This window comes from Carya illinoinensis, chromosome 10 (genome assembly GCF_018687715.1).
Source record: "Carya illinoinensis cultivar Pawnee chromosome 10, C.illinoinensisPawnee_v1, whole genome shotgun sequence".
NCBI lineage: Eukaryota > Viridiplantae > Streptophyta > Magnoliopsida > Fagales > Juglandaceae > Carya > Carya illinoinensis.
This window is the reverse complement of record NC_056761.1, coordinates 29,936,642-30,008,730: the sequence shown is the minus strand read 5'-3', so window position 1 is coordinate 30,008,730 and position 72,089 is coordinate 29,936,642. Positions and strand designations below refer to the sequence as shown.

Genomic DNA, 72,089 nt, shown 5'->3' with positions numbered 1-72,089 from the left:
TCATCACTATCATCCTCACTTGCAGTCATCACCTCCCTATTGTCATGCATAATTATCACACGTTTGTTTGGACATTGAGAAGCGATGTACCCTGAATCCAAACACTTAAAGAATTTAATATCTCTATTTCTAGAAGGTTGGGATGCTAACTTGGGTTTGTTGCTAGTTCCTTCATCTTTTCCCTTAGTTGGTTTGGTCTTTGCCTTTGTTACAACTCGTTCATCTTTCTCACTTGGTTTCCAATGAGTGCTAAAAACCGAAGTGTACATTAATGTTTCTTTCCTCTTTAATGACTCTCCACCTTTATAACCATGTGTACCATGTCTTCTATTTTGACATAATGTCGCAACTCAACCACATTGGCTATCTCCATATTCAAACCACACAAAAATCTAGCCATAGTGGCCTCCCTATCCTCCTCTACATTCACCCGTATCATAGCTACCTTCATCTCCTTATTGTAGTCCTTCACACTCCTAGACCCCTGTATAATATTTTTTAATTTCTGGTAGAGGTCCCTATTGTAACAGCCCGCTAGAAATTCAATTGTGAAATTTCTATTGGCTTTAGGAACCTTGTGAAGACCCCATAAGTTTTCACGAATCCATTAATCGTATAGGTTTTAGTCTAACTACATAGTTAGTATTTTTACTCACTATGGTATCAGAAGTGTGTTTTTGATTATTGGAGATAGTTAAAAGTGTTAAAATGTATTATGGTTTGTGCCATTAGACTCGGTGGGTTATTTAAGGTCTTATGGCGCAATAACTCCTTTTCATATTTTCGAACGAAACGTCTATTCAAAACTGTGGATATTATTGGATAAAAATATCTTGAGCTGATTTTTGTGGATATTATTGGATAAAAATATCTTGAGTTGATTTTCGTGGATATTATTGGTAAAAATATCTTGAGCTGATTTTGTGGATATTATTGGATAAAAATATCTTAAGCTGATTTTGTGGATATTATTTGGTAAAAATATATTGAGCTGATTTTTGTAGATATTATTGGGTAAGAAAGACATATACTCAACCCTCACTTCAGCCTCACCCTCTTTCATATTTTGTGCATAAATACATCCAGCCACTCCCCACGAAATCATCTTCCTTTACACCTTTCATTGAAAGAACACCAAACACTCTCTCAGACAGCTTTTAGGTATTCTTTTGCACACCCATTTCGAAACTTTTGTAAGTATTTTATCATAAAGTCTCCTTCATAAAAGTTGTTTCTTTTTTAGTCTAGTTTATGTGGATATCTTATTTGTTCTATTTGAAAATCATTTGGTCAGTCAAATATTATTTAAAATCTAGAAAGGTCATTCTGGGAGATAAACTGAAAAATATGTTATATTTTGGAATTTTTGACCAAGCTAATGGATAGATCTTGGTCCGAAATTTTTATGGAGTATTTTCAACATGTGTATATGATTATTGGTTGAGGATTTGTTACATGATTAAAGGTTTTGATGAAATATTTTCTTAGATCTAGAAACTTAGAAACTGGAAGAGGAAAAACAGTTTCTGTTTTGAGAAAGTTTAAATTTTTGGTGGTTTAAACCTATTCCAATGGCTTTGATAATTTTATTGGAGGATCTTAAGCCTCTTATATACATATTAGAATATTATTTTGAAGATAGTTGATGTTAGTTTCAAAGATATGAAATATTATGCAAAGAGATGTTCGGATAGGCCAAAGTGTGGATGTTCTTGGCTCAATTTATGTTTTGGATAATGTTTAACCATGTGATCTTGAATTAGAAGCTTATATATGTTTTAGGACATCTTTTTAAATCATGTGATGGTTTGGTTTGAAGATCACATCTTTATAAGTCATAGATCAAAAGGTTAATCAAAACAAGTTAGAAACAAAAATCAATGGAAATAGCATATGAGAATTTTGGCCCTATGGAGTTTTAATAGTTGTGATTAGTTTTAAATTTTTCTAAATTGATATTTGAGTTTAGGATAAAATTTACATGAGAAATGTAAATTTTGGTGACTTTTGGAGTTAGCATGCAAAATCCTTAAGTTAGGGGTAAAACGGTCATTTTCCTACATGTAGAGGGTAAAATGAAAATTTTACTCTTTAAGTTAGTATTTTCCATATTTCAAATTATTATTGATTTAGTTCTAACTTTTAGAATCACTAATTACAGTTCCTCATGATCGCGCTTGAGGTTTTATAAGAAACGCGGAAATCGAGGTAAGTTAGCTTTTAACTTACTAGCAGTCTACTGTATATGTGTGCTAAGTAAAGGAAATACAGTGTATGTATGTGTGTTATCATATATGCCATGCAATGCCAAGTTATCACATATTTGTCTGTTACACAGAATTTATTCTATCATGAGTTTCATCTGTTACACAAGATATTCTGTCATATATTGCAAGTACATAATGTTAAATATGCCATCTATTACATGTATGTCATGTCATGTTCACTGTTGCAAGTATGTCATGTTAATTATGTTTCCGTTACATGTGATATCATGTTATGAAATGTTGTGTGATACATGTTTAAGTCATGTTACGATATAACCATATCTCAAGTATGTCAAATTATGCTTTGATTACTTATGTATGGGGTCATAGCAATTGTGACGCATACACTACGTGAGACATAGCAATTGTGACACGTAGAATACATGGGGCCACAACAACTGTGAAGTATGTATTTAAGCAGTTAAAGAATAAGTTCAATTCACGTTCAAGCTCCTCGTGATGGAGCTTCATTCAGTTCAAGCTCCTCGTGGCTCTTCCACTGTTGACTCAGGCGGCGACTATCAGGGCGAGCCTCTATTTGCTACTTCCACATGTTGCCTTGGCCTATGTGGGAGTAGTTTTGACTAAGGCTCATCTCCCCTTTGGTTGTCCTCAACGGTTGTGGCCCTTAGGCGCTTGGGTTGGTCTCTTCCTCTTGTCTTCGCCTCCTATTCTCGCCCTCATGTTTTCACCTCCTATTCTCTCTCTCCTATCTTCACCTCCTCTATACTTCTAGGATGGTGCCTCTTTGGCGACCCCACTGATGCTGACTTTTTTACCGATGGTACCGTTGCGTACCTCACCAAGTTTGGACCCGCCAATGGATTATATTGACTTCTTTCTCTTTGTATGGTTTCTTGCAAAAATGTTATAACCTTCCCTTTGTGAGGATTCCGATAGTTGATGACTAAAATGTTTTTTTTTTATTTACGCCTTCAACACTTATTGTTCTTTTTCATCTCGCTTGTTTGTACTCTGCGCAAGTGCCTCGTGGGCAATAATATGTTGATTGCCTGTTAAGTCTTGACGCTTTTCTTTTAACTTAACAAGTGAATAACTAATCATGCTGTGAGGGCTATTCTAAATGCTGGTTCTCACCCCACCGAGCCGAATGGCTTATTCGCATGTTTGCCCCTACGCTGGCTGACCACTTAATTGGGCTGAACTTTGTCGGTTGTCCTTCATGTTTGGAGTTGCCAATCTTGCCCCCAAAAACTTTTAAAAGGTTGTGGGGACTTCGTGAAGGTTGAATTTAGACAAAAAACTTAGGTCCTATGCGCCTGCCGATTATGCAACACATGAGCTAGGCTTACCCAGAAATCTTTGCAGAGGTCAAGAGATATGTATGACCAAACTTGCCTAGCAAACCTTTGCATAAATTCTTTGCGGAGGTCGAGTGGTGTGTACAACTGGGCTCTCCCCATTGACCTTCGCACTTGGCAAGAGGGGCCAAACGGCACATGAAGTCGGGCTCGCCCAGATACTTTGATGGAGGCCGAGCAGTGCATAAGCCTAGCTCGCCTAGTTGACCCTTGCGCTTGGTGAGAAGGATCTAGTGGTATGTAAGATCAGGCTTGCCCAAATACTTTGGCGGAGGTTGAGTGATATGTAAGACCAAGCTTGTTTCGTTGACCCTCATGCTTGACGAAAAGGGCCGAGCAGCACGTGGCCAGGCTTGCCCAGATACTTTGATGGAGGTTGAGCAACGTGTAAGCCTAACTCGCCTCATTGACCCTCGTGCTTGGCGAGAGGGGTTCAGGTGGTATATCAGACCAAACCCACCTTAATTCTTTGACAGAGCTCAAGCAGCTCATAGGCTAAACTCATGCTTGGTGAAAAGGGCCCAGCAGCATGTAAGACTGAACTCACACAAATACCTTGGTGGAGGTCGAGCAGCTCATAGGCTGAACTCACCTCATTGACTCTCATGCTTGGTGAGAGGGGCCAATAGGCACGTGAAGCTAGGCTCGCCCAGATAATTTGACGAAGGTCGACTAGTGCATAAGCCTAGCTCACCTAAGTTGATCCTCATGCTTGGCGTGAGGGGGTCAGGTGGTATGTCAGACCAAACTCACCCAAATTATTTGATGGAGGTCAAGTAGCTCATAGGTTGAATTTGCCTTGTTGGCCTCGCACTTGGCAAGAGGAGTCAAGCTACATGCAAGGCTAACCTCACCTAGAAATCCTTTGCACAAATTCTTTGCAGAGGTTGAGTGGTGTGTACAGTTGGGCTTGCCTCATTGACCCTCACAGTTGGCGAGAGGGGCCAAGTGGCAAGTGAAGCTGGGCTCGCCAAGATACTTTGATTGAGGTCGAGCAGTGCGCAAGCCTAGCTCACCTTATTGACCCTTGCGCTTGGCAAGAGGGGTTGAGTGGTATGTAAGACCCGGCTCACCCTAATACTTTTGGGGAGGTCAAGTGGTTTGTAAGATCGGGATCGCCTTGTTAACCCTCGTGCTTGGCAAGAAGGGTAGAGTGGCATGTGAGGCCATGCTCGCCCAAAAATCCTTTGTGTAAATTCTTTGTGAAGGTCAAGCGGTGTGTATAATAGGGTTCACCTCGTTAATCCTCACACTTGGTGAGAGGGGGTCGGGTGGTATGTTAGACCTAACCTGCCCAAATTCTTTGACCGAGGTCGAGCAGCTCATAGGGTGAACTCACCTCGTTGATCCTCATGCTTGGAGAGAGGAGTCAAGTGGCATGTGAGGTCGAGCTCACCCATAAATCCTTTACATAAATTCTTTGTGGGGGTTGAGTGGTGTGTATAATCGGGCTTGCCTTGTTGACCTTCATGCTTGGCAAGAAGGCCTAAGCAGCACATGAAGCTGGGCTCGCCCAGATACTTTGACAGAGGTTGAGCAACACACAAGCCTAGCTCGCCTCATGGTAGAATGGGGTAATGTTCAGACATATGTTTAACTGGACCCCTCTCCCCTTGGTCGATGCCCACAAGGAAGGTAAGATGTGTTGGGATGTTAAGGATAGGCCCGCACTCCACTGAGGGAGGGGTAGAGGCACCTCAAATCATTCTCTCTCTATTCATTCCCTCAGGGGAGGTAATCATCCCTTTGTCAAGATAGGATGGGGTAATGTTTAAGCAACCTCGAGACTGGACCACTCTCCTCCATGAGGGAGGTCGGGCTAGCCTAGGACTAGTACTGCATGTTGACCCTCACGTGGAGGTAATACGTCTGGGCAATTTGCGACTGTACCCATTCCCATCTGTTGATGTCGCAGGAAAGGGGAGTAAGGGTCGGTCTAGTGCCATGCCCACTCTTCTTCGTGGCAGAGCGAGGTAATGTTTGGGCAACCTCCAGGCTGGACTCGCTCTCCTCCCAAAGGGTCGAGATGGCCTCTAGCTCATCTCACCCTTTAGTACCCCATGAGGAGGTAACCTGTTCGGATAATCCTAGAATGGACCCACTCCCATCAGTCGACCCCCACGAGGAAGGTAAGGTGTGTCGGGTTCTTGAGGACAGGCCTGCACTTAGCCGAGGGAGGGGTAGAGGCACCTCAAATCACTCTCTCCGTATTCATTCCCTCGGGAAAGGCAAACATTCATTTGTTGTGATGGGACAGGGTAATGTTTGGGAAGCCTCGAGGCTGGACCTGCTCTCTTCCGTAGGGGAGGTCAGACTAGTTGTTGCGACTAAACTTTGACTCAAATTAATGAATCAAAAATCTAGTGCAGTTTTACCTGCAAGTATACAAGTGTTGTAGTATCTTACAGGATCGAATCCACAGGGAAAGTTGCTTAAAATTAAACTTGTTGAAAAATGTGAAAAACTTCACAAAGAGAAAACAAAAGGATGATATGTACAATGGATGGAAGAGTTTACTAGTCATGGACTAGATTCATATTTTTTAGATTTGTGATTGTCAGATTGGAATGTAAATGACTAACAGATTAAATTCAAATGCAATGCAAAAAGATAATCGAAATTGAAATTAGAGTTACTAAAAGAAAACAAATTAACGAACACTTGGGTTGGGTTTGGGACTTTCTTTATTTTGGATTCTAGATAATTTTCTCGATTAACAACCCAATCAAAGCATTGATAATCGGAAGATAAAAAGGTTAAGCTCAAGTTTTGCAATATTTTCCTAAGGGATTTTCTATTTTACTAGCCGAACACTCATTAACAAACAAACGAGAGAAGCCTTGATAATATTCAAGCTTTTGTTGTGCCTTACGTCAACAACAAAACAAGAGCAAGAGCTTCAATCTATTTTCAATTTAAATCCAACTAGTAACTTAGTGAAATCAACATTCAACCATAAAATATTGCATCGATCTAGAACCTAAAATAAATTAAGTCTCATTCCACAACCCAAGTTTTAGAATTTAGCTACACATGATGTTTCTAACAACAAAAATTAATCTTAACAAAGCCATATTAAAATCTGTGAGAACGTATTCAAATGAGATGAAAACTAATATTAACTGGACGAAAGATAAAGGAACAAGTATAAAAACTACAATAAGCAACGTAAACGAAAAGGTAAAGGTAACAGAAAATAAATTCCAGCCATCTCTTAAACTCTAAACTAACAAGAACGAAAAGAAAACATAACCAAAGCTAAGAACAAAATTCTGCTGCTGCCACTTGAAAACAGAAAACAAAAAGAAAACAACTGAAAATAAACTGCCCGACTTAGCTACTGCTGTCCGAATGAGAATAATAGAAAAACAGAACAAGTTCAACTCCTACTAAACTCCTACTGCTATCCCCCCAGCTGGTCTCACTCCAGCTCCCCGTGGAAGTCCAAGCACCTGCTGCCCCAACGAAAATTAATACCCTCTACTCCTCTCCGAAGGACTCCCCACGAAAACTAGCTGCCGACCGTCTAAAAGCAAAGCCAACCCCAACAAGAATACCACCCAGCCGTCCCTCTCCACTCAAGGGAATCATCATTCGGTCTCCACTCAAGAGTAAAGCAAGAAGTCCATCATCAAAGCAAAAGCAAGCTCCACCCAAGCCCCACTCTCTCCACTCATCCGTATGTAAAGCAATTCCCACCAAAATTCTGCTCTCCCCTCGAAAGTAAAGCCACTCTCTCCACTCAAGGGAATCATTACCATCTTCTTTTCTTTAATGAGCCATAATCATCACCTAGCCGTAATCATCACCTATCCCTTTCTCACCAACACTCCAGCTAGAATGTTGTTCCAGCCTTTGATCTTTTCGGTTGTTCAGACCGACCCCCTTCTCTTCCCATCGGCTTTAATGAGTCAGCCTCAGCTAATCTCTATTCTAATCAGCACACCCCACTCATTCTCCCACCGAATCTCTCTATGTCCCACGTAACCATCACCCGAAAATCAATACCCCACTTGCCTCTCTTGAAGTATTTTCTCCAACCGGTTCCTCTCTTCACTAAACGAAAAGTAAAGCAAGCAGCCGGTCACCCACTCTCTCCACTCATCCACTCAAGCCGTGGCCATATTGGAATTGCTATCATCATGTGTGGTTTGTTGAGTGCTTCGTGTGAGTGGAGTTGCTGTCCATGGGTCCCTATTGTCCGAATGTTCTTTACGTTCAGCACACTCATTCCTTATTTCAATGTCTTTCAGCTAATATCCTTTCCGTGGCCAGCCAAGAAAGTCCAACCCCCACCTACTCGTTGTTTGTTGAGTGCTGCATGTTTGCTTCATGTCATGCATGGTGTGAGTGGCTGTGTTGCAATGATGTGTTTGTTTGCTTGTATGTGTATTGCATCTCTTGCTGTCCATGTACTTGTGTGCTGCATGTGAGCTGGTGAGAGCTTGTCCAATTTCCCTAGCTCGAGGCAGTGGCCCATGGAGATAATTGCAAATTTAATGCTATCCAAGAGCACGAATTGCTGACATGTTGCAGATTTCATTTGGTATGGTGCCGTTAAGATTTTTGCACCTGAGGATTGATATTGGAATTTTATTTGATCATGTGAATTTTATTTGAACTGAAAATAAAAATAACACTCAAAAATAAATTAAAAGAAAAATAGATTATCACAAATAAACTATATATGTGAGGAAATATTGTCTCATTAAATCATAGTTATAAAATTAAGCATAAACATGATATTAATCAATTAAAAATCACAACTCGTATTTATGCTTATTAACTATTTTTCCATCTAAAACCAATAATAATGTCATGATGAATTTAAAATACATTGGTTTTAAATAGTTAAAATATGCAATATTTCAGCTCAATCACTAGTCCAAGGCTAGTCCTGCCTATTGACCCTCACGTGAAGGTAGTTTGTTCAAACAATTTGTAACTGTATCTGCTCCCATCCATTGACATCTCAAGAAATGGGAGTGATGACCGGTTTGGTGCCATGCCCAGTCTTTTTCGTGGCTGAATGGAGTAATGTTCTGGCAACCTTAGGGCTAGACCCACTCTCCTCCGGGAGGGTCGAGGTGGCCTCTAGTTCATCTCTCCCTTTAGTACCACATGAGGAGGTAATCTGTTTAGGTAGTCCCGAGCTAGACCTACTCCTGTTGATCGACGCCCATGAGGAAGGTAAGGTATGTTGGGTTGCTTGAGGATAGGCCCGCACTCCTTCGCGGGAGGGATAAAGTAGCATTTGGCATTATACCCATCCTTTTGTTGCCTTGCGTGGAGGGAATTGGTCGGTAAAGCTTTGGCGTTTGGAGAAGATTTTTGTTGATGAAGATTTCCTGATAAAGACTAGCGCTTTTCATTAAAATATAGTTTATACAGTAAGGAATGAAATATAAAAAATTACGAGAGGTCTGGGTTGCTTTTCGTTGTCCTTATATGCGCCCTCCTCCCCTCCTTTAGCTAGGACAGGTCATGCTCCAAGCAAGAGCTTGTCATGGCTTTATAAGAGGCATATATTCCCACTGTGTGTAGTCCCCTCGGTCCTTGGCTTCAACTCTTACATGTAACAATCACGCACCGAGGCCTACTCCCCTTGAATCTCCCCTATTCCATAGGCCTTCAAAAATTTTAGCTTTAGGTGGTAGGTGGAGGTGATTGCCTTCAACTTGTTAAGGGTCAGTTGACCGATGATGGCATTGTATGAGGAAGGGGGTCTTACCACAAATAAGTTGACCATAACAAGGGTAGTGCAAGGGGCGCTACCTACCAAGACAAATAAGGTGATTGTTCCAGTTGGTTGGACGGGTCCATTGTTGATAGCGTGTTTCGTACACCTAAGGGCTGGGTTCTCAACGGTCCGGGTCTTCGGTCTCATGGGCCTACAATCACAAAGAAAGGGGGTTGGTGAGGGGTGGCCTTGTGTGGCTCGAGGAGCCTCTAATGCCGAAGTTAGTGAAGATCCCTAAAAAATATGGGAAGTGGAATATTGCAAGTAAATTCTTAATGGAGAGAATCAGTTGAATTCCTAACGATCGATCCCTTTACCTAATGGTCGAGGGGCCCTTTTATACCCATCCCCCAGGGTCACATGACCATACCCTACAACCTGGGCAAAGGGGTGTCCTCTCGTAGTCTATTCCGCCATATTTCCTTTAATGCAGTGCAATTCTCTGGATGGAGCAATTAACGGGGCGTGATTCCTGGTGAACTTATTTAATATGCCATAATCTCTTGGTGCTACTCTAGAGTCCTGTCTCCTCCTTCTAGCGTGCTTTTCCTCTTGGTTTTGCTGGTTCAGCCTTCTATGCTCCTTTCGTAATGTCCCATCCCGACCCAGATCCGTACTCTTGATCCACACGGGTCGTGAGTTCTAGCTGAGTAACTAAAGGGTTCTGTGGGCATGGGCCTGGCTTCTCGAGCCCCTTTGGGTGCAGGGGACCCACTTGATGTTTGGTTTGAGCCAATCTTCATGGGCCTGAGGCCCTAGGGCAAAATCTCCCCAACATCGGTCTTCAAAAATCCAGTCAATCTTTTTGGGTCAAATGCACCAGATGAAACATAAGGAGATCATTTTACATGCTATAACAATTTGGGGGTTACCCAGATGGTCCACTCCAACAAGTAAGAAGATCCACCACCCACCTAGGTATCACCCATGCAAGTTTGATCCTATTGAAAATCCTATCTCAAATGCCTTAGTCACCTCACAATGAAGAAGTGAATGATCTACAAATTCACCACTTTTTTCACACATATAGCACCACACTTTCTTAGATTGTCAATGGTTAGAATTTTTCCAAGGGAAACAATCCAACCAAAGAAAACAACATTGAAAGGCACCTTACTCTTCCAAATGTGCTTCTAAGAAAATGTAATGTGATTCTGAATTGCCAAATCTTATACTTAGATCAAATAGTAAACTTCTTGTTCCCAGAATGAATTCGGAGCATCCTGTTAACTTCCACACTACCAATGCTCGAAGTGTGCAGCAAGCCAAAAAATTCACAAATAGTGACAATTTCCCAATCATGGGAAACTCCAAGAGAACAAATATATCACTAAAAAGAAATGCTAGTATTGTCAAAAAGATCTATCACCAAGCCTCTTGATCGTATGCAATCCAGAAAAGGGCATGAAACAAAATCTTGAGAGCCTTATCACCACAACAAGGATCATGCCAAATTCTGACTCTGGTGCCTTCACCAATCATTAATCTAAAATGCCTAGCAAAGCCCCCAACCATTCCTGATTTTTTCCTCAACCCCACGCCATGTGCACCTCTCATTTCATTAGAATATTAACCCCCTAAGCACTCTCATATTTGGAATCTATAACAGCCCTCCACAATGATTCCCCTTCTTGATGGTACCACCATAACCACTATAATGCCCAGTACCCAGGTGGGTTAGAGAATTAATACCTATCATCTATAATTTTATCTCCCAATACAAATAAAATTTCTAAATATTTTCAGACAAACATAAATTCATCTTTTTCAACTTAAAACATAAATTCCAAATAACATTAATTATTCTCCTCAAGATCATTAATTAATAATCAAATAACATAAATCGATGTTCCTAAAATCTTCCAATAACTCTAAAATAATAAACTGATAATTTAATATGCTTCACTAAACCCCAAATAACATTATGAAATCCAAATACTCAATAAACCCTTCTATTAGCATCGGTACCCTCAGGTACCCGACCCTCTATCCTCAGCTAGCCATGCTCCAATTTCTATTTCTGATGCCCAGCTGGGTCATCAAATCTTCTGAAAAATGTTTTGAAGATGAGGGTGAGTTATCAACGACTCAGCAAGCAAAGTACATATACTAGTATATAAACATGAGCATTTTCAGATAATTCAGTATGCAATAATAAAACATTTCATTTTCATAATACATATCCCAAAAACATGCTATTAAAACATCAAAGCGATATTTCATAAAATGTTCATATTCAAGAAAATAGTTCATATTCAGAAAAACTGTTCATATTTAAAGACACTTTGGCATAATATAACTGAACATTTTCATCTTATCATATCATATCATATCATGTACCCCGTTTAACCCCCGTGGTCGGATTGTGCTATCCCCGGTGGCCAAACAAGGTAGTATGATATTGTGAAACATCCCCTTATTCATTCTCGGAGCCCGAGTGTGCACACAGGAAAGAACACACAGAAAACCACTTTGTTTTCAAAGTGGGTGCACTCATATCAGAGATGTTGGTACCAACCATATAACATATCAAAATCATCATATCAAAATCAGAATCACAACCAGAACAGAATTAGAATAAAAAGTCCTGCCAAAGGTTTTTCATGTACATATCATATCAATAGAGTGCTAAATATATTCATATCATTTTTACATTTTCACATATTCACAGCGGATTCAAAACATTTTCTTATAATAATTACAAAGTTTTCCAGATTTCATGTTCGCTCTTTTTCACATTTCATAGACATGTCAAAATGTTGTTCATGTCTACATCAGTCATGTCAAAAACCTTTTTCTCTTTCATATAGATTTCATGAGTAATGCAGAAATATCTAACAGATGGTGTTTTTCATATTTTCTTTTCAAAACATATCATACACATTTTTTAAACCAACCTCAGTTCACTTTTCTTTTTGTGCAAAGTCTAGTATAGGAACCCCACTTACATGAACTTCTTAACTTTTCAGAATATCCTTACAATAGTGCCAAACGAATATCAATCGTCACCTATAGAAAAATTCATGTAACTTGAATAAATCTCCAATTAAAAAATTATTTCGTAATTACACCTGAAATACCTATTTTAATACCTCAAAACCTAAAATTCTCTCAACTTTAAAATACCACCCCTTTCTAAATTCATCAGTATCCACTTCATAAATATTCCGTTAAATTCATCAGTATCCTAAAATACTAACTTAACAATATAAGTCCAGTAGACCTTAAAACATTATAACAAACTTTTGAAATAAAATCCAGCCCTAACATAAAAATAAGCCTAACTCGAGTTAAGCCCATTATAAGATTAAAACACCTTTAATAATTGACCTAATCCAATGCAAAAGCATTAGACCTGCCAATAGTTGAACTTAAGGGTAAGACCGTAATTTACTAACCACGTAATTTACTAAAAGCAACCCCACGTAATAAATCATTCCAAAAGCCAGAGAGTTGAGTGGTAGCTTACAGGGATGGAGAAAGGTAGTGACTGGAAACTGGGCAGTGGGTGGGTCAACGATGGCAAGCGGTTGAATGACAGAAAGAAAGAGTGATGAGAGAGAGAGAGAGAGAGAGAGAGAGAGAGAGAGAGAGAGAGAGAGAGAGAAATGCTTTGGGTGGCCGAAACTTACCCAATGATGGAAGAAGAAGCAACGACACCATGTGAAAGAGGTTGAGTTTATGGGGCTTCCAAGCTCAGCTAAGAACGGCAGCCAACAGGTTTGAGATCAACAAAGGTCGAGCTCGACATAAAGGTTGCGATGGAACTGGTAAGCGATGGTTTGCTCTGTTGAGGTGATCCACTAAAACTTAAGGCTACGACAACTCTATTCTTGGAGCACTATCCCATGCAGACTACATATATATATATATATATATATTAATATATATATATATATACACGGTTTTGAATCCTAGAAGGGAAGAGTATTGCATGGCATGGAACATGCCTGACATGGAACTAGTCCTTGGCTTTTATGGGCTTGGGTATTGAACATAGTTTGGGCTTCTTTTCCCTAAGTTTTGGGTCCCAATTCAACCCATAAAATAATCTAACTTGTCCTACAAATTTTTTGGCCTATGAAAAGATTTCACCTAATCCAATAAAAATAGTCAATGATTTTAATTCAATTAGCAAGCCCAATAAAATATTCGATATCTGCCAAAAATAAAATTTGGGCTTGAAGTCCATTTAAAAAAAAATACTCATTAATCTCAAGGGAACTTTTCATCAGTATAAACCTAAAAGGTTTTAGAAAGTGGGCTTGGTGCTAGGCATGGGTGTTACAACCACTTCCCAAGAAGAGCCTCATTAGAAAAGCTCAACTTAAGAAGCCCTGATCCTCCTCTAGAAATCAGTGAGCAAGCCTTATCCCAACGAACAACCTGGAACTTAGCCTCCTCCCTAGTTTCACCCCATAGGAAAGCCTAAAAAATCTTCTCTATCTACACTTACCGGCAGGGGAAATAAAGATAAAAAGAATGTTGGTAGGTTAGAAAGCGTGCTCTTAATTAATGTGATTCTTCTTCGTTTTGAAAAATAAGTCATTTTCCATCCTACTAGCCTGCTCTCAATCTTTGCAATCACACAATCCCATGTAGATCTCACTTTGTAAGAAGGCCCCAAGGGGGTTTTCATGGGCACAAAAGATCCCATGCATCCTACGTACTCCCCAAGCTTTTAATATTCCACACTAAAACTAAATGTGTTGGTCTAGAATTAAGGGCTGGAGATCATATATAGTTTCCACTTATCATACTTTAGATAATCTATGTTATGCTAAAAACTTAAACTTTGTTAATTAGATATAGCTATCCTTTACATGTTTTTTCTTGCCTGATTGGTAAGCAATCTTGTACTCTTGTAATCTAAGAATTACCATATGTCTTAACTCTATTGCTTACCTATTGAGCCTAGACATTTAGATGCATCAAGAGTTCTTACATTCTGTCTCTTATAAAAAAAAATTTTTTACTCAATAAAAATTTGATGAGTATTGATATGTACTTTGATTGCAAATTAGGTCTTAAATTATGTTATAGTTTTATGATGAATGTATAAGTGTGGTAGGTGCACCTACCATACTTAACTTTCTTTATGTTTAACAGCATGTTCTGAGAATTAATTGAGAAATTCCTTCGATTGATGAAGTAACTTCAAATCATCAGAGGCTTTTGGACAGGTATTGTCCTACGTGTAGTCTTTTCTTGTTAAATTTATAATCTTTCTTTCCATTTCCTCTCTCTCTCTCTCTCTGAGTTCAGTTTTTTATTGCTTTAGATTAGAGCTTGATAGTTTTTTTCTTCTCAATCGATAGTTGATGTTACTTTGTGCCTTGTATTCAGATTGTAGATGTACAACTTTGTAGAGCACGGTTCAAGGAGATGGTAATTGTTAGGTTAGTTTATCCTTATCCTTAAGCATCCTAACAATTCTTGTAGGGATCTATGAGTACGTAATTTATATACCATGCTTTGGTTGTAATATTTGTTGAATACTACTTGCTTTATAATGATTTATCTTCCCAGTTTTGTGCTTTATCAGATCAATAATATATCACACCTGACAACCACCAATTTATAAGGCAACAAGTTATGAATCATATTTGTTTTTATGGGTAGCTACTTTTTCTAGATTCAGTTTAAGTTTCTTAGAGCTCATATGTATCTTGATGTGTCATTTACTTTTATGGTTTGTTATTATCAGCTTAGGTCTCATCCAAAGATTTATGGGGGATATGTTCCCATGGTGTTGAAAGGACTAAAGGAAATGCAAGATGAATGCCACCAACATAAATATGACTCAGCTGAATTAAGTGGCCAGCAAATCCAAAATGGTCTCAACTGAAAAGGGAAAGAAAGTGGGAGCAATGGGAAGGATGAAATACAGCTACAACATTTAAAGGGACCAACGAGTTCTTGTTTTGTTCTTTTTTGTTTTTGTCTTTCTTATACAGTACACTTTGTTTTCTTTTGTTGTCTTTATACAGTTTTGTCATGACATTAAATGTCTTCAACTATTCGTGTATAAATACTGAACTTCAATGTATAGAACACATATTGATCAATGATAAAAGATAAAGAGAAGGTTTTTCTCTAAAAGCTCTGCCATTATAGTTCTCGGTTTCCATTCTTCAACAGTAACATGGTATTGATACTTTATGTTTTATCTTTTCTTATATGGTATTATAGCCCTGGCTGACTCCATCAACTCCAATGTCAACCAAAACACAAATCCAAACTCAAATATCCCTGATCCATCCCAACCAAGTAGTCCCTTTTTTATTGGCTCCAATGACAGTTCTAGAGCTCTTCTTGTCACCCAAATCCTTGATTCAAGCAACTACCCTTCTTGGGCACGTTCAATGAAAAGGGCACTTCACAAAACAAACTTAGGTTTGTTGATGGTAGCATTTGTGAGCCATTTGAGGCTGATAGTCCATGATGGATCATTGGCTTCGATGCAATGACATAGTCATTACCTGGTTGTAAAACACTATGTCTGTTGACATCAAGAGCAACACTCTTTATGCTAAAACTGCTCACCAACTATGGAGGGAACTTGAACAATGACTTGCTTAGCAAAATGCTCCCAGGATCTATGAAGTGAAGCAAAATGCAAAACCAAGACAATGTAAGTATGTATTAGTCTAAATTAAAAACCCTGTTAGATGACCTGATGAACTATGAATCTATTCCTAACTACACATGTGGGGGTTTGAAAATAATAGTGGATAGCCAAGAAAGAGATTGGGTAGTGAAGTTTCTTATGGGTTTAAATGACATATACAAAGCCCTTAAGGCTCAGATCCTTCTAATCAAACCTTTCCCTAGCCGAAATGAAGTGTACTCCATAATACAACAAGAAGAAAAGAGTCAACAGATTTCTATAGACACCTCAGTTGGTGATTCCATGGCTATGATAGCAACTGCTAGAGATATAGAAAGCTAGACCATCACATCTCAAAGAAAGTATTATTGCACCTTTTGATAAGTGCCTGGACATTCCTTAGAAAGGTGTTTTAAAGGCTAACCCTGAGAAACAATTGTGCAACCATTACAGAATGCCTAGCCATGTTGCAGAAAATTGCTTCAAACTCCATGGCTATCCACTAGGCCACAAGCTCCATGGGAAAGGAAGACCAGCATCTGTAAACCAGGTCAACACTCTTATGGCATCTAGACAAAAGCAAATCAATGACAACCAAGTAGCACTCACTCAAGAGCAATATTCACAATTGATTGCCTTGCTCGAATCACAACCAATCATTCTCACACACTATCACTTAACCAAGTTCATTCCCTCAATCATTCTGAACTATTGTCAAAGATATCTGGTATCTCACTTTGTCTTTTAGCTTGTAGCATAAACACACACAACACATTTGATATACCTTGGATAATAGACATAGGGGTGACAGACCACATGGTCTACTGAACCTCCCTCTTCAATACCATAAAAGATGTTGCTGCATATTCTATAGCCCTTCCAAATGGTGAAACTGTCAATGTCTCTCATTTTGGAATAATGAGGATATCAAAATACTTGACCCTACATGATGTGCTTTGTATTCCATCTTTTTCCTTTAATCTCATAGCAGCTAGAAAACTTAGCCAAAAATCAAGATGTTGCCTTATTTTTCTACTTGAAAACTATTTTATTCATAACCTTTTAACTTGGAAAATGACTAGAATGGGTGAAGTGAGGAATGGTTGGTATCACCTGCTGAGGAATAAAGTCTCCCCTATAACTTTAGTTGAAATTCTATCCTCTCTAACCACCAACACTATCATTTCAGCTTCTGTCATCAACAACCATGAAAATTTTAGTCTATGACACTATAGACTTGGACACCTCTCTCATTCTAGGATGAGTTTGATTAGCAAAAATGACATTCCTGATTATGATGTCACTCACATACCCTGCTTAGTCTGTCCTTTAGAAAAATTACATAAGCTCCATTTTCCTATTAGCCATCACAAATCAGAAAGATGTTTTGATTTAATCCAATGTGATCTTTGGTGGCCTTTTAATGAGATTAGACATGATGGATCAAGATATTTTTTTAGTATAGTTGATGATTCCAGTCGTTGTAACAAGGTATATATGTTAAAACTAAAATATGATGCAACTAGAGCTTTACAACAATTTTATGCAATGGTTGAAACCCAATTTGACTTCAAAATTAAAGTGATTAGAAGTGATAATGGAGGAGAATTTGACATGAAATATTTTTATTCAAAAAGGGGCATAATCCACTAGAGAACCTGTGTTGAAACACCTCAGCATAATGCTGTTGCAAAAAGGAAACACCAACACATCATGAATGTAGCTAGAGCCCTAAAGTTTCAAAGTAATATTCCAATGAGATACTAGAATGAGTGCATTCTCACAACAGTATATATCATAAACAGAACCCCCTCACCATTGCTTGAAAAAAAAACTCCTTTTGAGCTTCTTTTTAAGACCAAACCTATTTATTCTCACCTTAGGGCCCTTGGGTGCTTGGCTTTTGCCTCCAGTCTAGTCAATAACAAGCATAACTTTGACCCTAGAGCTAGGAAATGTGTATTCTTGGGTTATCCTTTTGGGGTTAAGGGCTATATGTTGCTGGATCTAGAGACAAAAAGGGTTTTCATCTCAAGGAATATAATCTTCCATGAGAAGATCTTTCCTTACAAAACTAAGACTACAGCCACTCCACATAACCTACCAAGTCCAACTACATTTTCCTTTCTCCAACAACTGGATAATGCTCTTGACCACACCTTTGATTCATTTGATATTGAACCTCAACCAGATGTTGATATAGAAAATGCAACAAGCACTTAAAACACAGAAAACTTACCAGAATCTCTAGCAGAACAAGCACACGTCAGTTCCACTTGTCCCCACATGCCTAGAAGGTCCACCAGAGAGATGCATGCCCCATCTTACTTGTAGGACTTCATTTGTCAACAAGCATCCTCACTCCCCCATTCACATAAATTAATTAAGAAGAAAGGATAAAAACTTATAGGTAATGCCTCTCCCCTTGACGCTACTATCTCTTATAATAAACTGTCCAATACACAAAGCCTTTGTTGCTTCAATCACAAAGGAAATAGAGCCAAATACCTATGCACAAGTTGTCAAAACTCCTAGTTGGTGCAAGGCAATGCAAGCTGAAATAAAAGCATTGGAGATGAATGACACTTGGACAGTAGTTGATTTGCCTCAAGGCAAGGAGGCTATAGGTGAAAATTGGTGTACAAAGTCAAGTACAATGCAAATGGAAGTGTTGAGAGATATAAGGTACAGTTAGTGGCAAAGGGGTACACACAACAGGAGGGTTTGGATTACCATGAGACCTTTTCTCCTCTAGCAAAATTAGTGACAGTAAGAACATTACTTGCTGTTGCAACTATTATAGGGTGGAACTTGCACCAATTAGATGTGCACAATGCATTCCTTCATGGAGATTCAGATGAGAAAGTTTATATGGAACTTCCACTAGAATATGTTATTGATAATTGTGCAAAAGTTTGCAAACTTCATAAGAGTTTGTATGGATAAAAATAGGCATCGAGGCAATGGTATGCGAAGCTCTCAGATTTCATTGTTCAAAAAGGTTTCAAGCAGTCAAAAGCAGATTATAGTCTGTTTACAAGGTTAGTGGGGGAGTTCTTCACAGCTACACTTGTCTATGTGGATGATCTCATTATAGCAGGTAATGATATGGAAACTGCTCATTCTCTTAAATCTTCCCTGCATGACAGATTTAAGATAAAAGACTTGGGTACTTTGAAGTACTTTCTTGGCTTAGAAGTGGCAAGATCAAAAAGAGGGATTTATATATGTCAAAAGAAATATGCATTGGAAATATTATCTAACTCGGGAACCATTGGAGCAGCAACTGTTAAGATACCTCTGGACCAAAATAGCAAATTGCCCAAAGATCAAGGTGCCCTGCTTAAAAATCCTTCTATTTATAGGAGGCTTATTGAGAGGCTTCTCTACCTTGCCATTACCAAGCCAGATTTAACTTATTCAGTCCAATTACTTAGCAAATTCATGCAAGCACCTAGGGTCCCACACTTGAATGCTACTCATAAGGTGCTAAGGTATATAAAGAGGGCTCCAGACCAAGGGTTATTGTACTCTTCACAGTCAAACCTACAGCTTGAGGTGTACTGTGATTCGGATTGGGGGGCAAGCCCAGATACACGAAAGTCTATAAGAGGCTATTGTGCCTTTCATGGTCCTTCCCTAGTGTCTTGGAAATCTATAAAACAAAACACCATCTCTAGGTCCTCAACTGAGGCTAAATATAGAGCTATGGCAAGTGCTTGCTGTGAACTGACTTGGTTAAGGTTTTTGCTTCAAGACTTAATGGTAGATCATCATCAGGTGGCTGTGTCATAATGTGACAACAAGGCTACATTACACATAGCAACAAATCCAGTATTCCATGAATGAACTAAACACATAGAACTCGATTGTCACTTGGTCCGTGATAAAATTCAAGAAAGAAGTGCCATTACTAGGCATGTAAGCAGTGGATCACAAGTTGTAGACATTTTGACCAAAGCAGTAGGATCTAATAGCTTCTACACACACTTGCACAAGATGGGAGCAAAAACCATCTACTCTCCATCTTGTGGAGGGCTGTTGAAAGAACTAAATGAAATGCAAGATGAATGCCACCAATATAACCCTGACTCAGCTGAATTGAGCGGCCAGCAGATCCAGAATGGCTTAGAAGAAAAGGGAAAGAAAGTGGGAGCAATGGGAAGGATGAAATAAAGCTGCAGCATGCAAAGGGACCAACGAGTTATGTCCATGTTTTGTTCTTTTCTGTTTTTGTCTTTCATGTACAGCACACTTTGTTTTCTTTATACAGTTTTGTTGTGACATTAAACGTCTTCAACTATTCGTGTATAAATGCTGAACTTGAATGTATAGAACATAGATTGATCAATGATAAAAGACAGAGGTTTTTCTTTAAAAGCTCTACCATTATAGTTCTTAGTTTCCATTCTTCAGTAGTAGCATAGTAGTGCTACTTCGTATTTTATCTTTTCTTATACATAGAATATGGTGATTATTCAGAGAAGATGTCCAAGTACTAATTGAACTTTTTACCCATCTTGCTCTCTCAGAATTGTTTTTAGACTAAGAATCTGTCCGTGTACTGAGAGAACATGTCACATTGCAAGCAGCTGCAGATTCGGTATGGTTTCTGATGATCATTTTCCTTCGCTTTGAACTGTGTCAGATTTTGATTTCTTTGATAGTCTATAAATGTCCGGAGGTCCCGTCATTATTTGGTTTGTTCAAAGTTTATATATAGCTATTTATGTCCTATGCCCTCGGTTTATGGTGATTGTGTTAATTTATTACAAACAGAGTGAAGTTATATTGTCGATTGAAAGTATACTTTGGAGGTTCAACTGTTTTTTAAATGAATTTAAATATGTTTGAATGTTAATATGAATTTAAACGTATTTATGAGAAGTTGAAGAAAGTTATGAGTTCTGTGTATAAAGAGATATTGAATTGAAAAAAATTGTAGATATCACGTGTAAAGAAATTTAAAATTTAGATGAGTTTAGTAATTTGAGAGTTGGATGTTTAAATTTTAGACTCAATTTAAAATTAGAATAATCTGAGTTGATATCAATTGAAGTAAGGTCAAATCCGAGTCTTGCTAATTTTTGTTATGAGCGTAGATTGCTTTTGGTCTTTTGAGTTCACAGTGGCTTGGCAAAGAATTTTCTGTTGATTCTACTTGCAGTTAGTTCTATTTTCAATTCCTGGTTTCCATGTATTTGTTAAAAATCTTTCCCCATTTCCCTCTGTTGTTTTCCCCTCACAGTACGCTTTCTTTGGTAATACTTTTGAACCTTAGCCTAATTGTATGTTTGTGTGTGATCTACTTCCATTTCCCGCTCAAGTTGCTTTGCTTTTCTAAAACTAGTGCCACTAGTGACAAATTTATTGGCTGTCCATGGATATCTAATAGGGGAACTATGAAAAGTTGATTATAGAATGTGCCAAACTTGTGTATCGTTTAATATGAACAGTTCTTCTAATTTAAATTTTATTTGTCATGATCGTATTAGTAAAATATAAAAATTTCTGTTGTTGGATTACAATTCTTTTTACTTTTTGGCTTTTGATAATTAATTGTCAGTTTTGTGCCATTTAAATTATATATTAGACAGACAATAATCTATCCTCAAGTACGTATTTCGTTAACTATTTTTCCATACTTGCACCTCCTTTTTGTCATTAATAAAATCTTACATCCTCACACTGATTTTTTTTCTTTTCGCATCTCATAATTGGCAAGACAATTTCTTGGTCTCCTTTTACAAGTTTTGCATTCTTTTTCTTTGGCAACTATGCAAATAGATTTTCAAGAAACAAGCTATTTTGTAAATTTAAAATATCATTTTTCCTTCTTCTTTGTTTTTTTTTTACACTTTCTCTTGCAAGTCTTCAATTAGCTAACTTATTTTGATTGTTTTTGTTAGTAACAACTCGGTGTAGGCTCGTGAACAAAACTCACATAACCTCGACTTGGCTCGTTTCAAAACTCATAATATGTATTTATATGTATGTGTGTTATATTTATTACACATTATCTGTATTTTATACATTATTAATTTATTTGCATAGGATATTTTTGGTAATTCTTTTTATAGAAGATATCTTATATAATTAGTTATCTATATTTGGTTAAGTATTTTATTAATCCATATGGGTTGGCTCAAGTGGTAAAAGCCTTAGACTTGGGTAGGAGTGTAATCAATTCAGTTCGGTCCGGGGTTATGAACCAAAAATTTCGGTCCACCGTTTTTGCCGGAACGGACCGATTACCCCAATATATTGGACCAAACTGTTAGTTATCGGCCTGATTGGTCCATGAACATTTTTTCATCTTTTCTTTTTTTAGCAGATAAATTAATACAAAAATTAATAAATTAGTGAAATTAAAATTAAGTGAGTTATTTAATGTGTATTATGTAACTAACTCATTAAAAAAATAATTAATTATATTTATATTTATGATGTTAGTAGTTACTAACTTAATACTTAATAGTATGTAAATTGTATTATGATATTTAATGCATAATGGCCTATAACTTTTAGTATAGGCCATTATGATTTATTATGATTCATATAATATATTAATTAATTGATAGAATGTTAATAATTACATATTTAACATTTTATTTTGTCAATGGTGATAGGTTAGATGAAAACTACATAATCCACTTATACAACTACTGTATAAAATAATATATATAATTTATAAAAAACATTTAAAAATATATATTTATAATTCCATTGGTCTGGTCCTGTCTAGGATGAAAAGAACCCACCCCGGGACAAGACCAATTCTTGAAATCTCCTATCTACTAGGACCGAAATCGACTATTGACCATATCAATCATGTCCAATCAGGTTTTCCAGTCCGAACCAAAAATCTTACACCTCTATTTGGAGAATATTTGTCATGAATTACCCAAGGTGCAATTAGACAGGGGGATTTTTCCCATGAATTACTTGAGATGCATTGCAAGCAACTCCTTGCTGAGGTTCTATGCACCTCCAAGATTAATTGGGATGCTATTTTTGTACAACCGATGCCAATAAAAAATAAGTTGCGTATTTTATTAAAAGTTATATGATATATCAAGCTATTTTATGTTAGTAATGCAATTTATTTTATAAATTTAGTTAATTATGTATTATGCAATATAACATTAATGTTACATCAATTTTCTAATTATTTTATAGATTATAGCCTATTGGTATGTTTATAAATGGAGTGAATTCACATTTTACTTGAAACATTAGCAAGTTATGAAACAGAGTGGTCAAATATGGAGGAGAAAAGAAGTTTGATACAAGAGAGATGAAATTGTAAGGATGTATATTCATATATTTTGATGTACTACAGAAGAATAAGTCTGTATTTATAACTTCTAATACAGACATGTAAAAGGAAACTGTAATAACTAACTCTCTATGTAAGCCAATGAAAACATTACATGTATTTACTCTAGTATCTACACTTCATTATATCAATCTATAATAGTCCCCCTCAAGATTATGTGTATATATTATACACATTCATCTTGGACAACAGAGCATCAAATGATTTAGAACCAAGAGGCTTAGTCATCAAATCTGTAATTTGATGAACAGAGGCAATATGTAAAACAATATCCTTCTTCTATTTTCTCACGTACCAAATGACAATCCAGCTCTGTATGTTTAGTCCGTTCATGATGGACTGGATTGGCTGCTATATGAAGAGCAGCTTGGTTATCACAAAACAATAAAGATGATTGTGTATGTGATTGATGCAGATCTTTAAGTAATGATCGAATCTATATTATTTCAAAAATTGTGAATGCCATTGATCTATATTCAGCTTCAGTTGATGATCTAGAAACCGTATGTTGCTTCTTTGATTTCCAAGATATCAGAGAATTCCCAATAAAAACACAATACCCACTGACTGACCTGCGAGTATCTATGCAACCTGCCCAATCTGAGTCTGAAAATGTCTTTATATGCACTTTGGAATGACTTGGAAATAAAAGACCTTGTCCAGGAGCAAATTTCAAGTATCTAAGCATCCTCATTGCAGCTTGAAGATGACGTACTCGAGGACTATCCAGATATTAACTTAAATGATGAACTGCATAAGTAATATCTGGTCTAGTATGAGTGAGGTAAATTAATCTACCAATCAATATTCGATAACCTAAAATATCTTTAACCAAGTCACCTTCATCTTTTGACAATTTAACATGAGTATCCATTGGAAACAAAACAGGTTTAGCAGCTAATAAACCAAAATCTACTATTAGCTCTAAAGTATATATATTTTCTTTAAGATAAAGAAATGCCTCTTTGTGATCTTGCAATCTCCATTCCAAGAAAAAACTTGGCTGGTCCTAAATCTTTCAATTTAAATTGAAGAGTTAAGGCTGCTTTGACATATTCAATTGCCTTTAAATCACTACTAGCAAGTAGGATATCATCGACATAAAGCAATAAAGCCACAAATGAACTTCCTTCCTTCTTAGTAAACAAAGAGTAATCTGCCTTTGACTGCGTAAATCCAATATCAAATAACACAGATTTGAACTTTGAATTCCATTGTCTGGATGCTTGCTTCAAACCATATAGAGATCTTTGCAATTTGCATACCCGAGAGTCCCCCTTAGGTAGATAACCAAGAGGTGCTTTCATGAAGACTTCATCTAAGTCTCCATATAAAAAGGCATTATTGACATCTAGATGAAAAAGATGCCAATTATGTATTGCAGCCATAGATAATACACATCTAATAGTGACCATTTTCGCAACAGGTGAAAAAGTTTCAAAAAAATCTAGGCCTTCCCTTTGAGTGTTCCCTTTAGCTACAAGTCTTGCCTTATGTCTCTCAATAGAACCATCTGAACTGTATTTAGTTTTATACACCCATTTACAAGCTATGGGTTATTTATTTGGAGGAAGTGATGTAAGAACCCAAGTGTTATTTGATTCAAGTGCAGACAATTCTGCAGCCATGGCATCTCTCCAATGAGTATGCCTAGCAACTTGGTGATAAAAACTTGGTTCAATTTCAACAGATACGACAATAGAAAACACTTTATGTGATTGAGACAATTTGGAGTATGATAAGATTTCAGAAATGCTATATTTAGTACCTGTGTTAATGATAGGATCTGTGAAAGATGATTGAGAAGTAGAATCAGCCAGATTGCAGTGATAAGATTGCAGGTAACCAGGTGCTTTGTGTTGTCGAGTTGATTTTCTCAGAACAGGAAATTGAGTCTCAATATTCAAATTTAGTGAATCTATGTGTTCTGGAGTAAGATGATTACTAGGTTGTTCTTGAAGGGTAGAAGGTACAAAAATATTTGTATTCTCATTAGAATTAGAAACTGGTTTTGGAAAGACTATCTTATCTAATTATGTATGAGGAATAGCATCCAGATTTGAATTGATGATTGAAGAATCATTCTTTGACATAAAAGGGAAAATAGATTCATGAAAAACCACGTCCCTAGAAACAAAGAAAGTCTTATTTTCTAAATCATACAATTTATATCCTTTTATACCAGAAGGATAACCTACAAAAACACATTTTCTAGCTCTTGGTGAAAATTTATTTCTGTTTTGAACAAGTGTGGATGCATAAACCAAACAACCAAATACTTTCAAATGATTATAAGATGGATTTGAATTATAAAGAACTTCAAATGAAGACTTGTTATTTAAAACTAAAGATGGAATGCTTTTTATGAGATAACATGCAGTTAGTATGCATTCTCCCCAAAAAACTAAAGGAACATTTGACTGAAATTTTAAAGCTCTTGCTACATTTAGCAAATATTGATGTTTTCTCTCAACTATAGAAATTTGTTGAGGCGTTTCTACACATGACATTTTTTTTTTTGTTTTGATAAGTAATAGAAAGCTTTATTAATATAAAGATGGGCATAGCCCAGGTACACTGGAGGTATACATGAGCATACACCTATTTAAGAACTAGAGACAGAAACAAGAAAATCATGGAAGCTTAGGCCATTAAAATCTAAAGCCATGGCCCACATAAATAAAGTCTTCCATAAGAAATTCCGAAACTCTTCCGAGGAACGTTCATGATCCTCGAAAATTCTCTCATTTCTTTCATTCCAAATACACCAACAAATACAAATTGGAGCCATCCTCCACAAAGATGCAATTTGCGGAGTCCCAGAGATTCCTCGCCAACTTGCTAGAAGCTCCACCACCCGACTTGGCATTACCCATGCTATTCCCATTCTGTTGAAGAAGTAGTTCCATATCTCACTTGCGAACTTACAATGTAGGAGTAAGTGGTCCACTGTCTCCCCATTGTTTCTACACAAACCGCACCAGTCCGCAATAATAAAGCCACGTCTTCTAAGATTATCCGTGGTCAAGATCTTCCCTAGTGCTGCTGTCCAAACAAAGAATGCAGCCTTAGTTGGGGCCTTGCTTCTCCAAATATTCTTCCACGGAAACTTAGGCCTTCGTTGCATGGTATTGACTTCGTAAAAGGAACGTACCGAGAATTTCCCCTTCCTATTCGGCCTCCAAACCATCACATCTTCGGTTGTGACAGCAATGGGCAGGCTGTACAGCAAATTCATAAACTCCATCAAGTCATTTACTTCCCAATCATTTGCGTCCCTGATAAGACTAATATTCCACTCCTGTGTGTCTTGAGAGATCACCCTCAAATCAGCCACCACATCTGCTTTTTCCCGTGCAATAGCAAAGATTGTGGGATAGGCATCTTTAAGAACCAGATCGCCCACCCACCTATCCATCCAAAAACTGATCCTCCTACCATCCCCCAAACATAACCGGGTATTACAAGAAAAGGAGTCCCACCCCTTCCTTATATATTTCCAAAGCCCCACCCCATAAGTCCCCCTTCCCTCTTTTGAACACCAACCCCCACACTCACTACCATACTTTATGTCAATCATTCCTTTCCATAATGCTTCCCTCTCACAATTATACCTCCACAACCATTTACCCAACAATGCCATATTAAAAGCCCTTACATCCCTAATCCCCAACCCACCATCTCTCAATGGAGTACATATCTTATCCCATCCCACCAAATGAAATTTAAACTCTTCTCCTATCCCACCCCATAGAAAATTTCGCTGAATTTTTTCCAATCTCTGTGCAATGCTAACAGGGAGTGGGAATAAGGATAGAAAGTATGTAGGAAGATTAGATAACGTACTTTTAATCAAGGTTATTCGCCCCCCTTTAGATAAGTATACCTTTTTCCATCCAGCCAGTCTACGTTCGAATTTTTCCAGCACCCCTTCCCAAATAGATTTTGCTTTGAAAGAAGCCCCCAGCGGCAGACCCAGATATTTCAAAGGCAAGGAAGAGACCACACAACCCAAGATGTTAGCTAACCCCCTGATATTATTTACCTCTCCCACTGCAACCATCTCCGTTTTAGTAAGATTGATCTTCAACCCGGACACGGCTTCAAAGCATAGCAAAATAGCCTTCAGGGATTCTATATGACCTGCCTCTGCCTCAGAAAATAGTAAGGTATCATCTGCAAACAATAGGTGAGAAATAATGATGGATCCATGATTGCCCCCCACATTAAAACCTGAGAAAAATCCACCCCCTACTGCCTCTGACACCATTCTACTTAGCGCCTCCATAATCAGAACAAATAAGAGAGGGGATAATGGATCTCCTTGCCGCAATCCCCGCGAACTATTAAAGAATCCCACTGGATTCCCGTTAACCAAGACCGAGAAACGCACCGTTGATACACAGTGTCTTATCCACTGCTTCCATCTTATCCCAAACCCACTTCTATCCAACATATACACCAAGAAATCCCAATTCACATGGTCGTACGCTTTCTCCATATCAAGTTTACACAAAATACCTGGGATTCCTGACTTGATTCTGCTGTCCAAACACTCATTTGCTATAAGAACCGAATCTAAGATTTGCCTCCCCTTGACAAAGGCATTTTGAGATTTAGAAATGATCTTTTCCATTACCGTACTCATCCTGTTGGCAAGAACCTTTGAAATTATCTTGTATACGCTGCCCACTAGACTTATAGGTCTGAAGTCCGAAACCTTCATAGCCCCCGCCTTCTTAGGGACTAAAGCAATAAAAGTAGCATTTAAGCTTTTTTCAAATTTTCCATGCGTAAAGAATTCCTGAAAAACCAGCATCACCTCTTCTCTCACCACCTCCCAACAAGATTGGAAAAAAGCCAAAGTAAAACCATCCGGCCCTGGTGCTTTATCCTTATTCATTTTCTTAATAACTTGGTGTACTTCTTCCACTTCAAACGGTCTCTCTAACCAATCTCTGCTAGTTTGGTCTATGGTCTCAAAAGCTAATCCATCTATGGTCGGCCGCCATTCATGCGGTTCCGCTAGCAAATGTTGAAAATGACCAACCACATGTTCCTTTATCACCTCTTGATCTGAAAAATTTTCCCCATTAATGTTCATGTACTCAACGGCATTGAATCTCCTATGCGCATTAGCCACCTTGTGGAAAAATTGTGTACACTTATCCCCCTCTTTTAGCCACAAGGCCCTTGACTTTTGCCTCCACGATATTTCCTCCGTTAGAATCACTCTTTCTAATTCAGCACTGACTTGAACTTTACGGATATTCTCCTCCCCTACTCCCTCCAAGGTTTGTAACTCTTGAAACAAATTCTTTTTCTGAACTGTTACATCACCAAAAACCTATTCATTCCATATCTTCAAGTCCTTCTTCAATGCTTTCAGCTTATCCGCCAACACCTTACTCGGATTACCTTCGAAGGAGAATGAACTCCACCATTGCCTAATCAAGTCCACAAACCCCTCAACTTTTAGCCACATATTTTCAAACTTAAATGGCCTTCTCCCCCTTTGTATACCCCCAATATCTAGCATTATGGGAAAATGATCCGAACATAATCTCGGGAATCTTTTCTGACTTAAGCCAGGATAATGTGATTCCCACGAAGGAGAAATAATAAATCTATCCAACCTTGACCACGCGTGGTTGTTGGACCAAGTAAAATCCCCTCCCATTAACGGTATATCCATAAATCCCATCTCGGAAATGAAATCTGAAAAATCCACCATGGCTTGATTTTGACGACCCCCTCCTGCTCTCTCACTAGAGAATCTTGTCACATTAAAATCCCCTCCGATACACCATGCTACACATGACATTTGATGTACTATTCCTTTGAATGCATAAAAATCTGTCATTTGAAATTCTAAACCATTATCACTTCTTAGACATTGTATTTTCTTACCAAACTGTGTTTCAATTATATTATAAAGGGTTTTGAATATGTTTCTTACCTCAGATTTGTTCTTCATCAAATATACCCAAGTAAATCTCGAATGATCATCAACTATAGTTATGATTAGTATAACTATATAAATTACGTACATAATAGTATTAGTATTAGACTATTAGTATAGCTATATATTAGTAATATTTAGGGCTGTAAATGAACCAATCTGTTCGATAGCTCGCTCGGTACTTGCTCGGTTAAACTTGAATCGAACTCGACTCGTGAAAAAAAAAAGCTCGTTCGTTAAAGCAGATGCTCGCTCGATTTGTAAATGACACATACTCGACAAAACTCGACTCGACTCGACTAAGGCTCGTTTAGGCTCGCTCGTTTATGCTCGAGTCGACTCGTTAGCTCGACTCAATTAAAACTTATTCATATATTGATAAATATATACATACACCTATGCATGTATATATGTATTAGCTAATAATATAAGCATACCATTTTTATAATTAAATATATAATATATATTCTAATTACTTATGTCTATATAGTAAATATACTTCATAGGTATATTTTATAATTTGTATAATAATTAGTTAATAAAATTTAAAAATTTCATATACTAGCATGTGGGAATCATATATGAAATAGATATATTCTATTATATTAAGTGTATGTATTAATAATATATGTAAGCATATAATATATTGTTATTTTGGATAAATATCAACTAGTTAGATATTAATTATTTATAAATTTTTTAAAATTTTATAATTTAATAGAGGTTCTACTTGTTAGTTGTATAAATTTAATATTAGTTCTTATTTATTTATTTATTTATTTTATTAATTATTAAATCTTATTCAAAAAAAAAATTCGAGCTCGAGCTCGAGCTCGAACTCGGCTCGACTCGAACTCGTTTGTGGGACGAGCTCGAGCTCGAGTTGAGATTTTAGCTTATCGAGTCGAGCTCGAACAAAGAATTAAAAAAAATCTCGAGCTCGAGCTCGAGTATTTTGAGTCGAGCCGAGCTCGACAACCCAAAACTCGGCTCGGCTCGGCTCGTTTACAGCCCTAGTAATATTAGTTATGGTGAATCAGTGATTTAATATAACTATATTCTACATTACTAATTTACTATATTAGAGACTAGAGTATTAGAATAAATATAGATATTAGTATATATTAGTTATAGCTATATAGCCTATATTAGAATTTAGGCTATATAATGAACTAATAGTAATAGTACAACTGTATAAGTATATAGTATAGCTCTTTATTAGTATTAATTATATTGATTACCATAACTATATAATAGTATTAATAGTAGACTATTAGTATAGCTATATATTAGTATTACTTATAGTGATTTACAATAACTATATTAGTATAATTGTATTAAGTATAACTACAATCTATATCAAACTATTAGTATTATTATTTTTTTATACCATAATAGACTATTAGTATTAGTATATAATTATAAATATTAGTATTAGTTAATAATTATATAATTAATTTGCACAATTATTTATATAAATAATATATATATAATAAAATATAAATAAAATTGCCGATTCGGTCGGTTTCTCCGGTCCAGACCGGCCGAATCTCACCCTACGGCCAAACAACACTTAATTTTGCCATGGCTTGCAAATCGACATCCACATTGTAGCAAGTCCAATCAACAATTAGGCAAATCGACATCCACATTGTTGCATATTACAGTGGTGTTATCAAGCCACTGCTTGCCGTGTAAACCAAGTAGGCAAAGATGACTGAAATAATATGCACTATAACATAATGTATATAGCTTGCCAAGAAGGTTGCTTTTAGTCTTCCAGCCACTGTGTACAAAATAACCCCCAGTTGTACAACCCCCAGTGGTATGAGAAAACTAGCAGAATAAATGTTCACTCCAGTAAGTGCATTTACAATAGCGGATTCAACAAGGAGCAACATTGTTGTTATACTAATATTAGTAAAAATAAAAAATAGAAGGGAAGGAAAACAATGTGTGCAATAGTTCCCCAACAAACATCAACAATTTCACAAAAGGTATGAGCATGCGAAGTCTTTCTTTTGAGAAATTTTATTTACAGTCCTGAGTGGAAGATTGCGTGTGCAGTTCCCATTAATGAATGAGAGTAAAAGAGAAAAAAAAAATCATTTTAAAAATGAGATTATTGTAATTTTAAGTTTTTTTTAAACATATCTATGGGCTTGCATGAGCAGTTCCCATTTAGGGACTAGATGTAGACCAACTCCAGAAAAAGGTACTTGAATGGTAGCTCCACTTGCATGCCAGAAAGGTCTACTAATATCATATTTGCTAAAAAATACTTAAGCCACAAATAAATTACATAAAAATAATTTCACAAACTGATGTGGTTTGTTAGGTTGTAAAGTTATACTTTATTATAAAATAAATTTAATGGATTATATACTCATGCTAGTTTATGAAATTACTTTTATGTAATCTTTTTGTGACTATAGCAATACTCTATTTGCTAAGGTAAATAGCCAAAGTCCCATCAGGCGTTTCGTCAAACAGCTTACGCGCCATTCCTTCCCTCCATGCCTGATCAAAAAACCCATTCAAGTAACTAGGGCCATACCCTCCAATTTCCAATGACTGCTCGATAATTGTTGCCCCAAGGGGAATTTCATAAACCTTACTAGCATCACTCCAAACACCTAAAGGTTCTCCTATACCCAAACAACAAAACCACAAAACACAAGCATAGAACGTGGAACAACTAGGATGAAAACACATATACTCCGTACAACCTTTTTACTATCTACCACAAACTGCTTCAGTTGATGGTTAAGAATTCCTTCTACAATTTGGCACTCATAAGCAGCAGCAAGCTTGTGTACATATAGTGCATCAGAAAATACCAAAAGCAGGGGACGATTTTCTACAGCTGGAGCCATCTCTTCTACAATATCTCTGTTAACAACTTGATGTAAACTAATTACATACGATTCCTAAATATAAATTTCATTCCCATTCACTTTAACGAAGGGGACCCATCATTCCGATTCTTGTAAGCATAGATGGTGTAGAAAGTTTGGGCAATTGCAAGCGATAAGAGCACAAATGCAGCCAACGCCGAAATGAACGACCAAGGAGTGTCAAAATACTTATGCTTGAAGGTCGCCCATTGCAAGTTCCAGCTATTTCTATAATACTCGTCCACATTCTTAAACAACTTGGACAAATAGCTATCACTATCAATCATCACGTCCTTGCCCATCTTGTTGATGAAACACGCAACCTCGTCATCGTTACCAAGATTGTTTTCCATAATGTTGTGGTGGCGTAGGTACCCAACATCCTGGGCACTTTCCACGAGGCACTCCAAGAAGGTTGCATAAGTGGTGAAGTGTTTGGAGACGTCGCAATGGCACTGCTCGAATGCCACGCAATTTGACAAGAAAGAGCCCATGAGTTCGTCAAGTCTTATACGAGGCATCTCAATCACACCATTCTTGAATTTCACAACCAAGAAGCTTTCCGCCTTGGCCAGATTGAGCTTAATCCCCGAACCGTGGAGCTTTGAGATGCTGTGCATAATATGGGTTGGTGTGCCACTGCTTTGTGTTATTTCTTCCTCAGGTACAAAGCTTAAACGAACCAAGTCCAGTAAATGCCAGCCTTTTAGATCATGAAACCGGCATATGAAATCATCAGGTCTTCGCAATGCAGTAGCTTCGTTGAAGAATTGCATAGCAAGCAAGGACAAACTAGACTCCTCGCTAGGCATTTTGGATATTTCAAATAACTTTTCTAGAATAAAGAATGGTATCTGATTCTCGAGCAGGAGGAAGTCCGTATATAAAAATGGTAATATCCAACCAACGGTGAGCAGGGGGTCACCGGCCTCGAATTGTCTCGGGTCTTTAATCTTGCGAAAAACTTCTATCATAAAGCAGCCATCAAGAACCATCATTTCAATGAACTCATGGCTTTTAAGTTGAATGATCTCCGAATAGTATTCCCTTGCATCCTTTTCAAGTGGCTCTATGCTTTCCAAGTAGTCCTCGAAGGTCTTGGTCTGTTTTCTGCAGAGCAAGGACTTGAGATACCGCCACTTGTGCTCCTCAATCATCATGAGCTGCGTCATGCCTCGGTGATAGGGCCTGATGGAGACAACAGAAAGGTGATATGAGTTGCCAACGAACGTATGGGGGACTTTGAAGATGCAACATGTTCTTTTGCTGGCGTTTACACTCAATGACCTTGGGGTGTACTTAGAGATCATATTTATCATTTCTTGGCATTTATTAATGCCTGTTATCCCTACATCAATAATGTGGATGCAAGCATAAATAAGTATAGTTAAAATATTCACTAGGCGAATATATCATTACATTCACTATACATACTTAAGTTCTATATATAATTTTTTTTTTTTTTTATAGGTAAAAGATGTTCTATATATAATTAAACAAAGAAGTATGTTTGTTAATTAAAAGAGGGTTAAATGCAAAATCAGCATCTAACTTTTCAGTAAAACAGCTGGAATCAAGATTTTCAACTTTCACAGCGTTGATAATGAAGAATTTGAGAACTCGCGATCAATTACTTCTGTCAATTTTATATTAGAAAATAAATGGGAGCGCTGCCACTTTCATGGTATAAAAATAAAAATAAAAATCTCTAAAAAACATAAAATATATTTCAAAATATAAAAAATTATAAAATTAATAAATAAACAAGAAAATCTTAAAAATCTAAATTTTTACAATATATCTAAAAATAAAAAAATTAAACAAGATTTATTAAAATAGAAAACTGAAAAAAATTAAAAAATCATTCAACAAGAAAAACTCAACAACCAAATAATTTATTAAAACATGAAAGCGAGAAAAAAATAAAAATAGACATTTTAGTACAAAACCAAAAAAATAAATAAATAAATAAAAGAAAAGAAAAAGAAGAGGCGGGCAAGTGACTTGTAGGAAGTAGCAACAGTGCACGTGTGGAAAGTGTGAAAATCATGTTTTCTGTTTAAATATATACCTGTCGTGCTTGTAGGGGTCTCTTCTATTTCTAGGACTGCATCTCCTGAAGGCAGATCTTCTTGGCGGGTGGTATTAATTGGCCCTCTATCATCTCGTCGTCCTCCAGACAGCTCCAAGTCTGGAGGAAGCAGCGGAACATCTTCTTCCTGATTGTTTTTATTTTTTTATTTTTTTAAATCATTCAGAAAATTTATAAAGATTAAGGTTTATTAGATCTTGCCAAATTGATGAAACTCTTACAAAATATGCTTGAATCAAGACAGTTTATACGATTTTTGTTATCAACATTTTTAAAACATGATGATGAAATTTATTATAATTAATTGTCCAGAGGTATAATATAGCTTTTTTAAGAATTATTATATACATATATGTTATATTCTCGACCCATTTTCATCGTATTGTAATAACATTACTTACCCACCAAATATATATAACAATTAGGTTTTTTTAAATAAAAGAATTTAAAAGTTGATAGATAATAGATACGTACCAGATCATTACAGTATGATAATAAATTGTATAAAAGTGTAGGATATAATTTATTATTATTATTATTTTTTTGTATTAATGAAAGTTGATTTAAATGATTAGATGAATAGAGTTTTTTTTGTAATTTTGAAAAATGATTTTTTTTTTTGGGTGTGAATTCTTATTAAAAATAATATGGTATTTAATTTATATTTAAAAAGTCATTGACTCCTAATTGCTGTATGGAGATCAGATCAATCAGTACGCAGCTTACCCGGCGCCGCTCATTAAGCTCTTCAAGATAGGATCTGTATAAAGGGACTAAATCTGGCGGCACTTCTGCTAGTGAAAAATAAAATTTAGAACTAAAGAAAATTAAGCAGCATTATCCATTGCCATTTACTGATAATTAATAAGTGATGAATCGTATGCAGATAATACATTCTAATTTCTAATTCACCTTCGCTAGCTAGCTAGCTAGTAGCTACAATATCAGATTTTCACTTGGAAAGGGTACTTCGTGTTGGAACTATAAGTACCATGTACGTACTTCAATAAAGTCTTGATCAATTGAGAGATGAGCTGTGATCAGAACACTTGCATGCATGCAGAAATGCGCCTTAGCTATATAATATAGTATCAAAAAGTAATGACTACAATTCTTACTTGCGAAACAAAAAAGCATTATATGCTTTGTTAGGAATATAGTATTTTTTATTATTATTTTATTTTTAAAATGTTACTAGAAGTCTTACACCACACATATACACATATATCCACCTAATCAATATATAATTTGTCATTTTTATATTTCTATTTAAACACATGAAATTTAAACATATAGATATAAGGGTTAAATAGACAAGCTTGAGGCACTACAAGAAAAATGAGCATTTGTGATCAATTATATGCGACAATAATGACTATTTGTAACTAAAATAGATTTATTTTGACAAAAAATAACCATTTTCATAAAAAATAATTGGCCACAATTAAGCAATTTTCTTCTAGTGAGGTTAGTTCTTTAAGGGAAGATTGATGGAGGAGGTATTTGATTTCGAGTTATCAGATTCTTAAGTATGCATGAATGTTGTGAAAATTAAAAATTATGGACTCAGATTTATAAAAACATAAACATCCAAATACTTTATTTATGTTACAAAAATAATTATAATGGAACTAGCAACGGTGCAGTGCGAAAATCATGTTTTCTGTTTTAATATATACCTCTCGTACTTGTAGAAGACGTATGTTCTCTTTCTGGGACTGCATCTCCTGAAGGCTGAACTACTAGGGGAATACCATCTTGTTGATATTGCGCCAGCAGCTTCCAAAACCTAGATTCCAATATCCTCCTCTTTTTTTTTTAATTCATTCAGAAATTTCATAGAGATTAAGGTTTATTAGATCCTGCCAAATTGATGAAACTAATACAAAATATGTTTGAATCAAGGCAGTTTATATGATTTTTTTATCAACATTTTTAAAACATGATCATGAAATTTATATTTAAAAAGTCATTGACGCCTAATTGCTGCATGGAGATCAGATCAATCAGTACGCAACTTACCTTAGCAGTGGTCCGCTTATCTGGGAATACAGTTGGCGCCATTTCTGCGAGTGAAACATAAAATTTAGGACTAAATAAAATTAAGCAGCATTATCCATTGCCATTTACTGATAATTAATAAACATGTACGTACATAAGTGATGAATTCCATGCAAATAATACATTCTAATTTCTAATTCACCTTCGCTAGGTCGCTAGTAGCTACAATGTCAGATTTTCCAAAGGTTTTGATTTTAGTGGAAAGAGAAATGCCTGACGTCGAAGACTGTCAGAGAGGGCTTTCGGCGATGGCTGTCAGTGAGTGCTATCGACTATGGTTTGGGCAATGGAAACTTGAAGAGTCTATGTCTTCTACAGGTCTGGGAAGGGGAAAGGGAAAACGAGAAAAGGGTCTGGGTAGTGGGGAAAATTGAAAGAAAAAAATAAATAAATAACTGCTACGTTAGTTTCTGAGATCCCTTTATCTCTCTATCAATTCTCTTTAAAAAAAATATGAATAATCACTTGATAACGAGTTGTCCAAAAGAGAAGTTGGATTAAAAAAAAAAAGTCTGTAAATTTGATAATTATTTATAGAGTATGTGGGAAGCTTGTTTTAAGAGAAATTGGACAATTGTTTTTAATGGATTGTTAAAATAATGGTGATTCTCACATGTTTGATGAATACTTGCCCAAGTACTTTAAAGACTATTCAAAGAAATTGTCCATCAATCTAATTTGATATCTGTTTGCACAGAAATGCCACAAAAATAATAAAACAAAACAAAATAAAATAGCTAATAAGTAACAGGACTTAACAAAAGCGTTCAAAATCTATTGATCAGCATTGTCCCTCGGCACAAGAATTAATAGATTTCTTCTTAATATTTTAACAAAAGAAAAAAACATACATAATTTATTAGATATAGTTTTTTTTATATTTTTTGAGAGGAGGACTGCACCTCTGAAACTTTATTGAAAAAATCCATCACTTGAAACGGAGGAAAACCATGGAAACAAACCAACCAACCAATATCTTAAACCCAAAACGCCAAAACAAAGAAATTTATTGGATATAGTTGCATTGACAAAATAATACAAAGAAAGTACTCACCGAAGGTTACAGTACGTACTTTGTTTGAAATAAAATTCTTCCCTTTTGTCTCAGAAGTTCACACTCCAGCACAGCTCATGCATGCGCTGTACGAAATAAACAATAACAAAAGAATTCAAATGATATTTTTTTTTTTTTGACAAGTAATAATCAAATTTTATTGAAGTGAATGAAAATAAGCATAGCCTAAGTAATAACACAGAAGAAACAATCGAGATCTGCCTCAAAATAGAGATAAGAGAGGGAAAATACGATGACCGAACGGATGATAAATGGTATTTTTATTTTTTCATATATATTTCTTTCAAGAGAGGTGTAGCAATGAGCCCCACAGTAAATCCCAATCCGTATAAATTAAAAAATCATATTGTGACAAATTTGTAAATCAAACAATTAAGATGATTTTAACTCGTGAGTGAAACCCCAAACTAATTAACTTTAATGCCCGTGTTGGAACTATTAGTACTACTTCTGCTAGCGAAGCAAATAAAGTACTTCAATTGAGAGATGAGTTGTGATCACTAATCAGAACACTTACGATTATTTTAACTCTCACCCAATCACTAGAGTTTGGGGGCCTCAAGCCCACACTACAACAATAACGAGAAAAATGACCATCATCATTCTCCAATTGCAAAAATGACTTTTGAAATGTTTTTACAACTTCTACCATGAAATAAGTAGAGTTTCATCTAATGGGAATGTTAAGGCACACCAATTTTGAACAGCTGATTTTCTCATTCTCTATATACTTTTTGAATTTTTCCATTCTTGCAGGAAATGATCTAACATACTAAACCATATTACACACCCTTGTGATTGAATCATCACAATCTTTTAGCCCATCATTTACAATAAGATTCATAATATGGGCGCAACATCTTATATGAATATAATTCCCCTCCAATAAATGACCTTTCACAAACATTTTTTAAGTAATCGATGGCAATATCGTTTGAGGAAGCATTGTCCATTGTAACAATAAAAATCTTGTCAATACCCCAATCTTGTATACATGACTACATGTTTTTCAATAGCGTCCCCTTTCTAATTAGGAATCAAACAAAAAATTTATAATTTTTTATATAATTTCCATTCACAGTCAATAAAGTGAGCAGTAAGACACATAATTTAAATTCTGAATGGACGTCCTAGTGTTAGTAGTTAAACTAACCCACCCAACTGCCTTAAATACTTTCCTCAACTTCTCATTTTCTTTTTTAAATAGTTTAATACAATCTCTCACTGCAGTGGTTTGAGACGGCACTATGAATCTTGATTCTTGTGATTTACATACCTTTTTAAATCCTTGTGCTTTCACCACCCTAAACGAAATCTCATCACAAATTATTATCTTTGCAATTGCCATTCGTACATCTTCTGGATCAAACTAATGTGTAGTTTGTTGATCCATGGATCTAATTTTATTAGGTTTTTCCTATAAACACCAACGTGATACAGCATACTTGACGTACCATGTTGTTTGAGGTGACAATCGTAAGTCTCGTGGTAGTAATTACACACCGCTTTTGGGTTACTTAATGAATATTCATCTATTTTTTTGAAGTGTTCCTACACTGCTGAGGGGTCCTTACTTGCATTCCTTTTGAGAGGGAGGTTGGTGTTACTACTAGTAGACAAGTTAAAGTTTGAAGTTAAAGAACTAGTAATCTCATCAACTCTTAAATTTGTAAAAGTGTCACTTTTGAAACAATTCATGATATGAACTGACATATAATAAAAGCATGAGAAAATAAGAATACTATACAGTTTTGAACAATGGAAATTCAAATTTTTCTAAATGCTAAAGAGAAATTGATTTAAACCCGCGAAATTAGAATCCCTTGAACTCACAATCAATTTGAAAACTCATCCAAGAAAGCCAAAATCAAGTCAAGGATGGAGAATTTAGACCCACTGAAAACTCGTTTCAAGAACCTAGATTATATTAAAATCTAGACCCGTTGAAGAACCTGTTTCAAGAACCCAAATTACAAAAGAGGAACGCTACAAAGGTTGTGATTTACCTTTGATAAGTTCAAGAAGAACAAAAGGAAATAACTCAACTCACAATGAAAATTCAATATTATCTATCCACCCTAACCTTCCCACAATCATTCAACCACTGCAACTTTATGGTCAAAAGTGTTTGAATGTAGGTAAATTCAATTTCTCAATTAAAATAGTGTTAGCAACATTAGTAAAACCCCACATCAATGATCATACTACATACCTTGCTATTGATGTGGCATCTAGTAAAGAAAATGTTCTCCCTCTATTGCTCTGAATCATTCATCCTAATTTGTGTATTGAGAGCATGCCTAGAAACAAGAGACTCACCTATTACGAGGTATTCTACTCCATCATCATCACTAGCATCCTGCAATTCGGGCATCTCATCACTATCATCTTCACTTACAGTCATCACCCCCCTATTGTCATACATAATCATCACACGTTTGTTTGGATATTGAGAAGCGATGTACCCTGAATCCAAACACTTAAAGCATTTAATATCTCTATTTCTAGAAGGTTGGGATGCTAACTTGGGTTTGTTGCTAGTTCTTTCATCTTTTCCCTTAGTTGGTTCGGTTTTTGCCTTTATTACAACTCGTTCATCTTTCTCACTTGGTTTCCAAAGAGTGCTAGAAACCGAAGTGTACCTTAATATCCCTTTCCTCTTTAATGACTCTCCACCTCTATAGTCATGTGCACCATGTCTTCTATTTTGACATAATGTCGCAACTCAACCACATTGGCTATCTCCATATTCAAACCACACAAAAATCTAGCCATAGTGACCTCCCTATCCTCCTCTACATTCACCCGTATCATAGCTACCTTCATCTCCTTATTGTAGTCCTCCACACTCCTAGACCCCTGTGTAATATTTTGTAATTTCTGGTAGAGATCCCTATAGTAGTAGTTAGGTATAAATCTCTGCCTTATGAGAGCTTTCAACTCTCCTATGTCTCGACAGACCTCTCATAATTCCTCCTCCTATTGGTCACTAATTGATCCCACCAAATAATAGCATAATTAATGTACTCAATTACTGCTGACTTCACTTTCTTCTCCTATGAATAGTTATGACAATCAAATATCAACTCTATCTTCTTCTCCCACTCTAAATAACCTCCAGGGTCAGTTCTACCTTGAAAAAATAGTATTTTCATTGTGAGTTGAGTTATCCCCTCTTGTTCTTCTTGAACTTTTGAACTTATCAAAGGAAAATCATAACCTTTGTGGTATTTCTCCTTTGTAATCTGGACTTTTTAGGCGGGTTCTTTAACGAGTCTAGATGTAAATATAATCTAGGTTCTTGAAACGAGTTCTCAATGGGTCTAGATTCTTTCATCCAATTGACTTGATTTTGGTTTTCTAGGGTGAGTTTTCAAATTGATTGTAGGTGCAAGGGATTCCAATTCCGCAAATTCAAATGATAGGCTCCAAGGCGGACCAAGTCTTAAGGATTAATTACAAGATCAAGGAAGCAATGTAAGAATTGGTACAATCCAATTGGGATGAAGCTAGCAAGAGCCCAATACTCAAGATGGGCTTAAAAGAAAGAGAATTAGTTTTGATCCACTTGATCCAAACTTTAGAAGATATAACTTAGGGCCTGTTTGGGATTGCGGTGGGAGGTCTAAAAAGTGCGGTAGAACGGTATAAAGTAATTATATGACAAAATTTATCCGTTTGGTAGTTTTACATTAAAGTACTTCTAAACCAAGAAAAAGCAGAAAACTACGTTTCAACAAAAGCACCAAAGTGATACTTTTTATCAGAAGCACTTCAGAAAAAGTAATCTCTATTTTACCGTGCTATGTACATTACGAAATGACCCTCATTATTTTAGCATAATGACAAATTTGCCAATCTATATTTTTTATTATTCTCGTATAATCTACTCAAGACTTTGTCCATCAATATTTTTCATTCTTCTCCTATCACTTATGCATCGTTGAAGAAATTTTCTTTTTCATTATAATTATTGAAAAATCTATTAGACTATTTTTGTTATTATTTTATTATAATATTTTATTTTTATCAAGTATATGCCCTTTTATGTCATTTTTATGTCAAAAAGTGCTTTTTAATTTTGTTTCCAAACAAATTAATATATTTAAAAGTGCTATAGACATACGGATCCCAAACAATAAATAGCTTATTAATAGTAAAGCTTATTGCGTTAAGTTCTAAGCCATAAGCTTTAAGTTAAAAGTAATATTTTCTACCGCAACCCCAAACATCCACTTAGAGATAGGGTCTATTGTTGTTGAGGCTTGCAATTTATTTAAAAGGATTTTTATTATTAGTTTAGAATAAGTGGGCTTGAAAATGCTTAGCCCACATATGTCTTATTTCTTATGAATTAGGATTTTTGGAAATGTTTTGTATTTTGGCAAAATACTTATTTGGAAAGTTATTATATTATTTAAACTAGTGTTTTAGAAGTTACTGTAGCGAGGCACTGTTTATGTTACAGTATCGAGGCACTGTTTTGTGACATTCCTCCTTATAATTTGAGTTCTTGAGACTTTTTTTCAACAGGTCTAGATTTTAATATAACCTAGGTTCTTGAAACGAGTTATTAACGGGTCTAGATTTTCCATTCTTGACTTGATTTTAGTTTTCTTGGGTGAGTTTTTAAATTGATTGTAGGTTCAATAGATTTCAATTTCATGGGTTCACATAAAAAATAGATGAAAAGACATCAAGCAAACAAGAATGCAAAGTGGATTGTAAATAATTGATTTGCTGCTCTATTCACCACGCTTAAATATCAATCCAATCCTCATTATAGACAGAAAGCTAAACATCAAAACCCCAAAAATTTGGAATAACAAAACTCGGCAATACTTATAAAAAAAAATAAAACTCGGCAAGAACAAGAACTGAAGTATATTATATGGGAACTAGCTGGAACTGTGCCCCATCCATGTTGCTATAACAAGTCTGTTTAGGGACCTCGGACCAGAATTTTTATTTAGTTTTCCATTTTGGGTCATGTTTGCAATCCAATTATTTAAGCATGTGCAATGAGGCTAATCCCACCATCAACCTTGTTTGCAAGGCCGAGGTGCTGAATTCAAGCTCGATGATCAGACTTAAAAATAGGCTCGACTGGATTTATTGAACAGAACAAACAAATATTCTCCAGATGATTAATCAAGCCAAGTTCAAGCAATTCATGATTTATTGCAATCTTTTTGGAGCACAATCCTGTGCAATTAAAAGGTAAATGCCATAATCAGTCATCACGAATTGAGTTTCCTATGACCCAACATGGTGCATCCATTTGGATAATCGAGACAACATCATTTTTAGTATCATAATGATGATAAATGAACAAAGAGCAGTGTTGAGGGAAAAATGAGCGTGTTGGCATATTCTTGTGAAAACCTGTGTAAAATAGTGTTGTAACAAGTGTTGTTGCGGAAGGATTGAAGTGGGCTTGAAGTGTGCTCATTATTGGTCAGAAGAAGCGACTTCGCTCGACCCTCGCTCGACAGAGCGCTCGAGCGAACTCAGGCAGATTCAACCGCTAGACCATCGCTCGACATACGGCTCGAGCGAACTTAGGCAGATTCAACCGCTCGACCATCGCTCGACATACAGCTCGAGCGAACTCAGGCAGATTCAACCGCTCGACCCTCGCTCGACACTGAGCTCAAGCGAACCCAGGCAGAGTGTGTCGCTCGACCCTCGCTCGACACTGAGCTCGAGCGAACTCAGGCAGAGTCGACCGCTCGATACTCGCTCGACATGGCGCTCGAGCGAACTCAGGCAGATTTCGGCGCTCGACCTTCGCTCGACACTTCGCTCGAGCCAATGTTCCAGATCACTTACAATGTAGGGTTTTGAACGCCTCATTTGATGGGAACTATAAATAGAACATGTTAGCTTCTGTTCTATGGGTGGAGAATCAGAGCAAAAACCCTAAGGGCCTCCAAGAACTTCTTAGAGCAACCTCTCCCCCATTTGGTTGATTCTCTCTTGGAAAAATATTACTCCATCATAACACATTCAAAATCAACTCTTATTTGAGTCCATTGAAGTGGACATTGCTGTTGGCCGGAAGAGTCCGGAGCTGCCGTTGATGCAGAGATCGAGAGGTTCTCGTGGGAAGCTATAGGAAGGTCGGAGTTCCGACACTACATGCATGTAGAGATCGAGTGGGTCACTCGTGGTGTTGCAAGCCAAGTTTAGCTACTACAAAGGTTTTGTGAGTGTTCTAAATTGGTTGTAACAAACTAAAGTTTCTATAGTGGATTTGAGGTGGTGTCTTACACCCGGAGTGGTTTTAGATTTTGAAGAGGTTCTTCAAATGAGTTTCCACTCCGTGAACAAAATCATGTGTTGATTATTTGTGTTATTTGTTTCATTTATTATCTGCTTGTTTGATTAATTTTCAAAAGGCCATAAAAATTAGATTACACCTATTCACCCCCCCTCTAGGTGTAGTGTTGTGTAGAACCACTGCTTTTTCAATTGGTATCAGAGCGGGTTCACTCCGCTAGGATTTAGTTCCTGAGTGTGATCCTGCTGTAGTGGTTTATATGGATAGGTCTCAATCACTCACATCTCCACCATTTTTTGATGGAAGTAACTATGCGTATTGGAAGGTTCGAATGAGAGCTTTCCTTAAGTCTGTGGATGAACGAGTGTGGACCTCTGTAACAAAGGGATGGAAACAACCGGTTGTATTCATTGAGGGAGTCGAAACCCCCAAGGGTGTGGAAAATTACTCTAGGGATGAAGTCAACGAGTGTAGTTGGAATAGCAAAGGCCTAAATGCGATATTCATGGCCGTGTCCCAGGAGGAGTTCAAAAGAATCTCCATGTGTGAAAATTGCAAAGAGGCATGGGACATTCTTGAGGTTACCCATGAAGGTACCAAGGCTGTAAAAAATTCTAAACTTCAAATGCTGACCACCAACTTTGAAGAACTTAGGATGAAGGATGATGAAACTTTTGATGTCTTCTATAGCAAACTTAATGATATTGTCAATTCTCGTTTTAATTTAGGGGATAGAATTCCTGAGGACAGAATTGTGAGAAAAGTCCTTAGATCTCTTCCTGAGAGGTTTCGTCCCAAAGTCACTGCTATAGAAGAAAGCAAAGACTTGGACAACATGAGAGTTGAAGAGTTGGTGGGTTCCTTACAAACCTATGAACATACTCTTCCTATGGATAAGAAAAACAAGTCCATAGCCCTCAAAGCTATTAGAGAAGAGTCTGGTGAATCTTCTGACGAACTTGCCATGAGTGACAAGGAGATAGCATTTTATGCTAAAAAATTCAGGAAGATGTTTGCCCAGAAAAACCCAAGACAAGAAAAGAGAAGGTTCAAGGGTATCAATGGAGGTTCTAGTTCAGAAAACCGAGAAGGGAGGTATAAGAGAGAAACTAGAGCTGTCAATGACAATATTCAGTGCCATGAATGTCATGGTTTTGGTCACATTCGACTTGAGTGTGCAAATTACAAAAGGGCCAAAGAGAAAGCGAATGCTGCTTCCTTGACTGATAGTGAGTCTGAGTCAAGTGACTCACAAGAGAGTTCTCCCAGGAAGAAAAATTTCAACTACATGGCTTTCACTTCCTCTGTTGCAGGAAAAAGTCATAACAGTGAATCTGTGGTTGAAATTGAGAGTGTTTCTGAAAATGAATCCGGGGATGAAGATGACTTGCAGGAAATCTATGAGAAGTTGTACAAGGAATGTGTGAAATTGAGGAAACTCAATAAAGCACATATTGAGGAAATAGATTTATGCAAAAGAGAAAATGAAGGGCTTCAGAGCAAACTGAGAGAAGCCATTGGTCTAACAGATGAGTTGCAAAAGAGAAATGTGACTTTGGAAGATAAAGTGACAACTCATGAAAATGAGCTAACTTTGTTAAATACTAAGTTGCAAAAATTCTCCATTGGGACAAACCAGCTTGACAAAATCCTAGGTTTAGGAAAGTCATCTAGTGATAAAAGTGGTTTAGGCTATTTTGAAGAGAATCCTGATGCTCCTTCAAGCTCAAAAGCTTTCGGTAAAAATGTGAGAACCACAGTGTTTGTTCCTGAAATGACTGAGAAAAAGAAGGCTCATCCATCTGAAAAGGGCAAGAAGCCTGTGCAAGTGCAAAAGTCTGTTCCTCCTCCCAAAAGACAAGGAGCTCGCAACATGAGCCCCATATGTCATCATTGTGGGAAGCTAGGCCATATTAGACCAAACTGTTTTAAATTAATGAGTCATTTTGTGCATGCTCCTGCATTTGTTAATAGTAGAACTGCTTATCCTTCTGGAAGGGGTAAGAATTACATGAATGACTCTAAGAATGTCTCAACCTTCTTGAGACAAAGAGCTCACAAAGCAAGCCCCGTGTGTCATCATTGTGGTAAGATTGGTCACATCCGACCAAACTGTTTTGAGCTTAAGAGGCACACCAAGAAAATTGAAAAGCCTTTCTCAAAGAAATGGATACCAAGGTGGATCATCCAAAAGGGAAAGACGCGAGTCACACATGGTTTTGGTGCTGTAGACTGACAGGCATGCATTACATACATTACATGCATTTTTGTTTTATTTTGTTGTTGTTTATTTTTCTTGTTTGTTGCTGTCTAGTTTATTTATCGTTGTTTGCTGCCCCTACATGCACTTCATGATTGGGCTATATGATAGTGGGGTTGTTAATTCTAAAATCTAAGTGCATGTGTCTTTTGAGATTTGTATCATATTTCTATGTTTTACAAAGATTTGGAACATGAGTATCTCGTGTAATCTGTGACTGGCATCACACACTTCACTCCAAACTCGGTCAATTGACATTTCACCACTTGTGAGTTTATTGGGGAGGCAATCAAAAGTGGTAGGAAGCTCTATCTTCATACAGAATTGACCACGGGCTAGATGACCTCATCATGGTTCATTTGTGCAAAAATATGTATCTCAAAAGGAAAAGAAAAAGTGAAGTTGAAATAAAATAAAAAAAAAAAAAAAAAAAAAAAAGGGAAAAGAAAAGGGAGGGTGAAAAACAGAATAAGTTTTCTGTTTTCTTGAACATACTGAGACAAGTATTTAAACAGAAAGATTCAGGTCCTAGCAGCATTAGGTTTGACTTTCTGTGTCTTGAATGAGCTTCCCAAGCACCTATGGTTTCATGTTCAGCCCAACCCCACTCACGCCTTACGGTTGACATTTCTTGATTGAGCAAGGACCATTTTAAACACGCACGTCTATATTACTTGTGATACTTTGTTTTAAACTGCGTGTTGTATGGGAATATGATGCTTCTCTACATTTGATATGTACTCTTGGTGTGAAAATTGACATTCCCAGTATTTGTCTAAGTCATGTGAGTGTTGTGTGCCTCAAAACTGGGCAAAATGTGTTTTTCTGGAGGTCTCGCTCGACACTCGCTCGACCCCGCTCGAGCGAAAACCGCTCGACAGCCGCTCGAGGGTTTTAAGTTCGCTCGAGCGAACGCCTGGTATAAAAACCCAGCGCCGCTCGAGCCGCTCGAGCACAGTGGCCTCTTTCTCCCTCTCGTGCGATTTTCTTCCTCCTTTTCTCAAATTTCTTCGTTTAAACAAGTGTTTTCCTCCCGAAATCATCCTCAAACCAAGGTAAATCCTTTTCTCTCTTGTATTTTCGTGATTTGATGCTTTTATTTTAGGGTTTTCCGTGTGTTGTTATGCATTTGGGTTTCGGATTGGGTGTTTGAGAGTCTTTCTTCGATTGTTTTTCTTTTATCTTGTTTTATTGAGGCTATTGTATAGCCATTGTTGGGATTGGTTGTATTTAGGAGGTTTTTGAAACTCCCATGGGTCTATACCCGAGTTTCTCACTTGGATGCACTCCAAGTGTTCGATAAAATGTCTCAATGAAGTGTGTTTTTGGTTTTTCATCATGCATTGGCATAGCATTGCTCCCATATCTATTTCATGTCTATCCTAGGTTTGAGACATCGTTTAACTAGGATTGCATTATGTTTTGAAGGTGTTTTGGTTTAGAATTGGCATTGGTTTGCACATGGGTCATGCATGAGGTTTGGCATCGTTTAACATGAGTCATGCACATGGGTTGGCATTAGCTTGTAAATGGCTTGAGTTGTCATTGCATATGTGTCATGAATGTGGTTGGCATTAGCATGCATGTTGGTCTTTCACATGAGTAGGCATTAGCATGCATATGGCACACTTTGACCTAGGCATTTGTTATTGTTTTGAAAAATGAGGAGTGACATCGGGCATGCACCGAGTCTTGCATTGTTAGTTGGCATTGTTGCGTCAGCATGCATGCATCCATCACATCTTTGCATTGCCTTAGCCTTGTCTAACGTCTTTGACTCTGTCTACAGCCGACACCATGTCTCGACGTGTTCGTCCTCGCCAAAACCCTCCTGCACCCGTTCAAGCCCAATTCCATAGTGCCCGAGCCCAAGAGTTATACTCTCAGAACTTCTCGCATCGTACTCCCATAGTCGAGCGTGAAGTGACATTAGGTGAGCTTACCGAGACTATAATTCCCCGTATTTTTGAGTCTCGTCAGTGGCAGGCATTGACCACTGGTCATCCCACTCCTTCTGTGGAGTTGGTTAGGGAGTTTTACTCCAATATTCATGACATATCTGTTGATGACTCATTTGAAGTCAGTCTCAGGAATGTTGTTTTCCGAGTCACTCCGGGCATGATAGCGACTCTGCTAAATGCCCCTCGTGAGCTCTATCCTGAGTTTCCCTACTCACGGACATCTCCTCCAAGTCCACAAGTCATTGCTACTTGTCTTTGTGGCCGACCTAGTAGTTGGGAAGGGACAACCCCTATTTCAACTGCTCGTTTTACCCCCGATCACCTCATTCTTAGTAGGATTGTTCTTACGAACTTAGATCCTACTGGTCATAATAGTGATGTGGGTCTTGACCGTGCCCGTCTGCTGTATGCCTTGATCAATGGTGTCTCCATTGATCTAGGAAGTCTTTTGTGTCGGGTTATTGTTGAGGCGTATCGGTCCTCCAAAACACGGACTGGTTTGCCCTTACCGTGTTTGATCACCCGAATAGCTCTCTCCCAATCTGTTGCTTTCCATCCTCAGGAGCCTAGGATTGCTCTTAAGGCTCCTATTGGTCGTAGGACGGTTCAGCTGAGTCGTGCTCACACAACTCCACAGCCTATCCGTGTTGAGCACCCTCCCGCTTCCTCCTCTCAGCCTTCGAGCTCTCGACCATCTAGTTCTCAGCCGTCTACCTCGGCCCCATCCAGCTCTCAGCCATCTTCCTCAGCCCCCGGTTCGTCGGAGCCCAGTCTTCAGCAGGTACTTGAGTATCTAGCTCGCCTTGACGCCCGGTTCGACAGTCTTGAGGTGAAAGTTGACAACCTGCAACAACTTGTGACTCAACGCTTCAATGACATCGAGAGGCAGCTCAATGAGGATGATGAGGATGTCGATGGTGATGATTGAGACCCTTGGCTTCTTGTGACAAAAAGGGGGAGATTGATTGTTGAGGGGGAGATATTTAGAGATATTGTTGAGGGGGAGGAGTACAGTATTAACTCAGGGGGAGTGTTACTTGTACTAACACATTTTTTTTGTTTTGGGGGAACAGCAGCTTTTGGTTATTTCTGTTGATTTATATTTCTTGTTAGCTGCTGATTGTCTGACAAATGTTTCTTGAACTCAATCTATGATTTGTTGTTTAATGAAATATTTCTCTTCTAAAACCTGTACTTGACATGAATTATGATTTGAGAATTGCAAATACGTTTTTGTGCATATGTGAATGGGTATGTTTAACCGTTTGCTAAGCGTGTGCAGAAATTTTTCAACATGTTCAAGAATATGGATCTAATTGGGTGTGCTAGGATTAGGTCATATGTATAGGTTAGAGGTTTTGTCACAGAAATGCCAAAGGGGGAGATTGTTGAGGGAAAAATGAGCGTGTTGGCATATTCTTGTGAAAACCTGTGTAAAATAGTGTTGTAACAAGTGTTGTTGCGGAAGGATTGAAGTGGGCTTGAAGTGTGCTCATTATTGGTCAGAAGAAGCGACTTCGCTCGACCCTCGCTCGACAGAGCGCTCGAGCGAACTCAGGCAGATTCAACCGCTAGACCATCGCTCGACATACGGCTCGAGCGAACTCAGGCAGATTCAACCGCTCGACCATCGCTCGACATACAGCTCGAGCGAACTCAGGCAGATTCAACCGCTCGACCCTCGCTCGACACTGAGCTCAAGCGAACCCAGGCAGAGTGTGTCGCTCGACCCGCGCTCGACACTGAGCTCGAGCGAACTCAGGCAGAGTCGACCGCTCGATACTCGCTCGACATGGCGCTCGAGCGAACTCAGGCAGATTTCGGCGCTCGACCTTCGCTCGACACTTCGCTCGAGCCAATGTTCCAGATCACTTACAATGTAGGGTTTTGAACGCCTCATTTGATGGGAACTATAAATAGAACATGTTAGCTTCTGTTCTATGGGTGGAGAATCAGAGCAAAAACCCTAAGGGCCTCCAAGAACTTCTTAGAGCAACCTCTCCCCCATTTGGTTGATTCTCTCTTGGAAAAATATTACTCCATCATAACACATTCAAAATCAACTCTTATTTGAGTCCATTGAAGTGGACATTGCTGTTGGCCGGAAGAGTCCGGAGCTGCCGTTGATGCAGAGATCGAGAGGTTCTCGTGGGAAGCTATAGGAAGGTCGGAGTTCCGACACTACATGCATGTAGAGATCGAGTGGGTCACTCGTGGTGTTGCAAGCCAAGTTTAGCTACTACAAAGGTTTTGTGAGTGTTCTAAATTGGTTGTAACAAACTAAAGTTTCTATAGTGGATTTGAGGTGGTGTCTTACACCCGGAGTGGTTTTAGATTTTGAAGAGGTTCTTCAAATGAGTTTCCACTCCGTGAACAAAATCATGTGTTGATTATTTGTGTTATTTGTTTCATTTATTATCTGCTTGTTTGATTAATTTTCAAAAGGCCATAAAAATTAGATTACACCTATTCACCCCCCCTCTAGGTGTAGTGTTGTGTAGAACCACTGCTTTTTCAAGCAGAATTTAATGTTCAGACAAAAGAGATGCTCAATTCTTGTATAATTGTCACATCTATAACTGCTACCCAGAATCAAACTTCATATTCAACATATATACTACAGAGAAGCAAATCGACAACCTTTAAGGACACTGAGGAAAGGTAGCAGTTTGATGAGTTCAAGTGAATGATGCAATGACACCAAGTTGTGTTTCAATCAACTAAACTTTAAGGGCAGGCTTTTCACTTGAAATTCCCACTACCCTTTTTTTATCATTTTGAAAGGCTTTGTGCAGAAATTACTTTTTCTCTTTTTGCTGCATAAAGGAAGGAGTACACATCTAACATCAACCCAGAAAAGTGACAGACTCAGCCTCGCAAAACTTCATAATTTAACACAAATGGGTCCCAAATGACCGAACAAAGGAAACCAAGTCTGAACATATAAAATTGAAAATGGTTTACTTATAAGTCATAACTCTTCTGCAAAAATTTTCCTACTCTATATCAAGCAGTGGAAGTGTAATTTTATAAAATTGAGATTATTTTTAATAAAATAGTACAATTATGCCAGTTGATTATAAAATAAATTACAAGACAGTAGTAGGACTATAGATAAACCCTGTTGAATGTAGCACATCAGCATGTTAATTTCAAGGGATAAATTTAATTGGGCTGGTGAATTTATAAGGGGTTTGCAAACGGCAACTTCAATCTTCAAGTTTAATAATGCTTTGCTGTTGCCCTTACCTCTTTGCTAGAAGAATGCTCTGTTTTGGGGGATGAAATGCGTAATGAAATTAGGGGTGTAAAAAAAAATCGATAAACCGGTAAACCGGACCGGACCGGACCGGACCAAACCGATGGCATTGATCCGGTTCCAAGGTTGGTTCAGTCCGATACCGGGTTTAGTTTTCTAAAAACCAGTCAAAATCGGTCCAGTTCCAATTTTTCTTTTTCTAAAACCGACACGGACCGATTTATATATATATTTTAATTTTTTATATTGTATATAATATTTATATATAATATATAACTATATATAAAATAGTTTTGTATTATATCATAAATTACTAATTAATATAATATTAAATTTTAAAATCTTATATCATTTTATTTATTGTATTAATAGTTATACTATATATTATAATATACTATAATATATCATTATATTATATATTATAATATATCATTATAGTCTATAATACAATTATAATATATATTATAATATACCACAATATATTATCACTATAATATTATATACTATAATATATTGTATTATATATATTATATAACATATAATATAGTACATTAAAACCTGACTGAACCGGATCGAACCGGACCAGAAAGGAAATCAGTAAAATCGGAGTACCGGTTTAGGACGGTAATTGATGCGTAATCGATTTTGAAAAATACAAAACCGGTACATACCAGTTCGATCTTAAATTTTGTCTAAAATCGGACCAAACTGGACCTGTTACACTTGTAAATGAAATCCTCTTCTGGGTTGGTGATCTGGAGGGACGAAATGGGTCAAATTACAAAGAAATAACAGCAACATCCTCAAGAACGATAACTCTCTCTCTCTCTCTCTCTCTCTCTCTCTCTCTCTCTCTCTCTCTCCAGAAATTACACCATCTCAAAGTTCTAAACCAAATCATCCGATTCCAAAAAATAAATAAAGAAAGAGAGATCAGAATCTTACCTCGGGGGGGTTTAACCGTATGGGTGTCACAAGCTTGGTAGCAGATGGAGGAAAGGCAGAGTAATGGCGTTTCGGAAGGCTAGCGTACGAGGCAGAAGATAAGTAATTGAGATGGCCGGCATTTGACTAAGGATAACGTTGGTAAGATGGAGTTAGTTCGTGGCCGTTGGATCAAAGAGGTGGAAAGCATCTGAAGCATTTACGTGGAAGAGGCAGCATCAAGTATCTGTGTAGTTGGTCTAGGAAGTGGACAACGTGTTTCTAAGTGTTCTACTCGGTTAGTTGTCTGTCAGCTTCTATTCATCTATTTATTTGCACAATTTATTAATGAGAAATCATAAGAGCAATTTAATGGAGTAGCTAAAGTTAAGACACTTTTAATAAATATAAAATGAATTTTAACTTTTAAATATTTCATTCACATAAATTCTTATATTAGAATAGTTATTTTTTCGTTATATAATAATAAAATAATATAATATGAATTTTATTTTAACTATTCACATTAAATCGTCAATTATCTATTTATTTATTATATAGTAATAAAATAATTAATAATTAAAACATATTTAATATTTTTTAATTATATATTATTTATTTTATTTTATCATTTTTTACTATTTTATAATTTATTTTATTTGAGTTCCATGCAATAGATTTTTCATAAAAATAGTAATTGGAGTTGAGTAGAATGATGAAAGAAATGACGAAAGAAGAGAAAAAAATAATAAAATACACATTTGGCCTATCTATAAAGACTTCTAAGTTTGAAAAATCTTTTGGAAGTCATTGTAGCTATATTTAGATTTTAACTACTTCAATGTGATGTTATTTTAAGGTCTATTGGTTAAATATGAGATAGATTTAACATTTAAGTTATCCAGAATTACATTGTGGAGGCAATGACTCCTCAAATTGCCACTATATTTACTTTTACATATTTTATATAGTATTTTGTCCTTAACAGTCGTCTCAAAGCCGCGTTCATACGACGTGGGGTACCTATCATGTGCAATTGGCTGAGTCAGTGTCAGTATTGAAAGGAGAGTCAATGCACTTGAAGGAAGAGTAGGAGAGGCAAAAGTAGATGCTAAAAGCCATATTTTAACAGCTTAGTAACTTGGCAGCAAGCTATAATCAACTGACAGTGGCAACTGGCAATCAAAACATGGGAGTCATAAATCAGCAAAGGGTCGTGGTGCTCATTGACAGTGGGAGTACGCAAAGTCTCATCAATCCATATGTAGCAAGGAAGGCAAAACTGGCAGTAAAGAAAAGCCAATTGTCAGTTAAAGTGGCTACTAAATATCTTTAAGGCAAAACTAATGTCTGTTCTCTTTTTGGGACTGCAGCTCCTGAAGATTGCTTTCGGAGCAAGCGTAAAGAAACTACTAAATATCTTTCAGGCAATTTTTTCCAATCAGGATTCTTCTAGGATAATTATTGCCAAAATTTCTTTTTTATTATTTTCGGAGAATTTTGCACCATCACCATTTATCACTTGAAACTGATTAGGATGAAGTCCATAAATAAGGTAAGTGAGAGCACGTATATGGGAAAATTCCTTTATCATAGAACAAGTCCTCGAAATGCTTGAAGTACTCCTGAATTCATTAAAGGGCAGAAAAAGAAAAGAAAATGCTTTTAAAACTGTGCAAGCTCAGAACTAGCCCATCCTAATGTGTTTAAGAAATGGAAGCATGATTTTATATACACTACAAGGATTTTGGCTTTTTGCAGCGCTTAAAATTCTTGCAAAAACTCTATGAAAACGCTGCTATTGCTCAATTCCAGCGTTATAAACTTCCTTGCACGTTCGACAGTATTAACCCTTTATTGTTGATCTATTGCAACGTAACGATAAAAACGCTGAAATAGATATCTATTGCAGCGTATTAATATCGCTGTATTTTATTCGCTTTCACGCTGTAAAAATCATCTACAAATTCGGTATTTAGCGCTGCAAAATATCAATTACAGCAATCATGATACGATGCAATTAGTATAAAATTCGCTGCAATAGATTACCCGCTCAAGCAGCGTGTATATGTTTTCGTTGTTTTTATGCTTAATTGCAACACTTTAATTCGCTGCAATAGAGCTCAAATCGCTGAAATAGAGGTTTGGTTAATAGCAACAATAACCAAACCTCGTTGCTGTTGATCCTAGTTGCAGCGAGAAATTAACGCTGTAATTGAAACATTAGCGCTGCAAAAGCATAATGTCCAAAGCAACAATTATAAATTGCGTTGCCTTAGACCTTTTTCGCAACAGCATAAAACCGCTGCAATTGAAATATAAGCGCTGCTATAGATTCCAATCAAAAGCATCAAATTTTTGTTTTGTTGCTTTTAAAGATATTTGCAACGTTTTTAATTAAGGTGAAACTAAGGCAACAAATTTTATAAACGTCTATTTGCAGCGTGCTATGCCGTTGCTTTAGGAGGTTTGCAACGTCAAAAAAAGGCTACAATGAGGGATTTGCATCAATTTTATTGTTGTTTGCAACGCTTTAGGTTTACATTCGCTGGTCAATTGCAGTGAGCAAAAGTCGCTGCAATTGAGATAGGCCATTTTTTTTCCCCGCTTCGGCTATCTAAATTGTCCATTTTTCACACTCAACCAAATTATTAGTATTTAAATCACTAAATTATTTATACATCTAATTTATAAACTAAATTGAAATACTTATATATGCCCAAAGACCTTGATGAAATAATATATTAATTTTGTCCCTATACCTTAAACCCAGTTTTTAAATATTTCCAATACTTGTTCACCTACATGAAACGGCCACAATTTGCCCAACTATCCAATATTAAGTACTCCCATAAATTACTAGAATAACATAACACTAAAACCTTGAACTTTCCTTAGTTGCACTAATGAATATGATGGAATTACATTATAAAAGAATCATTTCCTTGTGATATAATAAATCAAACACATTCATTCATCTAATCCCAGTTTAACATGAGACCTTAATGTAGTTATGGGCTATACATTGGGGTGGACCACATGGAACCTAAAGCTTCAAGTTACGAACTACTAAATATATAGTGCACAATGTCCGGCTCTTTTATATTTAACAATGTTATCTAGACCAAGTGTTAACCCCCTCGGCATATGCAGGCGATCGAAGTCTATTAGGCAAGTTCATCCAGCTTTTGTCCATCTAAAATAGTTAAAATCAGCATATTAGTTACTTGGTATAGTAAATAGGGTTCCATTTAGCTAAGAGGAAAGATCTCAATGATTTTGCGAAAGTGGAATGGTGTATTCAGAATATAAGCATCCAACTCGAAGCAACATGTAGTGGATGACAAGAGAAGATGGATGTGATGATGCTAACCGGGGTTGTCATGCTGATCGTTGTGGAATGATACAGGTTATGTTGAACAGTTTGGTTTTAACATGCCAGGAGTATACCAATTGCTGCAGAATATGTCAAGATGTTAAATATGGTACTATCTGGGTAGTTGTTGGTATATGGCGTTAAAATGCATATAAAGATGCTAACAGGAATTAGAACTAGAATGGAGGTTATGGAAGCGTGTAGTTGGTATATATAAGTAATTTTTTCTCCTTGAAATTAAGATACTTATTTCATGAAATTGCAGTTCAAAATGCAAATTTGAACTGCAATTGCTAAACGAAGGTACATCCTACTAAAGTATGGAGGTTGTGAAATAGGAAGGATGTGTGATAGTGATGTGGATTCATGTTTAATGAATCCATTCACAAATGACTTGTAGATGTTAACAGTGTATGATGAACATGTATATCATGGACGACTTTTCCCCAAATTGATAATCCAATAGGTAGAAGGCTCACTCACCCCATAAAGTGAAACGAGATTTTAATTTTATACCTGTAACTTAGTGTGTTGTCATCGTAGGGGAAACGGTTTTACCTAAATATCATATGTATTCAGAATAGCTTTACACTAGCAGGACAAATTACTGTGCAAGGAATGATAATCAGGTTATTGACATACAATGTTTTTATGTACGAAATCATACTCTCAGAATCTAAATTACTAACTGAAAAAATGACATGCACGTTTAGATATCATATATGTATTAAATACAAAACTTTACAAAAGGGTGTATTATATTTAGACATTTATAATACACATAATTTCTGATACATCAGCCACCAAACATGTTCAATAATTTAGCAAAATGGTTCAAATGGTGCAATTTGCAAATATAAAAATAAGAGTAACAAAAATGAGTGAGAAGGGTAATATTGACCCCGCTGGAAATCTATTGAAGCACAACCTTGCATGTACATATACTCATAATGAGGCTGGACTTAAAATATTAGTGTCACAAAACCAATTGCAGGAAAACTAGCTGGAAGGTAGCATTGCTAAACTTCACATCTTATGGAATTATGCCGACAAGCATGAGGGAAAACCAACAGAACTGAAACTACCATATTGCTACCTATTGAAACATATGGTAGCATGGTTTGTTCCTCAAGTATAAAATATATCAATCAAGGCATATAATAGTGGTTACTTACAGACATATACAGTAATTACCTCGAAAAGGGCCCATGTTTGCAAGATAATAAGAAGAATCACCCAAATGGACCACCAAAAGTTGCACTTCACCGTTTACAGCCTAATTTTCCTAGGGTACAAAACAATGATGGCATTTGTTTAGGAAACAACTATGCGACATAAATAACAGGCAAGACTTGAATACGTATACCCATATATGTATTAAATTTCCAGAGAACCTAATATCAATACCATAAACATTTATATAGAGAAAAAAATTACAGATAGGAAAGACGGCCAATTCCAAGTTAGAAATGCTTGTCCTTCAAAAAGATATCCATAAGAGGAGTCTCATTACTAGTATAGGGGTTCACATTAGATAATCACGCCCCAACACTTATTATCACCAATCCATGTTAGAGGTATCATGAAAGCATTAAAACATTATACAACTATGCAAACCCGTGTGAATAAATAATATAAGACCAACAGATTGCATAAGTACTTCAGTAGTACTTATGCAATCTGTTAATTACCAACAAAAGCTTCCTCTAGCCCATTGTGCATCTCACGGCACAATGGGCTAGAGGACGCTCAACCACGTTAAATCACAGCAATTCAAGGTGACTGCCAGTACTAGAAGCTACACTCCAGAAAAATGATCGATCATGATCTCCTGCTTCTAGATGTACCTGTTTATCATGTGTTCTTCTCTATATATATCGTATTTCGGGCTGGTTTGTTATTGAAGGTAACTTTTAATGACATACAAGTATATACAGGTTCAAAGAATGGAAATTTGCATTTCTATTGAACCACCAGGAAGATTGTCACTATGAACAGAATATTTCCATTCCCAGTCATATATGCCCAAGAAGATGATAGAAAAGATGAAGAAATTACCAATGAGACACCATACAATGCAAAAATGCCACTGGTATCAATATCAAAGAAGGCCTCAACAGTTTTAGGAAATGCCATACACTGTAAGACAGCATTATGCCCCAAACATAATGGATAAAAGTAGCTGATTGCTATGAATCTTCCTTCATTTTCTTTTGTTATTAAAATGCTTATCCAATTAAATTTGGATAAGCAAAGACTTTCCTACTGGACCATATGGGCCTTCGTACATTAAGTTCCAAATACCATTAATTCAGGCTGGACAGTCTTTCACGTACAAGTTCACATTGCTGCAGAAAAAGGGAATGAAGGAGTTTCTTGTTTGCAACACTACAGTTTAAACAGATAGTTTGTGGTATATCCTAAAACTACAATTCCTTTCCCATTTAAGCACCATGGATTATGAGGAGCATAAATCCATCCTAGGTAAGTAGATATTATAACACAATATTCTCACAGCCATATTTTTCAAGTTTTGAATGAAACTTGCTTATAGTCAAAATATTATTATTTAGCATGTATGGATAAATTCCACATTTTGGAATTCACATGAACATTAGGGGAATATTGGAGGCAGGACATGGTACAACTTGAGCGCACCAACTGTTTTATTATTGTTATAAGAATATGTTTTTTTATTACAATAATGATTTCCATTTTTCACCCCAAGTTTTCACCCATTTTTGGAAAATGTATTCTAGACCACAAAAACCAACAATTGGGTACCCTAAACTAGGATGATGATTGGCAAATAATGGAATTTATTTTTTCTAAAGTAGGTGAAAAATAAAAAAATTAATTTTCCAAAAATTTGATGCCACATAACAGGACGATGGTTAATAGGAAGTTGAAAAGCATTACTCATATATATATATATATAATTTCATCTGGTTATAGGTTTTTGGTTTTCATCTTGATGTTCTTATCTGATGAGTTTCCTCTTTCAATCTGAGACAGCCTAAAGTTAGAGTTCTCGAAATTAGTACAAGGGTCTGTATAAGCATATGCACAGAATGCCTGCAGCCTATTAGTAGTTTGTGTTACAGGATGAAATAAGTATGCTACCATGTTTCATTTATTTTGCTATAATTGGCTGGACATTCATGCATAATGGGTTTTTCACGTGTAACACTTTTACAAAATCAAGTCATATGGCAGCGCACAAAATCAGGCAAACTAGCCTCTTGAACTGTCTCAAGTGCATAATTATCGTTGGTATAAAGAAATGTCTTGAGAAGATCGAGCCACTTCTAGACCAAGGAACTAGTATTAAGCTTTACAAGATTTATCATCATTGATTTTTCATCAATCAAATGTTTCAGCTAATCAACACACCTGGAAATTATTGAAAGTTTCTAGAATATAACTCAACATATACAAATAAAGCATTAAATGAATTGCCATTAGTCTAGTGAAAAGGGAATAAGCAGTTCTGGGCATTACAAAACAGCGTGCAAAAAAAGTGTTTATTGAACTCAAAACAACCTAATTTATGTGAGGAATGCTTCAAACCTTAAAGACTTCTTTAATTTGCAAACTTTGGACTCCCCTTAGTTTGAAAACATGAGGTAAAATCATGTAAACTTCTTCCAACAAATCACCATGTTAAAAAAGTATTAAACCCATAAAGCTGTACTAAATGCCCTTTTTGGGCGGCTGCTATAGCAAGTAAGGTTCAATTAGTGACCATCTTAGAATAGAGGTGAGAAGGTTTCAAAATAATCCAACAAAACACATTGGGTATAACCCTTAGCAACCAACCCAGTTGGAAATTCATACAGTATAAGCATCAGCTCTATATTTGACTTCATATACCATTTACAACCAAATGGGTTGTTTATCTCAAGTCATAAAGTGTAATAGTCCAAGTATTTTTTGTTTCCAAGGCTACGATCTCTAAAACCATGGCATCTCTCCAATGAGAGTATTGGATTGCCTGATGATAAAATTTAAACAGCGTATAACAGAAAATAAATTCAAGGGCAAAGTATTTATATCTATGAAAAACGCTGATATCATCATAGGATAGTTACTATAATATCATATTGACTACCTACAGGAACAGAAAAAGAACCTACAGGATGAGAAAAAGAACCTATGGTAGAACAAGAAAAAATATGATGTAGAGTGTGTAGTAAAAGAGATATAATAAGAATTCTACAAATAACCAAGAGGTCCTTGAATTTGAGATGAAATTCAAAATGGTAAAGATACAGTAATTTTGAAACTTTATTTGAATATGGAGATAAAGAAGGTCTTATAAAAGAGATGTCTCCATGTAGGGATTAAGTTGATCAACTTCAGAGTTGTTGAAGGCAGAACAACAAGAAGTACTATTTATGATTGATTTGGTGATGGTATGAGAAGGAAAAGGCAAAGAGGCCAAGATTTTATAGAGGAAGACATGCTCAAGAAAAACAATATGTCTAGAAATAAAATATTCATTTCTAACAGGACCTAAGAGTTTATAACCTTTTATAACAAAATGATAACCAAGGAGAACATATTTTTGTGCTCTAGGTTGTAATTTGGATCGGGATCTAGTTAAGAATGAGGCAAAACAGAGGCATCCAACAGTTTTGAGGTGATCATAACTAGAAGGAGAATGGAAAAGTAATTCACAAAGAGATTTGTTATTCAAAATAGGTGTTGGTGGTAGATTAATGATATGAGTGGCTGAAAAAGTTAATATCACCATATAAAAGAAAAGGCAAGTGAGATTGAAACATAATTTTTCAAAGCTATGTTTAGAATATGTTGGTGGTTGCAGCGCTTGCACTCTACAGCAGAAATTGTTGTGGAGCTTCAATACAACTAAACTGATGTAAGACATCTTTAGACTTTAGAAAAGGACAAACAAAAAAATTGTGTACCATGATTAGTACAGAATTTCTTAATTCTGAAGCCTTGAGTTGTGTTTTAATCAGTTTGGATTGCATATTTGCAATGATGATTGAGACTTCAAATGGGCATTAATAAAGATATACCTATGTAGCACATGTACAATCATGTTGCTAATGTTAAGAAATATTCGTGACCTTCAACGGTTTGTGGATGTATAATGATCTCCATAAATCACAATGAACAAGATCAAACTGTTCAGTTGTTCAAAAATGAGTATTTGAACAACTATCTGTTTATTTTGTATCCATGAAATGCACTTTGGTTAAACTTTGGCATCATAGGTTTGGTCATCCCTGTGTTTTAAGGATGAAATCCTTGAATGAAGTTGTTCCTGATTTAGTTGTACCCCATTTTTATTAATAAACTTTGGTATCATAACTAATAAAATGCTACTTTCTTTTGTTTTGCCAGTGGACAGACAGAAAATTCTCACCACAGAAAGAAATGTTCTCCCATTGACAAAAGCATCTTTGGGCATAACAGAATCAGCATCTCCATAAACAAACTCACATGCATGGACTTTGGAGGCTATATAATACAGCCTATTACAAGGCTAATGGGTGAACATCTTTCACATTTGAAGGGAAATGCATTAGGTATTATCTTGGGTACTTCCCATAAGATCAATTGAAGTCATGAAAACCTCTCTTACTGAACCTTATACTTCAAAATTATAACCTATATATATAACTATTTACTAAAACATTATAGATTTAATTTTATTTTAATAAATCGGATTGTAGTTATATATCATAAAAGTATATAATTAGAACCTAATTTTATACAGACAATTACAAAACTATAATATTGTCAAAACGCATCATAATGGATTGTATATAATCTCATACAAGGTCATAATCACCAACAAGTAGATTGAGTTCATACCATACCCTAGATATATACATGTTAGGGAGGTGGGCATGTGCATCACTGTCTTCCAAAGATAGTGATGAGTTAGCTTACGTAAATGGAAGAAATCTCAAGCCATTTTACAGGGTCTTTATAAACTTATAACAGAATTACTAAAACTGCATTAATTTGGCAATCCCATACACACAGATTGAGCAATCCAAACACAAGAGGCAGATACACAACCATTATACCTCAAACAAACACACATTCACATCACTTTCATATCACGTTGCAAAAAGTACACAAGAAATAGGAGATACTCGTAAAGGGGTTTCATAAATTCACAAGAAATAGAATATACCTGGAGCCTTGTTTGATCATTCTGGAAAACAGAGGACTAGGCACTTTGGACCGGAAATGGAGGCATGGAATCGTCTATTCCAGCGAAGGTGGAAACGGACCCATTCAGCTTCCCAAACGGTGACAATAGCCAAATGTAGTTATGGAAGGACGTGTAAACACTAGGGTTTACGATTGGGAGATCAAAATCTTTTTTGAAAAATCTGAACCAAAAAAGGGCTGATATAGAACGAAACCCGAATGGGAGAAACGGGAAAGTGGCTAGAGGTGGAGGAGCTGAAGCCACTCGAGAACACAGGGGAAATTTCTTTTCGTTTGGGTGGATTGAGCTACGATGAAGCTTGGTGGGAACGGGTCGAAGTGCAGCAGAAAGGTAAAACTCGGTCGGAGTGAGCAAACGTGAGGGAAAAAAAAGTTGGGGGGAATTTTAAGTGAAATGGGATGTTTGGCGCGGTCATGAGCTGTAGTGGCGAACGATACAGCGCTGCAAAAACATTTCCCTAACTCGGACGACAAAAATCGTTGCAATAACACTAAAAACTGTTGCAATTCTCAGCAATAAACTGGTATTTTTTTTACAGCAATCATTTTCGTTGCAATAAAGATAAAATCGCTGTAAATAGTCTTTAAAGAAATTTACTGTTTTAAAACTCTGCAGCGTATCAAAATTGTTGCTGTTAACAGACTATTACAGCGATTTTATTTTCAACAAATTTAAAATCGCTGCAAAAGGCCCTAAATCTTGTAGTGATATAACGGAATTGAGAGGGGACATACAAGGATTAGGGAGAAATCAAGGGCGGCGAAAGATTCAGGAGCCCATTTGTTTTTCATGTGGAACACGTTGGAGGGAGATCAATTATACTACGAATTAGCAGAGCTAGAGAGATACCATAGAGTAAAAGCTATATACTTTAGTGTCATTTCTAAGTCAACTATAGGGGTATAATCGGTCTAGTTTAATTTGATTTTGACATTTTTTAGAACCAAACCCGTATAATACCGGTTTTGAAAATTTAAGAATCGCTACCTAACCAATTTACTACCAAAAATGAAATTTCTAACTTTTTCAGTTTCGGTTAGATCCAATCTCGTTTTTCCAATTTTACGGATTATATATATTAGTAATAATATGTTATTTATATAAACTAAACTATTAGTCTATTTATATTATAGTATTAATACATTATTTTATAATAATTAACACATACTAGTATTATTAGGAAAAATTTTCTCAAGACCTCAGGCCCATAAGGACCATATCAGACATTAGGAGGGTCCCCCACACCCAAGGGGGCATGAAAAGCTTAACCTAGGCCCACAAAGCCCCTTAGCGACTCGGTCGAAAACTCGCGACCTGCATAAGCCGGGCATACAGATCTGGATCAGAATGAGACGCTATGCAGGGAGTGCGGAAGGCTAAACCAGCAAAAATGGGAGGGAAGCATGATAGATGGAGGGGACTAGACTCCAAAGCAATACTAAGATATCACGCTACATTAAATGAACTCCCTAGGAAAATACTCTGAATTAATTATTTCATCCAAAGGATCATGCCACATTAAAGGAAGTATGGCGGAGAGAATCCCGAGAGGACACCCCTCCACCCAGGCCACAGGGTATGGTCGTCTGACCCTTGGGGTAGAGTATAAATGGATCCCTAGCCATCAGGTAAATGCATCGAATTCTAAACTAAGAATTTACTTGTGGTATCTTCGCTTTCCAATTTCATTTGAGGATTATCGCTGAGTTAGGCATGGAGACCATAATAGTTGCCATGGAACAACTTGTGGAAAGACTTAACTAATGAGATGAATGTTCTCTACGAGGAAAACCAGACCCTCATGGACAACAATCAGGATTTAGTACATCACGGAGATCCTAGTGCTAGGAATCCAGGTGGGAGGAAGGAGCTGACAACGAACAGGAAGAGAGGAAGAACATGCAGGATGAGCTTCACAACCTCAAAGAGAAGTATGATAAGGTGATGAAGAGGATGGGTAGCTCATCATTAGTGGAGTAGATGCTATTCAGTACAGGCCTACCATACAAGGCGAAGGTAATAGCAGTCCCACTGCCGTCGAAATTCTGGGTTCCCCATATGGGGGTATATGACGAAACTCAAGACTCTGTGGAACATTTCGAAACCTTTAAGACCCACATGATCCTACATGAATGCCCTGAGGAGGTGGCTTGTAGGGCCTTCCCGTTGACTTTAAGGGGGTCAACGAGGGTATGGTTCAGCTCCCTAACACCAGGCTCCATAACAAACTTTGACGAGTTGGCCGGTTTGTTCCTCACCCATTTCATGGTGACTTATTCAAAAATGAGTAGTACAAATGCTATCCCAAGTGCAGGAGGAGGTCGTGTAATAATTAGGAATAAAATTCATAAATCATCTCCTCGAGAAAAGTTGTTTAAATTCAAACTTGTATAAAATGGTGAAAAGTTTCACAAACAAAAATGGTGGTATATACGATGAATGGAAGAGTGCAACGGAAATAAAAAAAGACACTAGTTAATGACTAGATTCGCATTTTTAGATTTTTGAGTGTTGAAATGGAATATAAAAGACTAATAAATTGAAATGAACAATTAAGGACTCAACTACGCTAAACAATTTTAATTAATTTGAAAATTAAATAATAAAACTAAATTTATTTAAGTCCTAATTAACCTTTAATCAATCTAAAATGTAATTGTAATGCATATTTAATGGAAGTTTAAAGAAATAAGAAAAATAACTAACATAAAATAAATTAAACAACAAATAAAATTCCTAAACTTTTAAGACAAAAATATCAAGAATACACCATAAATTTTAAATTAAAATTAAATAAAAGTAGGAAATAAAAAGAGCAAGCTAAATGGATAGAGATGGAGATTGAAAGCAGTGGAGGAGGCTAGACTGTAACAACAATTGGACCCCTCAAGAAGCTCTTCAACAGTGCTGTAGTTCCTCTTCTACCCACTAACAATCTCGTGCGGCAATGAAAATGCCTAGGAGAAAAGTATCTGTGCGGCATGAATGGATTAATGCCCAAGAGGATAAAAATCATGCGGCTTCAAAATGCCCCAAGAGATAATAAAAAGTCTATGCGCGGCACTAAAATGAATGCCCAGCCAAAAATAAAAGTGTGCGGCGTGAAATTGTCCAATAGAATAATAATAAAAAATTTGTTGCCCGTCCAGGTCTTGAAGTCTCTATCCGAAATAAATTCTTTTTATCCGTGTGGTGCGCCAAAACTTGACTCAAAATGCAAAGCCTCCTTAGGTCAAAAGTATCCCTTCTGGGTCCCATGCAGTGTGTCACTTTTATTAACTCCCACTTCCATTTCTTTTGATCACTACATATAAAGATAAATAAAATAAAATAAGAAGAATAAAATATATAAAAAAATGTGTTGTACATATAAAGAAAAATTACTCAATTAAATCACAATTTCTAAAATTAAGCATAAACCATGCTATTAACCAATTTAAATCACAACTCGAATTTATTCATTTTAATTTTTTTTTATATAAAACCAATAATAATGTAATAAAATAAATAAAATATATTGATTCTAAATGTATAAGATATGCAATATTTCAATTTAATCACATGGTTAGCAGAAGGAGGAGGCACCTTGCAACATTCCTTCTCAATATCAAACAGAGGGAAGACGAGAGTCTGAAAGCCTATGTAGCCAAGTTTAACAAAGAGTGCATGACAAAAGGCTTCCCGGTTGAGAAAATCACCTTGGCGGCACTCCTAGGGGGAGTGTGGCCATGGTTCGCGTTCATGGAAGAGTTGGCAAAGAAGACCCCTACAACTCTCCAGGAATTCATGGACTAGACTGACAACTTAATCAATACCGAGGACACCCTTTGTGCCTTGGCTAAACCAAGGAGAAATGAGCTAGAGCGAGTGGACTGGAAAGGGAAAGCCCCAGTTAAAGGCCATACTTGGGATAAAGCTGAGTGGAAGCCTCTAGAGGCAAGGAAGGAAGAGCCCACCTCAAGGAATATGACATAGCGGCATGACCGGTTGGTGTTCACCATCCAGAGGGTGGAGAGGCAACCAACCCAGGAAAAGAGTTACTATTGCACCTACCACCAGTTGACCAGCCACAACATTGGCGACTGTCGTTCGTAATAGGTGGACCGCACAGCACCAAGGCCCCCCATCTCGACGAGAAGAATGGCCATGGAGGGGGAGTTCTCGAGAGAGGAGCCCCGACAGAGGATATTGACAGAGAAGAGCAGAAAGCCTGAGGAGAAGGGAGGTCAAGCGAGAGCCTCCGCGCCCTCCCTCACAGCAACCACACCGAGGGATGCCCCTAATGGGGGAAATCTAAATTATAGCAGGGGGCTTCACTAATGAAGGGGATACTTTGTTTGGAAGGAAAGCACACGCCAAGGAGGCCTGATACCAAGAAGTCTACTTGGCCTCCTACTGCCCCCATCAAGTATAGAAGGGGTGAACCCAGCCCCATGATCTCTTATGGAGAAGCTGATGAGGAATGAGTCCTCTATCTGCATGACAACGAGTTGGTGTTACTATGCAGATCACCAACTTCACCATAAGAAAGATCATCATCGACAAAGGCAATTCAGCAGATGTTTTGGGAGGCATTTACCCTAATGGGGATAGATGTAGCCTGACTTCTACCAGCCCCAATGCCATTGAAAGGCTTCCCCAGAGAGACGATCCAACTAGCTGGAATGATCACCTTGTCTGTCTTAGCGGGCATCGCTCCTTACACTGCCCCTGTAATGGTCAATTTCTTGGTGGTAAGAGCCATTTCCTCTTACAACGCCATCATCAGCAGGTCAAAGCTCAACAAGTTGAAGGCGATCACCTCCACCTACCACTTGAAGGGATAGGGAGATCCGTGGAGAGCAAGCCTTGGGTTGTGAATGTTACATGCAGGAGTTGAAGCCAAAGATTGACGAGACGACACGTAGTGTGAATATGCACCTCTCATAAAGCTGCGACAATCTCCCGTGGGAAATGCGAGCTATCTTGGCTAAAGGAGGGGAGAGGGGCGCATATAAGGAAAACAAAAAGCAACCCAAACCCCCTGTAATTTGGTAAATTTCATTCCCTGTTGTATAAACTCAGTTTTAATGAAAAAATGCTAGTCTTTTTTAGGAATTTAGTGAACAAGTCTCCATCGACAAATACCTCCTTCAACATCAAATCTTTAACAACTGATTACCTCCCCACGGGAGAAAAATGGATGGGTGTAATGCTGAATGTTGCTTTATCCCTCCCGCGCCTGAGTGCGGGCTGTCCTCAATAGCTTGACACACTTTACCTTCCTCGTGGGCGTCAACCATTGGGAGAGGGTCCAATCAGACATATTGCTCGAATAGCTTACCTCCCCTTAGGATACCAAAGGGTAAGATGAGCTAGAGGCCATCTTGACCCTCCAATGGGGGAGAGTGGGTCCAGCCTTGAGGTTCCCAAATAATGCCTCATTCCACCACGACGAACAGTGGGCATGGCACAGGTCTGATCCTCACCTATTGTCCCTACGGTATCAATTGATGGGAGCGAGTCCAGGCAAACATATTGTCCAAACAGACTACCTCCAGTGAAGGTCAATAGATGGGACTAGCCCCAGGCTAGCTCGACCCCCCCCCCCCAACACAGAGGAGAGTGGGACCAGTCTTGAGGCAGTCATAACATATTACCCCATCTCGCTGTAGTGAAGAGTAATCCGACTTTAAGGCCATCGACTAATTACCTCCTCCGAGGGAATGAATAGGGAGAGAGTGGTTTGAGGCACCTCTACCCCTCCCTTAGCTTAGTGCAGGCCAGCCTTAACAACCCGACACACCTTACCTTCCTCGTGGGAGTCAACTGACGAGAGCAGGTCCAAACAGACATACTGTCCAAACAGCTTACCTCCCATCAGGATACCAAAGGGCGAGATGAGCCAAAGTCCATCCCGCCCCTTCCATGGGGGAGAGCCTGAGATTGACCGAACATTAACCCGTTCCGCCACGATGAAGAGTGGGCACGGTACCGGCCCAACCCTCACCTACCTTTCCTACGGTATCAATGGATGGGAGCGAGTCCAGTTAGACATACTACCTAAGCAAACTACTTCCACGTGAGAGTCAATAGGTGAGACTAGCCCCAGGCAAGCCCAACCTCCCCCACGGAGGAGAGCTAGACTAGCCTTGAGGCTGCCCGAGTGGATTATCCCATCCTGCTGTGGTGAACAGTAATCTGGCTCTAAGGCCGTCGACTAATTACCTCCCCTGAGAGAATGAATAGGGATATAGTGGTTTGAGGCACCTCTACCCCTCATTCAGCAGAGTGCGGGCCTGTCCTTAATAGCCCGACACACCTGACATTTCTTGTGGGCGTCGACTGACGAGAGTGGGTCCAGTCAGACATATTGCCTGAACAACTTACCTCCAATCGGGATACTAAAGCATGAGATGAGCCATAGGCCATCCTAACCATCCCACAGGGGTGTGCAAGTCCAGCCCTAAGGTTACCTGAACATTACCTCGTTTTATCGCAACGAGAAGTGGGCACGATACCGGCTTGACCCTCACCTACCTTTCCTGCGATATCAACGGGTGGGAGTGGGTCCAGTCAGACATACTGCTCAAATAGACTACCTCCATGTACCTTACCTTCCTCGTGGGCATTGACTGATGGGAGCAAGACTAGTCAAACATACTGTCCAAACAACTTACCTCCCATTGGGATACTAAAGAGCAGGGGTGAGATTCGGCCGGTCCAGATCGGCAGAGCCGACCAAACTGGCCATTTTTGTAGGTCCGGTCCAAATTTCAATGCCGGTCCTGATTCAGGGGTTTTCCACCCCAGACTGGACAGGATTGGACCGAATGAAAAATAATAAAAAATATAAATAATTATTTATATATTTATATAATTATTTATATATAAATTAAGTATATAATTATTAACTAATACTAATATTTATAATTATATACTAATATTAATATTTATACTAATACCAATGGTCTAATATGGACCTATGGTATCAAAAAAAAAAAAAAAAAAACTAAATTACTAATAGTCTAATACTTTGATATAGACTATTGTAATATTGTTATACTTATACAGTTATACTAATATAGTTATACTAAATCACTATAAGTAATACTAACTTACTAATAGTCTAATATATAGCCATACTAATAATCTAGTATTAAAATTTAATACTATTATATAGTTATACTAGTCACTATAATGAATACTAATATATAGTTATACAATATACTTATATAGTTGTACTAATACCATTAGACTAATAACATTATATTTATACTAATATATATATACTAATATATATCATAGTATACTATATGTGTATATATTAAACTTATTTAATATTTATAAGAGTTATAGTATAAATTATAGACTTATAGTATATGTATAAATTTATATTAGTGTTAGTATAGTTAACTTAATATGTTAATATTAAATCAATATAACTACATAGAGTTTTATTTAATATAGTATTATCAATTTATCACTAACATATAGTATATGAGTAATACTACTAGTATAGTTATTAGTTATAGTATTGGACCACTGGTTCTAAGTCTATAACTATATTATTCTATATATATTTAGATCAATGTATTATTATATTCTTTAGTGTATAACTATAATATATAGTACTAGTATATATTAATAATTTAATATATTAACATATTACATGAGTTATAGTATAAATTATAGACTTATAGTATATGTATAAATTTATAATAGTATTAGTATAGTTAACTTAATATGTTAATATTAAATTACTATAACTACTTAAGAGTTTTATTTAATATAGTATTACCAATTTATCACTAACATATAGTATATGAGTAATACTACTAGTATAGTTATTAGTTATAGTATTGGACCATTGGTTCTAGGTCTATAACTATATTATTCTATATATATTTAGATCAATGTATTATTATATTCTTTAGTATATAACTATAATATATAGTACTATATACTAATAATTTAATATATTAACATATTATAAGACTTATAGTATAAATTATAGACTTTTAGTATATGTATAAATTTATAATAGTATTAGTATAGTTAACTTAATATGTTAATATTAAATCACTATAACTACTTAGAGTTTTATTTAATATAATATTAAATCAATGCATTATTATATTCTTTAATGTATAACTATAATATACAGTACTAGTACATATTAATAATTTAATATATTAAAGAGTTAACAAATAACATCTATTCAACATCATAAATATAAATACTAAAAAATGATTCAATGGGTTTTTTTTTTCTTTCTTTTAGAAGACATATTTGAATCATTTGATGCATGTTACTTGCATCACAATATAATTACATAAGTATTAAACAAAATGCCATTGGATTTAGAAATAAAAAATAGGTTAAGGGTGAACCGAACGGACCGGACCGTCCCGAATGGGACCGGACCAGACTGGTCCTTAGGGAGTTCAGTCCAGTCCAGGGTGGGAAAACCCTAGACCAAATAGGTCCAATCGGGTCCACAAAACCTCCTGGGACCGGGCCGGATAGAACTCTCCCTACTAAAGGGTGAGATGAGCCAAAGGCCATCCCGACCCTCCTGCAGGGGCATGTAGGTCTAGCCTTGAGGTTGCCCAAATATTATCCTGTTCCATTGCAATGAAGAGTGGGCATGGCACCAGCCCGACCCTCACCTACCTTTCCTGTGGTATCAACGGGTGGGAGTGGGTCCAGTCAGACATATGGCTTGAGCAGACTACCTTCACGTGGGGGTCAACAGGCAGGACTAACCCCAGGTTAACCCGACCTCCCTCACGGAAGAGAGTGGGACCAGCCTTAAGGTTGCCCGAATAGATTATCCCATCCCACCGCAGTGAAGCGTAATCAGGTTCTAAGGCTGTCGACTAATTACCTATCCTAGGGGGATGAATGGGGAGAGAACGATTTGAGGTGCCTTTACCTTTCCCTAGCGGAGTGCGGGATAGTCCTAAGACTACCCGACACAACTTTGAAAGAGACCTCTTCCTCCAAATGAACAAGCTCGGAAGATTCCCCACATCTTCCTGGCAAGACAGGTTAGTGAATGTCAATAGCAGTCTACATCATGGTTTACCCCTACAAGGCACACAAGACTTCTCGGTGAGCCTTGTCATTCTCACCTAGCATGAATGGGCATGCCTGTCCATACATGCTGCACAAAATCCGCCAAATGAGTTGGGCGAGCTTGGTTTATGTGATGACTAGACCCCCTTCTCACCTAGCAAAATGGTCAACGAGGCGAGTTCAGCCCAGGAGGTTTCAGGCAAGACTAGCCTCACGTGCTACTCTACCTCCTTTTGCCAGGCGCGAAGGCTAGCCAGCCAAAGTCGACCTAAGTAATGTTTAACCAATGCGGGAGCTAAAGGGCAAACAAGCCATTCGGCTTGGTGGGGTGCCACCAGACACATGGAAATACCCTCACAACACGGGAAGTTAGTCACTCGTTAGAAAGAAAAAGCATCAAGCCCCAACAAGCGATCAACATACTACTGCCCACAAGGGGCTCACACAAAATGTGGACAAACGAAACAAACAGGAACAATAATATTGAAGGCATAAATAAAAAAACATTTTATTCATCCACTATCAGAATGATTACAAAGAGGAATGATACAACATATTTGTAAGAAACCATACAAAGAGAAAGAAGTCAAAATGATCCACTAGAAGGGTCAAACTTGGTGGGGTACTTGACGGTACCATCAACAAAAAAGACGGCATCGACGAGGTCGCTAGAGAGGCATCATCCTAGAAGTATAGAGGAGGTGAAAAGAGGAGGGCGAGACCAACCCAAGCACCTGAAACCCAAAACCGTCGAGGAAACCAGCCTTAGTCAAAGCCACTCCTACACGTGCCGACGCCCCATGTTGAAGTAGCAAATAAAGGCTTCACCCATATGACTGCTGCCAGAGCCACAGGTGATAGGACCTCGAGAAGCTTGAATTGAAAGAAGCCCCCTTGCCAAGATAAGGGCCCCTTGTTTCTCCTCCCTTGGTCGTAGAGGATATGCTTGAACCAGAACATGCTCAGGTTGTGAGAAGTCCCCTTCACTCACCAGGCTTGAGTGAGAAGCCCTGCTCTATTCCGTTCATAAGAACAAGTCGGGATGTAATGACGGAACATGGACTGCACAATGGGTCATGAGATGGGGAAAACCATTTAATGACGTGGCCACAAAGCTCGGTACTCACCACCTTCACAACATATCTCACAACAACAAGGGGCAACATAGTGTCTGGTGAAGTTTCCTCAGGAGTCCATAAAGGACCACCAAACGCCGGTTTCAACACAAGTCCGTAGCAAGTTGTAGTGAAAAGCCTAACCCGAAGCATGAAAGCTCATCGGAGTTAGGGTTAACCGAAGAAGACTTAGCACGAAAAAAGGGGAAAGCTTTAAAGCGCTTGAGGGGCAAGAATGAAGGTTTGATGGAAAATGGCATGGCAGGAAG

At 37.2% G+C, this 72,089-nt stretch overlaps 3 protein-coding genes across 3 annotated transcripts; 1 reads left to right on the top strand and 2 right to left on the bottom strand.

The window, feature by feature from the left end:
* Positions 1-18,352: 18,352 nt before the first annotated feature.
* Positions 18,353-19,734, top strand: LOC122278622 (uncharacterized mitochondrial protein AtMg00810-like). Its single transcript, XM_043088801.1, has 3 exons — positions 18,353-18,629; positions 18,743-18,804; positions 18,892-19,734. The coding sequence occupies exons 1-3, from the start codon at positions 18,353-18,355 to the stop codon at positions 19,732-19,734; spliced, it is 1,182 nt and encodes a 393-aa protein (XP_042944735.1).
* Positions 19,735-31,682: 11,948 nt separating this feature from the next.
* Positions 31,683-32,116, bottom strand: LOC122278621. Its single transcript, XM_043088800.1, has 2 exons — positions 31,978-32,116; positions 31,683-31,888 (listed from the first exon to the last, which is right to left on the bottom strand). The coding sequence occupies exons 1-2, from the start codon at positions 32,114-32,116 to the stop codon at positions 31,683-31,685; spliced, it is 345 nt and encodes a 114-aa protein (XP_042944734.1).
* Positions 31,931-51,188, bottom strand: LOC122278620 (UPF0481 protein At3g47200-like). Its single transcript, XM_043088799.1, has 7 exons — positions 51,119-51,188; positions 37,345-37,430; positions 36,252-36,295; positions 35,909-36,038; positions 34,956-35,023; positions 34,209-34,356; positions 31,931-33,485 (listed from the first exon to the last, which is right to left on the bottom strand). The coding sequence occupies exons 3-7, from the start codon at positions 36,291-36,293 to the stop codon at positions 32,194-32,196; spliced, it is 1,680 nt and encodes a 559-aa protein (XP_042944733.1). The 5' UTR covers positions 36,294-36,295; positions 37,345-37,430; positions 51,119-51,188; the 3' UTR covers positions 31,931-32,193.
* Positions 51,189-72,089: the final 20,901 nt, after the last annotated feature.

Coding starts and splice junctions, on each gene's coding strand:
- LOC122278622 (XM_043088801.1), top strand. CDS start 18,353: ATGCCTCTCCCCTTGACGCTACTATCTCTTATAATAAACTGTCCAATA. Junction 18,630..18,742: donor GTTGAGAGATATAAGGTACA/GTTAGTGGCAAA, acceptor CAACTATTATAG/GGTGGAACTTGCACCAATTA. Junction 18,805..18,891: donor ATGGAGATTCAGATGAGAAA/GTTTATATGGAA, acceptor GGATAAAAATAG/GCATCGAGGCAATGGTATGC.
- LOC122278621 (XM_043088800.1), bottom strand. CDS start 32,116: ATGGCTCCAGCTGTAGAAAATCGTCCCCTGCTTTTGGTATTTTCTGAT. Junction 31,889..31,977: donor GAAGCAGTTTGTGGTAGATA/GTAAAAAGGTTG, acceptor GTTTGGGTATAG/GAGAACCTTTAGGTGTTTGG.
- LOC122278620 (XM_043088799.1), bottom strand. CDS start 36,293: ATGGCGCCAACTGTATTCCCAGATAAGCGGACCACTGCTAAG. Junction 36,039..36,251: donor ATAAGCGGACCACTGCTAAG/GTAAGTTGCGTA, acceptor TAAAAAAAAAAG/AGGAGGATATTGGAATCTAG. Junction 34,357..34,955: donor AGCTTAATGAGCGGCGCCGG/GTAAGCTGCGTA, acceptor AAAAACAATCAG/GAAGAAGATGTTCCGCTGCT.